The sequence below is a fragment of the Euphorbia lathyris genome, chromosome 10 (assembly GCF_963576675.1).
Source record: "Euphorbia lathyris chromosome 10, ddEupLath1.1, whole genome shotgun sequence".
NCBI classification, from domain to species: domain Eukaryota; kingdom Viridiplantae; phylum Streptophyta; class Magnoliopsida; order Malpighiales; family Euphorbiaceae; genus Euphorbia; species Euphorbia lathyris.
This window is the reverse complement of record NC_088919.1, coordinates 61,369,156-61,441,244: the sequence shown is the minus strand read 5'-3', so window position 1 is coordinate 61,441,244 and position 72,089 is coordinate 61,369,156. Positions and strand designations below refer to the sequence as shown.

At 35.2% G+C, this 72,089-nt stretch overlaps 2 protein-coding genes across 3 annotated transcripts; one reads left to right on the top strand and one right to left on the bottom strand.

The window, feature by feature from the left end:
- Positions 1-40,251: 40,251 nt before the first annotated feature.
- On the top strand, positions 40,252-44,960 carry LOC136208347 (increased DNA methylation 1-like). Of its 2 annotated transcripts, XR_010677092.1 has the most exons (11): positions 40,252-40,299; positions 41,365-42,380; positions 42,465-42,597; positions 42,681-42,769; positions 42,942-43,186; positions 43,257-43,343; positions 43,439-43,538; positions 43,624-43,822; positions 43,908-43,990; positions 44,068-44,211; positions 44,310-44,960. XR_010677092.1 is itself a non-coding variant. In XM_065999183.1 (10 exons), exons 2-10 carry the CDS (start codon positions 41,514-41,516, stop codon positions 44,158-44,160), a joined length of 1,896 nt encoding a protein of 631 aa, XP_065855255.1. In that variant the 5' UTR covers positions 40,252-40,299; positions 41,365-41,513; the 3' UTR covers positions 44,161-44,232. The 2 variants fall into 2 exon arrangements, 1 of the variants encoding a protein (XP_065855255.1); XM_065999183.1 differs by lacking the exon at positions 44,310-44,960 and having other exon boundaries at positions 44,068-44,232.
- A 4,440-nt stretch (positions 44,961-49,400) lies between these two features.
- LOC136208325 (probable purple acid phosphatase 20) lies at positions 49,401-57,337 on the bottom strand. The gene is made up of 5 exons (XM_065999148.1): positions 57,174-57,337; positions 53,237-53,528; positions 51,224-51,801; positions 49,922-50,010; positions 49,401-49,658 (listed from the first exon to the last, which is right to left on the bottom strand). Exons 1-5 carry the CDS (start codon positions 57,327-57,329, stop codon positions 49,475-49,477), a joined length of 1,299 nt encoding a protein of 432 aa, XP_065855220.1. The 5' UTR covers positions 57,330-57,337; the 3' UTR covers positions 49,401-49,474.
- Positions 57,338-72,089: the final 14,752 nt, after the last annotated feature.

Sequence of the window (72,089 nt, the reverse complement as noted above, 5' to 3'; positions counted from 1 at the left end):
TGAGCTACCTGATTGCTCAAATCCTTACAGAAAGCTTCATTGTTGGCAAGCCTAGCCGAGATCTCCTTCAAAAGAGTAACCACCTCGTCAGATTCCTTGGGAGGTTGCATTGGCCCTTGATTCTGCTGTTGATATGGGGGCATGCCAAGCCCCTGATCTCTATGCTCCTGAACAAAACCGCTAGGGGGTCGAAGCACATTCTGATTTGAATTCCCGTAAGATAGGTACGGGTGCTGAGGCCTCCTATAGTTGTTGTTGTTGTTGTTGTAGGAGTTGTGGTTGTAGTTGTTATAGTTCTAGTTGTACCTTGGCTGTCCCCCAACATAATTGACCATCTCCACCCCGTCTCCAGCGAAAGGGCTACCTGCCTGACATTCCTTTCTATGGTGGTCGCCGCCACAGTGCACACAGGTGGGAGGTTGGCTGAATTTAGCCAACAGGACGTCCATCTTCCTACTTATATCCGCAACACTCGGATTTTGTTCTTGTTCTTCCACAGCAAATACCCGCTGCCTTGTGGGGTCAGCGAGCTTTTGTTCTTGCCACTGCACACTTTTCTTAGCCAGCTCATTAATCATGTCATACGCCTCTGTTACTGTCTTTCTGAACAAATCTCCACCCGCTGCGGAGTCTATAATAGCCCTATTGGTGGGTGTCAATCCGTGGTAGAAGACGCTCACCAATTGATGCTTGGGTATGTCATGATAAGGGCACATGCGCAGCATCTTTCTGAATCGGGTCCAAGATGTATGGAGCGTCTCGTGCTCAGGTTGGTGAAAGGAGGTGATCTCTCCCCTGAGCATCGCTGTCTTCGAGGGAGGAAAGTAGTAGGACAAGAATTCCTTCTCTAATCCTGCCCAAGTCGTGATTGATCCGAGCTCCAGTGTTCTCAGCCACTCCAGAGCTTGCCCAGTCAGAGAAAATGGGAACAGCTTCATCCTAGCAGCATCTTGAGGAACCCCATTTGTCCTTGCAGTGTCTGCGCACATCAGGAAGCGATCCAGATGATCATTCGGGCTCTCGTGTGCTTCCCCTCCAAACAGTCCGGTCTGTTGAATCAAGTGAATTATACCGGACTTGATTTCGTATGTATTGGCCGGAATATTCGGAGCGGCAATGCCGGACAAATGCTGGTGTCGGTGCGATGCCAGGATCTCACTCATCAGACGAGTGTCAGTTTCTGGCCCGGTGTTCTCAGTGTTCCGCTCATTGTTCCGTTCATTGTTAGTCATCTTGATAGGCTCGATGATCTCGTCTTGCTTCAGCTTTCCGATCTGTTTGCTCCTGCGAAGAGTACGTTCAAGTTCAGGGTTAAGAGGGACACACGGTATTCTTGCTGATCTTGTAGGCATACGCTGAGAAGGAATAAATACACGAAATAAATGAAAGCGGAAAGAAAATTATACACACCATACAAGGTTACATGGTTTTGTACAAGTATTGGTTTATATTGACAAATATAGATTGACGTACATGGTACAAACTAGTAAAGATAAACAAGTATGTGTCAGAATATAAACAAATATAGATATAAGAGTATACAAGTACAAAACGGTATAAACAAGCACCGATAGACAAGTGTAGATGAAGTTGACAAGTATAAATACACGTTCGTATAAACGAAAATAGACAAGCGTAAGTATAAACAAGTATGATTATTATACACAAGTATATATAAACAAGTATATATAAACAAGTATAAACAATAAGTATAAACAAGTATATGTATAAACAAGTGTAAACTATAGGCAAGTATGAATGATATAAACAAAGATATTCACAATGAATGCCTAAACTAACAAATCGACCTTTGGTTCAATATTGCAGAAGAAATAGATCCCCGGCAATGGCGCCAAAAACTTGATGCGCCTCACGACGTTCGTACCGCGAGACTCACTAAGGGATAAGTGTACCCCGTCGTTATCAAGTAATAAATTTCTGGTTAAGTCTAGGTTATCGTCCACATGATTTATTTCTGCAAGTATCGAGTTACTTGGTTTCAGGTGCTATCTAGGCTTAGGGGGGTTTTGAGTTGGTTTTTCTAAGTTAATCTACTCCTATGTTGAATTATACTATTCCTAGCTAAGTTATCTGATTCTAACTAAGTTATTCTACGCCTAATTAAGTTACTCTACCCCTAATTAAGTTAAACTACTCCTAAGTGATCTTTTACCAATGCAATTATCCGAGGGAACATGAAGGGATACGATGATAATGAAAATAGATTGTTTAAGCAATTGAATTAAAACCTAAGTCACTTGTGTCCGAGGCGATTAACCCGACCTATCCTCCTAAAGTCCCTAGTTTGTGATTCCCTTGTAAGGCCGAAACTAGCTCTAAGGCTCAGCAATTTGGGCTTAATCTTCTATAGGGTCGTCAATCCTATAGGCACTGACTAGGTCAGATTCAGCTCGCAATATGTGCCAACTTGATTTTGGGATTATCGAATGAGTTAAACCAATCAGACAAAGCGTAAGACAAAGATTAAAGCATTAAAACAATTGAATGAACAAGAACTATAATATATATCAAAGATGAAAGTATTGTCACGAAGTTACAATGAACCTAGGATTCATAACATGTAACAGAGGCTAGACAGAATATAAAAGAAGAAAAATCCCTTTCAGGGAACCTGTCTACCAATGCAGGCGTCTTCCTAGGACTTAAGGATGGAGCTTGAGCAATCCTCGGTGAACGGAGCTTCGGAGGTGTCTTCAATGGAGGTTTGAAGGATATGGAAGAGGTGGAGAGGATTTCTCAAGATGAAAAGCTAAGAAAATTACAAAGATAAAAGATGCCTAATTTACATTGGAAAAATCCTATTTATAGACGCGGTTCGGGCCCTCTTCTTGACCTAATTCGTGTCCTTATGCGTGTAGGAAGTCGTGGGGTCCATCGTGGCATCGTGGGGGCGGAATTTGTCTTTTTGACCAATTCCCGCAGGTCTGCTCGCCGAGCAGGCACTGCTCGCCGCGTGCAGGCAATGCCTGCTCGCGACGAGCAGGCCCCTGAGGGCCTGCTCGGCGAGCTGGCCTGCGAAGGCCAGTTCGTCGAGCAGTCTAGCCCGATGCGCTCCCGCGCGGTCGCCGAAATGCCAATAACGTGTCTTTTCGCCCGAACTTATCCTTGCGCATGCGCAAAAACTCCAAACAACATTAGTCCAAAGGCTAAATTGACCCGCCAATCGCTTATTTGAGCAAACGCTTCGTTTGGTGCGACTTTTGACGGATCAATTAGCTCCAAAAGATAACGGAATTATTAGATGCATGCCAATTTGGCCGTATTTGCCTAAATTGATCACAAAATGAGCCTAAACAGTGAAAAGTAAATAAAACATTTCCAATTTCTAACTAACTCACACAAAAGCATTTAAATGCGAGAATTGCTCGCTTATTAACTAAATAACGCTAAAAACCGTTCTAAAACCGTACCCAAAGATAGGGGGTTTTGACCCCTATCAATAATATGTGATATATGCATGCTGAGTGAATTACCATACTGAATGATTTATGCTAAATCAATAACTATCACATGCTGAGTAGATATACATGCTGAGTGTTTATCTTAAGCTGAGCTACTAAGCATACGAATTATTCCTTTGCGTAACACTGACTACTCAGAACTTTAAACATTTGGAATCCTCAACACTGAGTAAAGATCCGTTGCAAAATTTAATGCAAAACACGCGAATTAAATAGCCACCTAGGATGACGTAAGCGCGGTAATTAGAAAATACATGCGCCGAATATGTCATAAATGCCAGAATCTTTGTCGATTGAGTATCTCGAGGTCAAACGGCCACCTCAACGCTTCAGATCAACTCGACACCTCTATAAATAGTGGATGATTTCCCACTTTTACCTCTTTACACTTAGAAATCTCTGGTATTCAAATCCTTTTCTCTCTAAAATTCCTAAACTTCTCAAATTTCTCTGAAAATCATGTCGGATTCTCAAAATCTCTCCGGAGGCTGTTACAACGACGATAACCGCTCCGATGAAAACCCTCCATCTCCTGCTCAGCAGGAATATAGCGAGACTCCCACCAAGTCTCAAGAAACCAGTCAACGTGACCACTCTAAGGTCACTACACCTAGGAAGAAAACCAAGGTTGACCAAGCTACCTCCTCGAAAGGGAAGCAAAAGTAGGATAAGGCAAAGAAACTCATGGAACGCACCTACTCCCTAGTCTATGAGAGCGTAAGAGGGTATAAGGTTGACCACTCTCGATGGTTTTCAAAGGGATTTGGGGAAGCTGAGCAACCCTTCTGTGAGTGGATCACAAAGAACGGCTGGACCGAGCTGTTCTTAGTTCGAGAAGCTACCTATCCTGAGTTAGTGAAGGAATTCTACGCTAACCTAAGAGCCGCTGATGATAACCGGGACTACATGGTCACCAAGGTTCGAGGGAAGGATATCTTCATCAACCCTGCTTACCTTGCCTCACTGCTCAAGCTGAAAAACGAAGGAGCTCAACTCAGAAAATCAGGTGACCAAGATAAGATTGAGTATCCCGCTGAGTTCTATAAACCTCCTGGCCATATAGGGGAAATTTCGAGTACCTCCATGGGTCAACATCAAAAGATGGCCCACTACATACTGACCAATTTCCTCTTTCCTAAGGTCAACTCCACCAACTCAGCGTCAAACTTTGAGCAGTGCTTCATCTGGCACATGCTGACCTATAAGCCGATCAACATGCCAATCTTTATAATCGGTGGGTTTCAAAGAAGTACTGGAACCCTTAGGCTAGGCTCCATTATCACCAGAATCCTTAAAGATCACCGAGTAAGCCTGGTTGAGGAAATCCACACCTGGGGTACAGAAATTACTGCAGCTGCATTGTTTGGTCTATTCTACGATCAACCAATTGTGCCCAAGAAAGGAAAAGGGGCCGCTGTTCAAGAAACCGAAGGGATGCAGACCCGAAAAGGGAAGAAGGGAAAGCAAGTTCAAGCTGACAAACAGGACAGAAAGAGAAAAGCTGTCCAGACCTCTTCAAAAGATGCTGCTTCTCCACCGAAGAAAGTTCGGTTTGTATCCAGATGAACAAAGCCTCAAGTGGCACAAGGACAAGCTGAGCCTAAGTCAGCAGAAAACCTCAAAAGGCAAGCTGAGCCTAAGGAAGAAGGAGAAAAAGAGGACACTACTGATGAGCAACCACTTAGGAAGAAGAAGAAAATATCTTCTGGGTTAAGTTCTATCAACGTAGCCCCACTTGGAGTCGTCATTTCTGAAGACTCTCATTATGTGCGGAGTCAGGGCATTGTTCTTGAGAAAAATCCCACTTACCAAGATCAAGAAGAATTGGGTGGTCAGTTTGATGCTGAGGAGACAGCAAATGTTGAGCAACATGATGTTGACCAACATGAAACAACCTACACCGAGCAGGTTGAAGAAGAAGCTGAGCCAACAGCAAAAGATAACACTGATCAAGGGGCAACTTCACCTACTGACTCTATTAAGTCCATTCCCGCTGACCCCTCTCCTCAAAAGACTAAGAAATTAAGGAGACTTAAGAAGAAGGCACATAGATCCCCTGTCATTGACCTTATGGATGACTCACCTCTGCGGGATCCGATCACTGACCTATCAGATATGCAATTTAAGTTCTTCTCAAATCCCACTGAGTCTCCACCAGAGCAACAGGAAAAGCAAGCCTCTGTTTTTAATCCTAAGGAACATGCCGACTCAACTGCTCCTCTAAGCCAAGATGATCCCGAGCAAGTGCTCGAAGTTCTTGCTCCTCAACATGTTGAGCTAGCCAAGGAAATACCTGCTCAGGTCAGTGCTGAAACACCTCAACCTCCTTAAACCAGTCAGCTTCAGTCTGACTCTGAGCAAGTAGATAATTCTGCCGATCATCCTCTTCCACAAACACAAGTGCAGAATATCAACTCAAGACCAGCCGCTGATCATGCTGGCACTTCTAATATTGAGCAGAACCACACACCTCCACCATCCGGTTCTACTCGTACTCCGACAACTGAGCCAAATAATGATAGATCCTACTCTTATCTGAATGCCTCTGAGTCTGGTCGAAGAATCATTGACTCAGCTCAAGCTCTACTTCAGGACCTCCATCAAACAAATACCGATGCCGCTGGGTCAGTTCCTATTGAGCTAACTCAGCTTTCGTCTGTCACTTAGCTTCTCACAGAAATCAAAGGTCTTAAGGATCTTCTGAGTGTCATGACTTCACTTCAGTCTCAACAGTCCAGACAGGAATCAATAACAAAGCTGGCCGAACTCCAGCTGACAATGGTCAATCACATGAACTCTCTTCAGGGTCAACTTCATCATCTGTCAGCTGCGAACACAATGTATGCAACTTCTGCTGAAGTTCATCAACTCTTCAACCAGCTTCACACTGAGCAAGCCAGAACAAATGAGCAACTCTCTTCCTTCTCCCAATGCTCCATTGAGCAAATTAGTGAGGTTGTCCGTCTACTCAACTTGAGTAAGGAAGAGATGGAAACTGACCAACTCAAGACGAATGAAATTCTGAGGTACTCTCGAGTCACTTTCAACCATGTGCGCCACTCAAATGTTCAACGTCAGTATTTTGACTCGGCTTTGCTAAAGATGTTTCATCAAGCCTTTGCCATCCTGACTGACAGTATAACCTGGGTTGGAAAGTCTCAAGCATACATCCTGAGTATGCTCAGTGCCTCGGCTATCAGGATTCCACGTTTTGTCTTGGATGAGGGTGTTCCTATTTTTGATGGCATCAATGAAAGCACGCGCAGGCTTAAGGCATTCTCTGGCTGATTATGTCGTGCTGCCATCGATGACACCTTCATTCCTCCTCCTCCCGATGCTGACAAAAAGGGGGAGAAAGAACAAGCTCAAAGAACTCAACAATCAGGAGAAGCATCAGGAAGTCAGCAAAAATTCAAGGGAAAAGGAAAAGCTAAAGAGCATGATGTCCAAATTAACTACAAGAAAAAATAGCTTGACTAGGATTGCTAGATTTAGTTTTGTTAAACTTGTAGTCTTTCCCTTATGTATTTTGTTGTGCTGACCATGAATACAAAACTATGCATGCATCTACCTTTTTTCAAAATTGACCAACTTTATGTGATGCTTACTTATGTTTTGTGATGAATAGTTAACGCATCTTCATTAAATCAACTGTGTTAACTGTCTACATTGCTTTATGATTGTATGTTGTGTTGATCTATAAGTTGACCTCTTTTATATGTCTTCTTAACTAAATCACATTGAACAAAGATATACTCAGCGCTCTCTGATATTTAAATCTTCCGCATAAACCGAGTTAAAAAGAATATGTTCCATGAGCTGACCTATTTCTAAAAACTGACCTTAAACTTACTTGATTAAACCTTGAAATGTTTAAAGTAAAACTAAGTCAGTAGCTCAACCCTTACGGGGGAGTATCCTGAGTAATATAAGGTCAACTATCATGGGGGAGCTCAACACTGAGTTCTTCACTGAATATTTTTGCCAACATCAAAATGGGGGAGTTTGTTGAAACACCTTTCCACATGATTTTGATTTAACAAAATTATTTAAGTAAATGATAAAAAATATTCTAATACATTAAATTTAAATGCTTCGATTTATTCACACTAATGTGTTTGTTCAATGTTGAGTTTATTGATTTATAAGACATTAAGATAAAAAGTCTAAAGGCCCATAAGTGGAAGTCAAGCCCAAGTCAACAGATCAAGACCTCACGGCCCAAGAAGATAAAACGCAGTCGTATCAAGTGAAACGACGACTCAGCATGAAGAAGGATCGAGAAGCCTTCTAACAAAAGCTTCAAGAGGAAGCTGCTGAGTTAAGCGACAATGCAGTCAGGTCAGCGGCAGAACAGAACCAATTTCTAGATAAAGTATTTCTACTTTGGGTAAAGTTCAGAAGGCGCAGGAAGCTGTCTGGAAGACTTTGCCGTAAATGTCGAAACATTCTGTTTATCTGATGAAAAGCTGCTGAGCACTGCCGTAGATAGAAGATGCAAGAATCTCATTGGCCAACGACACTGAGCACATCCTGAGTGACAACGACAGGAAGCTGTTAGCCTCCAATGGTTATTTCGAAATTCAAAATTACCGGTGCTTGAAGTGTCACTATATAAAGGCCTCTCAATTGCTTCATTCTATGCAGATCTTCAATTAGTCGAAACGCTGACCAAATTCATACTTGAAGTTCTGTGAGAAAAGCAAAGCAAAATCTTACACCAATTTCCAATCATTGTGTAAAAGTCTAGAGTGATTTCAATCATCTAAAGTGTCTTAGCAATTGTTGTTTAGGACAAACACTTTATCATTTCTAGAATAATAGAAAAGAGAGGCTGAGTACTCGGTTATAGTACTCAGCGGTAGTTATAGGAGTGAGTAGAGGTATAGAGGAAGGTACTCTTGTATACTCAGCTTCTATTGTAAAAGGTTTCGTGCTCTACCTTTAAAGAGCTCAGTAGAGAATTCAAAAAGCTCGGAACGCGTTCCGGGGACTGGACGTAAGCGGAGAGGCCGAACCAGGATATGTCTGCTGAGTAACATATTTCTAACCCTTAAACTCCTTTATATATTGCTTGTTATAAAACTGACTAAGTAACGAACTCACGCTGAGTTGAGTGCACTAAGAAGCTGAGTTCAGGAATAGACTCTAAGTACTATCTCCTGACTCAAGGAAAGAAACAGACTTAGTCACAAGTTGACTAAGCTTATGTCTTAAAACTACTTAGCGCCGCTGTGTAAACCTTTTCTTAAGAAAAGAAGTCAGCCTTAACGGACAAAATTTTAAATAGTTCCTATCCCCCCCCCCCCCTTGGAACTAACCTTGTCACGTTATAAGGGACCAACATACGTCACTCCAGGATTATATCAACGAGCATGCAATAGATATTAAGATACTATTTAAGAAGTATAAAGAGTATGAGGAGGAGGAGGAGGAGGGGGAGAGGAGGTACCAGAAGTGGAGGACATGATGCGGAGGTAGAGGGTGAGGAGGAGAAGAGTATAAGAGAGAAATGGTTTAAGAAAAATGAAGATGTTAGTAAGGATGCACAAGCAAAGATTGAAGAAGAGAAAAGATCAAGGATGTGGAGTCATTTTATGAAGTTGAAGGCGGAAGTTACGACAAAGATGATGGAAAAAATGGCAGAAATGAATGAGGCGCATATGAGAGAAATGGTAGTGTTGAGGGAGGAGCGTAGGAGAGATATGGTAGAGATGATGAAAAAGATGATATGAGAGCGGGGGGAAGAGCGGAAGGAAGAGCGGAGGGAAGAAAAGGTAGAAGAAGAACAGAAAGAAGAAAAGATAGAAGAAGAACAGAGGGAAGAAAATGTAAAAGAAGAATATAAGGAACAAAATGTAAAAGAACATGAAGTGTATCAAGTCGACGATGATACCGATATGAAACAAAAGACTCCCATTATAGTATATGACTCAAATTTCTCCGTTATGGTATATGACTTGAAAAATATATGACTTAATTTTTTTTGTTTATTATATTTTGACATGATGATATTTCGGAGCAAGTTATGAATCTGAGTGATGATAAAGAAGCCATAGTTGTGCTTTCTGGTATTGTGGATGGTAGCGAACTCATAGTTGTGCAGGTATGTTGTGTTTTGTTGTTTTAGTATTTTTTTGAGATTGCATATTGCTTGGTTTTTCGCAGATGACATTACCACTTCGTGGTTATATGATCTGCGAAGCATATACTATTTCCCTTATCATGTAACCGTGAAGGATAATATTGAGTTTCAAGGTATATACTACTTCATAGTCCAATATCTGATTCAAAATTATATGATCTGCAAACTCGCATTTCATATAACCAAGAAGATGTTTGTCCATCTGCGAAGTGGTTTTAAGGTATTTGCATATAACCGTGAAGATATGTGTCCATCTGTGAACAGGGCCGTCTTAAACTTTTTGGGGCCCCTGTACTAAATTTTTCTTAAACCCTTACTAATTAATAGAATTTTGTATTAAGGTTGTAAATTTTGAATGGTTGAATATCTAAATCACATACGCACTCAATGTAATGAAAAAGTGTAAATAAATCTTATTACATTATTTTATTATTTTAAGCTAATATCTATATTCGACTAAGCACATCTTAAATTTTGGGGCCCTTATAATTTTGAGGCCCTGTGCGTTAGCACTCCTTGCACGCCCTCATCTACTCCCATGTCTGTGAAGTGGTTTTAAGGTATTTTCATCTGCAAAGTGGTTTTATTTGATTATCTATTACTCCATCCATTCCATTATATAGGTCATTCTAGCAAATTAGTTTTTTTCCTAAATATAAGTCATTCTATGATTCCAATACTTATTGCCCAATAGTGACATGAGAGAGAATTATTTTTTGTATTGGTACATGTGTTTTTTGATATTTCAATGCTTATTGCCCAATAGTGACATGAGAGAGAATTTTTTTTAGTTAACCAATATCTTTCTTAATTTGTGTGAAATACCCTAGAATGACTTATATAATGGAATGGAAGGAGTAGCATTTAGGATGAGATTAAAAAGTTTCCAGTAAGGGGATAAGGTGGAAGGCTGCATAAAGGGGTGCGATCAAAGAAACCTTCATAGTTCGTGAAAACACATTTCACGACTGAGGGTAAGAAAAAAAAGTAAGGGTGTGAAGAAGGTCCATCAGGGTGGGCTTAATGTAGTAAAGAACAAACCTAAAGCATGGATCGATCGGCTTATTTTTCATGATATTGTGATATATACGACTTGGAAAAGTGTAGCCAATCCAAAATCGACCAAAGTGTTAGGAGGGGTATCAAATCTACAACTTAAGATGAGGTGGTTTGTGCAACTTGAGACAGTTGGTGCCTATTGGGATGGGGAGGTAAGGATAACTTCAAATTAAATGTCTTATATTGTCTTATATGTTATGATTCATGGATTGTTTTTTTTTTGAATTAGCACATCGATGTATTCTTTTGGCTATTGAGACATCAGTCAGTGGATTCTTGATTAGATGGGATTGGACTACAACTGATAGTTAATTCACCAGATGGATGCATCGTTCGGACCCCGATATCAACTATTTTTTATGGAGAACAATGGTAACGAGGACATGTATATAAGAACCGGGAAGGAGGTAGAGTTGGTTTTCTTGCCCATCAATGTCAAGGAAAATCACTGGATATTAGGAGCCCTTGATACGAATAATATGCATCTACATGTAAATGATAGTTGTATTCCTAACAACAGTGATGTGAAACTTGTCGAAGTCTTAGCCAAGCCCATCTCCGTCCTTTCTAGGGCCCTTACTAAATCCGGATTTTGGCCAACAAAGTAAGAATTTAGAACCATCAATTGGAATAGGCTTGAGGATACTCCACAGCAGTTGATGTGCTCAAACGACTATACGTTATTTGTCTTCCTTTTCACTCAATGTTTAGCTGCTAGAAGGCCATTGACAACATTTAGTCCAAAGGATGAAGATTTTTTAAGATATCATATTGTGCTCAAGGTTTTTCATGGAAAACTGTATCCATTGTAAACATTGGAATATATACGTTTTGTGGAATATATATGTTTTGTTATGTTTGTTGTTGTTTTGTCATGTTGTTGGTTATACATGTTTCATGGAAACTCACCAAATCAAATAAAACAACTTCGCATATGCCATTACCACATCGCGGTTATTGTAACCATGAATCATATAATACTTTGCAGATCATGTAACCGCGAAGGAAAAGATGTAACTGCGAAGCATATAATACTTCACAGTTCAATATCTTATTCATGGTTATATGAAATGCGAGCTCGTATTTCATATAACCACGAAGATATTTGTTTGTTTTCTCTCTTTCTGCTATATACTCTTTTTTTTCTCTTCTAATAATAGTTAGGTCTTATGGTGGGGTTTGGCTGTGTTGGGGTGTCAACCTAGTTAGGATGTCTGGCTGCCTCTTCCTCTTTGCCCAATCTTTTATTCAAAAATTTTTTTATTTGTGATTTAATGTAACTGTGAAATTGTGATTTTATGTTACAAAACATTATTATATATTAATTTATTTGTTGTATTAATTTATTACATTTTAATTGAATAATTTACTTGTTGTAGATTTATATCTCTCTTATTGTATGTGAAGATAATTATTAACTCAATGACATCATTTTTTTTAATTCAATGACATTGTTTTGTACCGTAAACTCACAACAATATAATAATGTAACGTATATAATAATTGACTATTATGTATATAGTTGAAAACAATGTTATAAGACTCGGACCAGACTGGACATAGTTGGGATGTCTGTCTCCCGACTTTAACCTCCGATGCTCTTATTAAAATATATAATAATTGATTTTGGTAATATAAAATAATTATAAAGAAAACGCCTCATGTTTATCAAATATTAAAAACATGTTCCGAATATAAAATTAAGGTATTTTTATATTCCACAATTAAAATTATAGAAAAAATAAGATTAATAACAAACTTACCATACATTTGTGGAGAAATTGATCCACTAAGAGAGATCAATTACAATACATAAAGTTTCTAGACCAATTTTTCATCATGGGATTTGAAGAGTTTGAACATATCTACGATGAACCAAAAGTCGAATGAGAAAAGAACTCAGATTCGGGTTCTGCTCCATTTTGTCAAATTTTGATGCATGTTTTTGTTCCAAATTACTATGACATAAAAATTCATGTTACTAATTTTTGCTCTAATACTTTTTGGACTGTCAAATCAATGATGGAGTTTGAGGACATTGTAAACCTTGTTTTTTTCTCAATTGGAAAAACAATTTTTTCATCCTTAGCTTTTATCGTTTTTTTAAAGGAAAGAAAAATAAAGAATTCTCTAGGTAATTAATGGATACAATTAATATAAGAGGGAAATGCTATAATTAGGAAAAATGAAAAGACTTATAGGAGACAAAGGATGAAAATTGAAAATATATTATTATTATTATTATAAAATAAAATAATTGATATTTTGACAAGTCATCATCTTTGATGACTTGTTAATGTTTGAGACAATCGAATGTTTGAGTTTTTATATATCTATTTTTTCTTGAAACATTTTATATATCTATTAGTGATAGATATGAATAGGGGTTAAGGTGCAAAAATACTCCTAACGTTTTGGGTTATGAGCAATTTTACCTCTAACATCTAAAATGGTGCAATTTTACTCCTAACATTGGAAGCCAAGATCAATTTCAGACACTATTATAAAACACAGATATTTTTATTTCTTATTCTGCACCAATTGCATAACAATTCGTTCTAAAAAAATTCATTCTTTTTTATAATTTAATGATAGAATTGGAGATTAATATTGATAAATTCGGTGAATTTTTTGTCCAATTCGTACAAAAGACAGTATTTTTTTTTATTTTTCCACATCTCAATATATGTTTGTAATTTGTTACTGATAAAATGACGCAGTGTGAAGTATAGATAACAAGATTCATAATCGAGAAGACAATTTGATGAATTATTTCTCAAATTGACCAAATTTATCAGCGTTAGGGGTAAAATTGCTATTGGATTCCAACGTTAGAGATAAAATTGCACCATTTTAGACGTTAGGGGTATTGCTCCTGACTCAAAATGTTAGGGGCATTTTTGCACGTTAACCCTATAAATAGATATACTGACTACGTAATAAATTAATATTAAATTAATCTTAATATCAGAATTCATATATGAATATAAATACAACTACATAATAATTGATTATTATGTTACATTTCATACATGGAGACAATAAATAAATTAATATGTAATGTAAATTCATAAAAAAAGTTGTAACCTACAATCTATTAAACAAATTACTAACTGATCTGATTGAAATTGTAATGTTAAATATTAATTAATTAAATTAATGTGTAATGTAACTCATCCATTAATTCCCTAATATTAATATGTTAAAAAAGTCTCTAATAATATTTAATGGATGAGTTAAAATTAATTGATGAGTTACATTATATATTAATATGTAACATTACATATTAATATTTCCTACCACAAATTTTTATAATTCCCAAATATTTACGATCTAACCAAATCCTTGAAGTTATCAATATGATTCAAATTCTTACAATTTCAACTATTTATTCAATTAATAATTGTTACTCAATAATATTACTTATTATTCAATCAATATTTTTTCTTCAATTAATAAAGTATTTTGTTAATAAAAATTATTAAATGAATAAAAATAAAAAGAATAAAGAATTGGATGACTCCTGATATCCATCTAAAGGGGTGTAGATAACCATTAGAGGGGTTTATAGCTAAAATGGGGATAGTTAGAAAAGTTGATGGGTTATTTCTAGCTACCCTAATCATAAAAAGACTGAGTCTAAAGTGTTTCTTAATACTAATGTGTCAAAAAATATATAATTGGATTTTTTTTTATCATATATCACTCATTTCTCTTTTTTTATTGGACTTTTCTTTATATAATTTAATTAATTCTTTTCTTATTGCATCAATTGTTGGCCTTAACTTCTATTACCATTTCAATTCTTGACCTTTTCAATTGGATTACTTATATCTTTTTTATTACTATTAAATTAAATTGAATATGTTCAAACTTTAGTCGCTTCCTCTTTCTTTAATGCGTCTTTTAAATGAGAAATTGAAGACTCGTAAAGCACATGAGCAAAGATAATTATAAATAAGAGCGCCCAACCCCTTTCTACGCTAGCATATCAGAGATCGCTATCTGTATTATTCTTCAATAAGTTTCTTCTCACTTTCAGGGTTAGTCTTTGTTTTCTTTGATTTTAAATTTTGTTTATCGAATAGCTCATTGAATTGTTGCATCAATTTTTCTATTTTCTATATATTGTTTGATTTCATAAGATATTTCTTTGTGATTTTTATATTTTCTTTAAATTGCATTTGGCTCTAATGGAGGGGAATTATATATACCTTAATTCTTACTAGGTATTGGATAGTTAGAGGAGATCCTTTGTGATTTTACAGTTAAATATTAAAGAATAGCTTCAGCTACTTTTAAGTGTCCTTATTTCAGCCTTCTTGGAGGTATCTATTCGGCTTCGGCCTGGTATGAGTTTAATCTCATGTTGTCTTTGGTGTACTGGTTACTTTCTCACCAAGAAGATAGGAATTAGGTGCTCACCAAGAAGGCGGTGATTACTTACTCTCACACCAGCCTGCTCTCTATAATTCAATGTTTTTCCATTAGCTCTTATTTACTAAGTTGCCACTTGTTCTCCCTTCATCCCAATAGTACTCTTGTTTGATGTTTGAGAATTAAAACCCCAGTAGGCTTATTAGTCTTTTTTTCCTTTTCTTTATGGGTATTTAAATCCATAGCTTGTAAAAGAAAGGTTAACTTTTCATCACATCAAATTATAATCTTCTATTTGAAGATTGTTAAGGTTTTACACCTTCATCAATGAGGATTTCACCATTCTTACGGATTTAGCCCGTGAAAGCTCGGGATTAACTCCTTCAAGCTAGGCTTGAGAAATAACTCTTCGCGGATTTAGGATCAAAACCTTATACTTTGACTATCACTTCCTCTTATGATTCCAAAGGTGTACCAAGCTTTTTTGGTATTAGTCTTATAAATTAAATTGAAGTAAAATTAGAGAAATGTTAAATAGACAATATGTATTTAATTTTTCAATTTTTTTACCGTAAACAAAATTTCTTTATTTTTTTTACTAATTCTTCAACTCCTATTATACATTTTTTCTTTTTATTTTTCATTATGACTAAGTCAAAATATTTAAAGGGAATGCAAAAATAAAATAGATTTTTTTTTGTAAAATTTATCTTTAAATAATCAATTTTATTTAATAAATTATATATGTAATATTTATATGTTTAAAGATGAATCCGTGCAATGTACGAGTCAAAAGCTAGTTAATACATAATAATGTTAATGTAATATCACAACTACGTCACTTACGTTAAATCACAAATAAATATCAAAGCATGTGGCTAGTTAATAAATGTTATGTTAAATCAAAAATAATTTTTTTTTATGAACATACTTACTTCATTAGATGAAAAAAGTACAATTACAATCAGAAAACCACAAAGGAAATCCTAACAAAACCATAAAGGGACGAAATTGACTATAAAGAGCATGAAAAACCCATAAAAGGTATACAAAGTACAAAACACAACGAAACATATATTTCTTGGAAATCAAAACCTGTAGAAGAACAACTGCAATCCGATCTTCATCATTCAGACCCTTTCGAATATTCGGATCAGAGTCCTTTCTTTTGTTGCAACCACATAGATCTATTGATCCACAAATAAAATAAAACGTTTCCGCACTTGCTAAATCCGAAAAAGATATAAATAAAAGAATGATTGGGAGCAAATACAATTCAGACAGATCTGCAAAATATATGGATACTGAATAAGAAAAACAAAAAAAAAACACACAATCTAACCCGGTGGAAGGAGGAAGAAGGAAAATTCCTTCTTCCTCCTCAAAGTAGATTCGTTTTGATTTGGGAAGTGAAGAATGAGAATGATGGAAGTTTTTTTTTTGTTTTGCAGAGAAACTGCTGTCGCCAGTTTACCAATAAATTAATGCATGTGTTAATTAATAAATGTCAAGTAATCAGGCAAAACAAAAGACTAAATTGAACTTTAGGAGGTCATGAACAAATGTTTAGAAGAAGTCGAGGGCAAAAATGGAATTGAAAGGGTCTGAAACATCGTGTGATTCGTTTGCATTATATTGGTTGAAACGTCTTTAGTTCACACGACGGGTGAGACCAGTCATATGACGTGTGACATAATATTTTTCAAACTTTATTTTAAGTTTACCCTATGATTTTACTTACATAAAATTAAAAATAAAATTCTTATTTTATGGGCCAAAAATTACATTCTTTTATGAAAATATTTATAACTTCATTAGATGAAAAAAAAACACAATAAGAAAATGGTAAAGAATAAACCTCACAATATCCATGAAGAAGCGAAAATGACTACAAAAGGCAAAAATAACCATATAATGTACAAAAGAACAATGAAACATATACTTATTGTAAATCGAAATCTGCAGAAAAGCAGTTGCAATCCAATATTCATTATTTTAGGTAATTCCGAACATTTGGAAAGTGAATCGTATTGACAAATTAATTGATGATAGAGGTGCTTTTCAGACTGATGAATCAGGTAAGTATGCGGTTGCTTTGACTTATTTTAACACTTTATTTGATGCATCCCCTTTGTCTAATTTAGATGCTATTAGTATTGTTTTGTGTTTGGTTACTGATAATATGAACGGTTGGCACCATTCTCTTTTGAAGAATTCACCACTGTAATTTTTCAAATGCATCCAGATAAATCTCATGGTCCTGATTATTTAAGTCTGGGTTTCTTCAACATTTCTAGCCGCTTATCGGTCAGGATATATTTTCGGCATGTACTACACGGTTAATGCGCAAGGAATTCCATGCTGGTCTTAATAATACTATTATTACTCTAATCCCAAAATGTGAAGACCTGGATTGTATGACATATTTTAGACTTATTTCATTGTGCAATGTACTTTATAAATTAATTGCTAAAGTCTTGGCTAATCGGTTGAAGTGTGTATTGCCTGAGGTTATTTCTGAGAGTCAATCTGCTTTCATTTCAGGTTGGTCATTAATTGATAGTGTTCAAATTACTTTTGAGTCCATTCATTAGATGAAAAGGAAGCAAAGGGGTGTCAGAGGTGAAGTGGCTCTCAAAATTGACATTACTAAGGCCTATGATAGGGTGGATTGGGGATTCCTGAAGTCGGTATGGTACCGTATGGGATTTAATAAGTTATGGGTAGACTGGATGATGTTGTGTGTAAGCTCGATTACCTATGATATTAAGGTGAACCAGGAGTTGATTGCCTATGTGTCACCAGGGAGGGGTATATGACAGGATAATCCACTATCTCTCTATTTATTTATTATCTGTGCTGAAGTGTTATCCCGTATTATTGACAAAGCTGAAGCAGATGGTCTGATCACGGGTTGTAAAGTGTGCCCAGAGGCACCTAGTATTTCACACCTCTTTTTTTTGCAGATGATAGTTTTCTGTTTTTTAGTGCAACAGAAGCAGGATGTCGACAAGTTAGTAGCATACTACAAAGCTATGAGGTGATGCAGGTCAGTGATAGGGGTCAAAAACCCCTATCTTTGGGTACGGTTTTAGGACGGTTTTTAGAGTTATTTGGCTAATAAGCGAGCAATTCTCGCATTTAAATGCTTTTGTGTGAGTTAGTTAGGAATTGAGAACATTCTATTTACTTTTCTTCGTTTAGGCTCGTTTTGTAATCAATTTAGGCAAATACGGCCGAAATAGCATGCGTATTAGAATTCCGTTATCTTTTGAAGCTAATTGGTCCGTCAAAAGTCGCACCAAACGAAGCGTTTGCTCAAAATAAGCGGTTGACGGATCAATTTGGCTTTTGGACTAATGTTTTCCGGAGTTTTTATGCATGTGCAGGTGTGAAGTCGGACGAAAAAGGTCGCGAAACTCATCGAGCTTGGATCGAGCGCGCTTCGGGCGAAAACGCTCGGCGAGCAGGGCCCCACGGGCCATTTCTGCTCGCCGAGCAGGCCCCTGGTGGCCTGCTCGCCGAGCAGGGGGCTGCTCGGCGCGAGCAGCCCTGCGGGAATTGGTCAAAAAGACCAATTCCGCCCCCACGAAGCCACGTTCAGCCCCACGTCTTCCTACACCAACTAGGACACGAAAATAGGTCAAAACGAGGCCCGAGACGCGTCTATAAATAGGAATTTTCAATTGTAAATTAAACATCTTTCGTTTTTGTAAATTATTTTAGCTTTCCCCTTGTAATTCCTCTTCATCTTCTCCACCTTCCTCAAACTCCATTGAAGCTCCTTCAAAGCTTTCTACCGAGGAATTATCAAGGTCCGTCCTTAAGATCAAGTCGCCGGCTGCAGAGTAAACAGGTTCCCTGAAAGGGATTTTCGTATCTCCTTTTATCTTTCCATGTTTGTACTCTTTGATACAGTTGCCGAACTTGACTTATTGTATCTTGTGACAATTACCTTTGCCTTTAATAATAATTTAGCTCTTGTTTTGTTCTATGTTTATTGTCTAATTCTTGTCTTACGCTTTATTCAATTGGTTTAACTCATTCAAAAGCCCCAAAATCTAGTAGGCACATATTGCGAGCTGAATCTGACCTAGTCAGAGCCTAGGAGATTGACAACCTCTTAGTTGATTAAGCGCCAATTTACTGAGCCTTAGACCTAGTTTCGGCCTTAGGGAATCACGCGCTAGGAACCTCAGGAGGGTAAGTAGGGTTAATCGCCTTGAATACAAGTGACTTAGATTAGGTCTTTATTCAATAGACTTGATAATCTATCTTTATTATTATCGTTCATACCATGTTCCTTCGAATAGTTTCATTAATGAAAGATCAATTAGGGGTAGAGTAACTTAGTTAGGCTTAGAATAATTTAGTTAGAATTAGATAACTTAGCTAGGATTAGCATAATTCAACCTAGGAGTAGATTAATTAACAAACCAAACTCAAAACCCCCTAAGCCTAGATAACATCCGAGATCGAGTAGCTTGATACTTGCAGAAATAAATCCTGTGGACGATAACCTGGACTTAAACCAGAAATTTATTACTTGATAACGACGGGGTACACTTATCCCTTAGTGAGGATTCTCCGGAATCCGCATCAAGTTTTTGGCGCCGTTGCCGGGGATTTATTTCTTCTGCAATATCGAACCAAAGGTCGACTTGTTAGTTTAGGCATTCTTTGTGAATATATTCCTTGTTAATATCATATATACTTGTTTATAATCATGATTCTTTTTATTACATATCTATACCGTTTATACTTGTTTATATACACTTATTTATATATACTCATTTATGATAACCATCCTTGTTCATACTTACGCTTGTGTGTATTCGTTTGTACGAACATGTAGCTATCAACTTCACCTATACGTATCTGTATATGTTTACCTATACCATTCTTATACTTGTACAAACCTGTATGATTTGTAAGATTTCCCTTCAGCTTTCATTTATTTCTGTACTTATCTTTTCTCAGCGTATGCCTACGAGATCAGCGAAAATACCGGTTGTCCCTCTTAACCCTGAACTTGAACGTACTCTTCGCAGGAGCAAACAGATCGGAAAGCTGAAGCAAGACGAGATCATCGAGCCTATCGAGCCCATCAAAATGACTGACAATGAACGGAACAATGAGAACACCGGACCAGAGAGCGACACTCGTCTGTTGAGTGAGATCCTGGCACCCCACCGACATCAGCATCTGTCAGGCATTGCTGCTCCAAACATTCCGGCAAACACATATGAAATCAAGTCTGGTATAATTCACTTGATCCAACAGACCGGACTGTTTGGAGGAGAAGCACACGAGAGCCCGAATGATCATCTGGATCGCTTCCTAATGTGCGCAGACACTGCAAGGACCAATGGGGTCCCCAAGATGCTGCTAGACTGAAACTAAACTGTTCCCGTTCTCTCTGACGGGGCAAGCTTTGGAATGGCTGAGAACACTGGAGCCCGGTTCAATCACGACATGGGCAGGGTTGGAGAAGGAATTCTTGTCCTACTACTTTCCTCCCTCGAAGACAGCAATGCTCAGGGGTGAGATCACATCCTTCCACCAACCCGAGCATGAGGCGCTCCACACATCTTGGACTCGATTCAGGAAAATGCTGCGCATATGCCCTCATCATGACATACCCAAGCATCAGTTAGTGAGCGTCTTCTATCACGGACTGACACCCACAAACAGAGCCATTGTCGACTCCGCAGCGGGTGGAGATTTGTTTAGAAAGACAGCAGCAGAGGCATATGACATGATTAATGAGCTGGCCAGAAAGAGTGTGCAGTGGCAAGAACAGAAGCTCGCCGGCCCCACTAGGCAGCGGGTATTTGCTGTGGAAGAACAGGAACAAAATCCAGCTGTTGCAGATTTGAGTAGGAAGATGGATGTACTGTTGGCTACGCTTAGCCGACCTCCCACCTGCGTGCACTATGGCGGTGACCACAATGGAAAGGATTGTCAAGCAGGTAGCCCTTTCGCTGGAGATGGGGTGGAGATGGTCAATTACGTTGGGGGGCAGCCGAGATACAATCAGAACTACAACAACGGTAACCCCAACAACTACAACTCCTACAACAACAATGGCAACTACAGGAGGCCTCAGCACCCGAACCTCTCTTACGGGAATTCAAATCAGAATGTGCTCCGACCTCCTAGCGGATTTGTTCAAGAGCATAGAGAGCAGGGGCTTGGCATGCCCCCATACCAACAGCAAAATCAAGGGCCAGTGCAACACCCTAAGGAATCTGACGAAGTGATCACTCTTCTGAAGGAGATCTCAGCTAGGCTTGCCAACAACGAAGCCTTCTGCAAGGACTTGAGCAATCAGGTGGCTCAGATTAATAGGGACAGGCAGGAAAGGCCACAGGGTTCTCTCCCGAGCACAACGGAGAAGAATCCAAAGATCCTGAGAAAGGATTGAGTAAAGGGGAGAAATCGGGTTCTCCTCAGTTTTTAATCCAAAGTTTGAACAATTTGATTCTGCATTTTCTTTTCTTTTTGTTTTTATTTTGCTCCTATTTCCTTTTATTATTTTGGTTAATTGAATTTTGATCTCGTTGTTTATTTATACTGTCAAACTTTGTTCCCCCGCATTCTATTATAAAAAAAAAAAAAAAGAGAAAGAAAGAAGAAAAAAAAAATAAAGAAAAGAATAAGAAAAGAAAAGGGGGGGGGGGGGGTGACTCATCATCCCCTTCCCCACCTTCTTCTTTCCTTCTCTCTTCTTTCTTTTTTATCATATTCTTTCATTCTTCCTTTCTCCTTCCTCTTTTGCTTCTTCAAAACCTAACCCCCCAAATTCTTCATTCTAACCCGAATTCAAGATATAAGGTATGAATCTTTACCTATTTTTTATTTCTAACATGTTCATAGGCTTAGATTTTGGCTTAGGGTGATAATTTTTGAGGTTTGAGAAAAACCTAAGTTTTGTTTTTTTTTTTCCTTTTCTCAAATTAATGTCTTGTTTGCTTTTAAACTCTTAATTTCCTTGCAATTTATGTTAACATAATGATTAATCTATAGTTTGGGTGTGATTTCTATTCTCAATTTGTGAATATTTGGAGAAATTGCTCAATTTGGGTAAAATCCCCATTTTAGCTCAAAGTTCAACTATTCAAATCATAGTTAGAAACTTGTCAATAGAGTTATGAATCGCATTCTTTTTATGTTTTAGTCATTGGGTATCCTCAATTTTGCATGAATTTTGTGAATTTCGGGTAAAAGACTTAGGGACCAAATACTTATGGTTTAGTCCCTAAGTGCCTAAAGCTATGATTGTTGCCTATGAATGGTTTATTGGGGGTTTATGTTGAAACTTGTAAATATTTTCTAACTCTTCCATTTTTGGTCTATTCCTCAGGAAATATGGGTCGGAAAGGCAAAGCTAAGATCGTCGTCGAGAACGAAGCCGAATCTGAGGTCGAGTTCGACGAAAGCCTCCAAGCTAAGTATGATCCACCCTTTGGTCTTATTGATGAACGTGAGGGAATTTTGTACGATAGGTTTTCCAAGCAAGACCTTGCTACACACGTAGTTGTCGATCAAACCTTTTTATCGATTCTAGGCTTAAAGAAGGATTTCAATGAAATCCTCAAATTCCACGGCTGGTATAGACTAGCCACAACACAGACTCCGGTTTATCACAACTTTACTATAGAATTCTTGACCACTTGGAAAAAGGAGCTACCCTTGGGCGGTGGGAAGCATTCTTTTAGGCTAAACGGTAAACCTTACCGCCTTGATGCTACCACACTAGCAGCACTAATGGGAGTTCATAATCACCCAGAGGCGATCTCAGACTTTGAGAAGCCTATAACAAAAGATATAGCTTGGGAACAACTCACAGGCATATCAGACTTTAACTCCCAGACTGCTAGCCCAGTCGCTCTCCTAGACCCACTTCTCAATCTTGTTCACAAATTTGTGGCCCACAACTTATTGGGTAAAAACGAGAGCAATAAAGTCTCAAAGACGGAATTGCTCATACTGTGGTGCGTGGCCAACCACAAACATGTGGATAATGTGAAGACCATATTTGAAAGGCTTCTCAAGCCAAACGAGCAGAAAACGTGGTTCCCTAGGTCTTGGGCACTTAGTTACCAACCTGCTTGAGAGCCAATTTAAAAATTTGGACAACCCCGAAATTGCTATTTACCCTACTTTGCTTAACTCCAAGTTTTTGGGGAAATCTACTTTTCAAAAAGTCTTAAACAGGAACCCAACTGGAGGAGCAAGTTCCAGCGGAGGGGGAAGAAAAAGAGCACGGGGTCCACAACAAAGGGATAAGGAACCCGAGGAAGAAGAACCTGCGACAGCAGGAGACCAAAGGGAACCCCAAGCGCCGGGGACGGAGGCCCAGTTCCAAGCCATCAACACTATGCTGGCAGAAATGCGAGATCTTAACCTACGAACCTTTAACACTGTTCAGCAGATGGACCAACGGTTCACCAACTTTGAGCAGAACATGGACCGAAGGCTTTCGGGTCTTGAGTACGTAGCGGCAGACTACTGCGAGCGCTACAACATGCTTTGGCCATACCCCCCGGCCGATCAGTAAGTTGTCTTCTCCACCCTAACTTTTTACACTCGTACTTCATGATTTATGATGCAATGTTGGAACTTATTGCATATTTTTAGTGTGAGGAGGAGGGGTAGACAAACTTACAAAAATTGTGTAAATTTTAAATTTTTGTTGCGTCGTGTCTAGTTTAGGTTTGCGTTTTGGTGTTTTATTTTTGCTTTATTTATGTTTTTGCATGTTTAGGACCTAAAACCATGAACCTCCTTCGAATCTGAACTTCGTTATTTGTCTTTGAGGGCTGAAAATCGAATCTAAAATTGCATGACAACTAGTTTAGGCGTAGGACACAACTCTTGTATCTGTAAAAGCATGAGCTACGGTTTGCATTTAGACCCTACTTTTGAAGAAATGCTAAAATCATTACTTAGGTAGATAACTTAAGAATTGAAGGCATGTGATATTAAACTTGAGTTTGGGGAAAACTAGTAAACACAAAATTGAAACCCAAAGAATCGTGAGCTGAATTTGAGCCTAAGAGCGAATATCAAAAAGCTCTTTTTCTTGACATTTTTGTGTGAATGCTTTGACTTGTGGAAGATTACAGATTTTGCACCTAATACTGTGTTGAACCTACATGCAATGATTTGAGATGATAAACGATGAATCAGCCTCATTAGAATTAACCCTTTTCTTTACCTTGTTTTTCTTTTTCATCCACTCTAGGAAGCCCCTTTGAGCCGACATTTTTTGTAGTTTGTAGATTTTTCTTTCGTTCTAACCCGTTTTTGCGAACCACAATTTGGTTCGCCACTTAACCTTTGTTTTTGCAAAGCTCGAACTGAGCCTTTGTTTTCTTCTAGCGCTTTATCTTTGTTTATGGCATTATAGTAGCAAGCCAAAAGGCTAAGAAGTGAATGAGCATCACTATCCCAAAAAGAAAAAAAAGGGGGAAGAAAAACAGAAAAAAAAGAGAAAAGAAAAGAAAAGAGACGAACAAAAGGGAAACAAAACTTCATTCCCCAGTTCCTAAAAATCAAAAACGTCTCAAGAAAGCATCCCAAAAGAAAAAAAATAATAATAATAAGGGATGAATAAAAAGCTCAGTCACTTCATATTTGCTAAAGCCATTTTAACTCTGTTTTTGTAGCGCTAGAACATTTAACCTTTGTTGTACCTTTAACCCTCTAACCACATTACAACCCTAATTAGAGGCTGTTTTTGATATCATCGGAGTCATATAGCATAGTAGAGGAACGCGGATGATCGTGCAAAATCAACGTAATCCTAAGCAAGAACATAAGCTGAGAGTAAACACTTTAGCCACCAAAATTGTGTGAAATGAGTGAACTACCTATGGTGAGGTGTTTTACTCAGCGATCCCCTCAAGCTCGTTTAATTGAACATGTGTCCTTTTGCTTAAAACTATGACCTATGATAATTGAAATGCGGCTTTTGGATATCGTGTCTCTACGTTGTATTTTCGAATGCATGTAATTACAGATGCTCGAAATTGTGTCAAGCACCTAGTCAAACTGGGAAGTTTTCTAGCTTGCTTGTGATGGCGGGTTTAGTTTTTTAGTTTACTTGGGGACAAGTAAAGTTTTAAGTGCGAGGGGGTTTGATAGGGGTCAAAAACCCCTATCTTTGGGTACGGTTTTAGGACGGTTTTTAGAGTTATTTGGCTAATAAGCGAGCAATTCTCGCATTTAAATGCTTTTGTGTGAGTTAGTTAGGAATTGAGAACATTCTATTTACTTTTCGTCGTTTAGGCTCGTTTTGTAATCAATTTAGGCAAATACGGCCGAAATAGCATGCGTATTAGAATTCCGTTATCTTTTGAAGCTAATTGGTCCGTCAAAAGTCGCACCAAACGAAGCGTTTGCTCAAAATAAGCGGTTGACGGATCAATTTGGCTTTTGGACTAATGTTTTCCGGAGTTTTTATGCATGTGCAGGTGTGAAGTCGGACGAAAAAGGTCGCGAAACTCATCGAGCTTGGATCGAGCGCGCTTCGGGCGAAAACGCTCAGCGAGCAGGGCCCCACGGGCCATTTCTACTCGCCGAGCAGGCCCCTGGAGGCCTGCTCGCCGAGCAGGCCACCAGGCGCCTGCTCGCCGAACAGGGGGCTGCTCGGCGCGAGCAGCCCTGCTCACCGAGCAGCCTTTCCTGCTCGGCGAGCAGCCCTGCGGGAATTGGTCAAAAAGACCAATTCTGCCCCCACGAAGCCACGTTCGGCCCCACGTCTTCCTACACCAACTAGGACACGAAAATAGGTCAAAACGAGGCCCGAGACGCGTCTATAAATAGGAATTTTCAATTGTAAATTAAACATCTTTCGTTTTTGTAAATTATTTTAGCTTTCCCCTTGTAATTCCTCTTCATCTTCTCCACCTTCCTCAAACTCCATTGAAGCTTCTTCAAAGCTTTCTACCGAGGAATTATCAAGGTCCGTCCTTAAGATCAAGTCGTCGGCTGCAGAGTAAACAGGTTCCCTGAAAGGGATTTTCGTATCTCCTTTTATCTTTCCATGTTTGTACTCTTTGATACAGTTGCCGAACTTGACTTATTGTATCTTGTGACAATTACCTTCGCCTTTAATAATAATTTAGCTCTTGTTTTGTTCTATGTTTATTGTCTAATTCTTGTCTTACGCTTTATTCAATTGGTTTAACTCATTCAAAAGCCCCAAAATCTAGTAGGCACATATTGCGAGCTGAATCTGACCTAGTTAGAGCCTAGGAGATTGACAACCTCTTAGTTGATTAAGCGCCAATTTACTGAGCCTTAGACCTAGTTTCGGCCTTAGGGAATCACGCGCTAGGAACCTCAGGAGGGTAAGTAGGGTTAATCGCCTTGAATACAAGTGACTTAGATTAGGTCTTTATTCAATAGACTTGATAATCTATCTTTATTATTATCGTTCATACCATGTTCCTTCGAATAGTTTCATTAATGAAAGATCAATTAGGGGTAGAGTAACTTAGTTAGGCTTAGAATAATTTAGTTAGAATTAGATAACTTAGCTAGGATTAGCATAATTCAACCTAGGAGTAGATTAATTAACAAACCAAACTCAAAACCCCTTAAGCCTAGATAACATCCGAGATCGAGTAGCTTGATACTTGCAGAAATAAATCTTGTGGACGATAACCTGGACTTAAACCAGAAATTTATTACTTGATAACGACGGGGTACACTTATCCCTTAGTGGGGATTCTCCGGAATCCGCATCAGTCAGGCGGATAATTTCACAAAATTGGGTATATACTTCAATGCAATTGTTCGGGATGAAAATCGAGTTTTGATAAAGGAGCTTCTTAGGGTTTATGCACCATTGGATACTGGAAAATATTGAGGACTTCCCTCTCTGATTGGCAGATCCAAAAAAGAAATTTTTAGGTTCCTGAAGGAGAGATTAATGAAACGATTAACTAATTGGTCTTATAGATTTCTATGAAAGGAAGTTCTTCTTAAATCTGTGGCTCAATCTTTGCCTACTTTTTGGATGAGTACATTGTTACTTCCAAAATCTACATATGGTGAGCTCTAGAAGATGATGAATTCATTTTGGTGGGGTACGAAGGAGATTGGTAACCGAAGAATTCATTGGTGTAGTTGGGAGAGGTTAAGTGTAAGAAATAAGCATGGAGGGTTGGGTTTCGGAAATTTGTATGATTTTAACTTTTGGAGAACTCTTATACGTGGGCCAGCCATTTGTTCAAAGCCAAATATTACCCACATGAATCTTTCCTTTTCTCTAAATTGGGCAATAATCCTAGTTTTGTTTGGAGGAGCGTGTGGAGTTTGATTCAGACATTAAAAAAATGTGTGAGATGGAGAATTGGGAGAGGGGATTCAATTTCAGTATGGAATGATCCGTGGATACAATCGGACACTATTTTTTATATTACATTGGTATGCACGAATAAGAACAGTCGGCGATGCTTGCCGATTTATTTATTCCGGGTTCGAGGCTATGGGATCTGGGTAAGTTAGTAGCTTGGTTTTCTCAGGGAGAAAGAGATTCGGTCAGTCGAATGTTGGTCCCGGGATCTGATAGGAATGATTCAATACTTTGGAATTTTACGCCTAATGGGGTTTATTCAGTTAAATCAGGATATCGAGGGTTGGAGGTGGCACACAATGGGGGAGGTTTGCAATATAGACGGGAGAAGATTTGGTTGCTGAATGTCCCTATAAAATCTGTATGTTTATTTAGTATTTATATGCTAAGATTCTTCCACTTCGAGTTCGGCTATCGCAGAGGCATATCAATACGAGTTTAGCTTGTGTGGTCTGCGGGTCAAATGTGAAGCATGGATGGCATCTTTTTGTCGGGTATGCCTTTGATGTTGCATGCTGGCAATCTGCTGATTTGTAAGCACCATGTTCAGAGTGGGATTGGGTTCAAGATTGGGTTTTACACATCTTGGAGACTGAGACATTAGAGCTAGCCAGTAAGCGAGTAGTCGTGTTATGGGCGATATGGACATACCGAATTGAGAAGTTATGGTCAAAACCGACTACAAATGCGATAGAAAAAGTTCGATGTGCAGTACAGATGACAAATGATTAGAGAGAAGCTTGTTCGGTACATGTTCGGCAACAGTCGGCCGAGACGACAACTGTCAAAAGGGGTTGGTTGCCTCCGATTGTAGGGACTTTTAAGTGTAACATCGATGCAACAATGTTCACTGATACAGGGGAGATAGGTGCGGGAGCAGTTGTTCGGGACATGTCAGGTACTTTTGTTTCTTGCTTTAGTAATGTTCAACATGGATCTCCATCATTGGCTTTGGCCGAGGCAATGGCCTTGTGGACATCGATGAAATGATGTTCCATGTTGCCTCTGCAAAATATTATGTTTGAATCAGATGCGTTCGGTGTAATAGAGAAGATTCGAATCGTGCAAACTGATCAATCAGAGTTAGGAGGTGTGATTGATGACATTGGTGCCTTATTGTTTGAATGTTAGGATTTTTCAGTGGCTTATGTCTCTAGATTAGCGAACGGTGCGGCTCATACTATGGCCCGTCAAGCATGTTTCAATGCTAATATTCCTTTCTATTTACTTTGTGCTTTGTGTAATGACATAGTTCCTAATTAATTAAAGTTCTAGTTTTCTCTTAAAAAAACTATTTTTTTTCCTGATAGATTTCTATGGGTAAAAAGCATCTTGATGCCCCTGATCTTTCATTGTTTGGTGCATTAATCCCTCGATCTTTCATTTAGACACATTGAGCCCATGATCTTTCATTATTTGGTGCATTAAGCCATCGATCTTTCATTTAGACACATTGAGCCTTTCATCTTTCATATATGGGTATATTATGCCATTCCGTAAATCAATTCATATATGGGTGTATTAAGAGCCTGTTTGGTTAGGTTTATATAACTGCAACGTTTAGCATTTTTTCTGGACACTGCAGCATTTTGAGGCTTTTCACGAAAAACTCTTTTTTAACGCTTTTCATGAATAACTGTTTGTAGTTACTTGTTATTAACAAAATTATCCTTCTTATTTCCACAAAATGTGTTTCCTTTTTAACGTTATTTTTATTTTTAGAACATAATTATCGAAAAAAAAGGTTTTATTGCGTTCAATAAATTTTTTATTTAAATTATTTTTATTAATTTGCATAATACATTTTTTATTTTATAATTTATTTGTTGATTAATTTAAAACATGTCCATATTAGACATTTTAAATACTAACAACAACAGTTTAGTATAATTTTACCAAACACTAATAATTAAACAGCTAATAACAAATAGCCAACAACAACAACAAACAACTTACTACAACCGCAAACAACTAACATCAACATCTATTAGCTAACAGTTGAATCAAACATGCCCTTAATACACCTATATATGAATTTATTTACAGAATGACCTAATACACCCATATATGAAAGATCATGTGTCTAAATGATAGATCGATGGCTTAATGCATCAAACAATGAAAGATTAGGGGCTCAATGTGTCTAAATAAAAGATCGAAGATTTAATGCACCAAACAATGAAAGATCAGGGGCCTCAAGATGCTTTTTGCCATTTTTATGAGTTAGAAGATCCCTAATCTTATACAATTGGGATCCCTTAACAATTTATAGAAACCTAATTACCCCAATTCCCATCGGCTCTTATCTTCTCTTCTCTTCCTGAAGTCTCCTCCCCATCCTAAGCTCTCATTCCCTTCCTCTTCCCCAGTTCCTCCGACTTCCCATCCTTTTTAATACTACATTTACATAAAACCTTAGAATGGAAAATTCCAAGAAATAAAGTTGCTTAAACAAAAAAACTGATCAAATAAAATCAAAATCAAAACAAAATTGATCACACAATATAGAAGAGCAGGGCCGCTTCTCTTCAATAGTGTAGAGAGGAACATTGGGAATAGTTAGTTGAATACAAGTGAAATGAGCATGGCAATAATTCAGAAAGAAAAATAAGATTTTAAATTGCTCCAACCTAACAAAAATGGCCAGAAAATATTGCACTAAGACAGCTTATGACTTATTAATCTTAATAGAAGTGTTCTTTTCAACAAAATCAGTTTCAATGTCTATCTAAACCAAATCAGTTTCAATTACTTGGTGCATTAGTTCAATAAAGTCTATCTTAACTTGAAATTCAAACTAAAACTATATATTTGAGAAGAAATCAATTATATAACAATAACAAATAAACAGTTGTAAAAATGTTTTGCCCCAACTACAAAATTCATACATCAAATAAAGTCACTTTAAAAGCTATATGAAAGTAACTAATACATAGATGTCCAATTAGTGAGTTATATTATCATAATCAGCAAGAAAAAAAGTCTATATTCTTGAATGGATGAATAAATAGCAAAGTTCAGAAATTGAAAATCAGCAAGAAAACAAACCAAAACAATTGAAAATTGAAAAGTTTAGAAATTATGTGAGAAATTTAGCAATTACAAAAAGCTTATAAAAAAATCAATGAACATGGTAGAAGATCCAAAATCGTTGCCCTGAGAAGCAGCAACTCACACTAGAGCCAAAAAATAACGAAGCGAAGCAAATTAGAGCAGTAAGGAGGAAGATTGAAGAAGGCGATTGGAATTGATAAAATCCCTTAAATAAGATTGAAGCCTTGAATTAGATTTGCAAAGGTTAGATTAGAGAGAAAGAATTCTAAAAGAGGGTGACAACACACAGACAAACAATAGATCTAGATAAATAACAAGACTGATATAATACATATTGAGTAAAAAATATATATATTTGGGCCCCAAAGATCATGGACCCTGGGCGGACGCCCCATAAATCAACCCTCAGGGTTGGGCCTGATAAACACAACTATATAATAATTGACTATTACGTTATAATTAATACATGGAGACAACAAATAAATTAATATGTAACATAAAATCATAAGAAGTTGTAACGTAAAATCTATCAAAACATTAATTAATCTGACTAAAATTGTAATATTAAATATTAGTTTATTTAAATTAATATGTAACGTAATATTAATTTAATGGATGAGTTACAATTAATGGAAACATGCAAGCTTGCATATTAATGTTTATAACCACAAATATATCTAATTTACAAATATTTGCAATCCACGTGAAAAGAGATAACTATAAATAAGAGTGTGCAACCCCTTTCTAGACTAACATTCCAGAATTCACCATCTATACAATTCTTTAATAAGTTTATTTTCTTTTTCAAGGTTAGTCTTTGTTTCCCTATTTTCTATATATTGTTTTATTTAATGAGATATTCCTTTAGGCCTTCATTGGATGGGGGATTTAGGAGGGTTTGTGGAAACCCTTGTTTGGAGGAAATAAATTTATAAGGGTAAGGGTTTGGAAAGGTTTGGCAAAGGTTTTGAAGGGTTTGATTTATGTACTTTTGTTTCAATTATCAAACCCCCACCGATTTGGAGGGTTTAGAAGGGTTTAAATTTTTATTTCCATTATTATCCTTACTAAAATTACTTAATACCAAACTAAACCAGTATTTATTATTTGTTCGAACTTGCTCACTTCCTCCTCCTGATTTCTCATCCCTCACCCGCGGAACTCCATCACAGGTCAGTTTTCTTCTATTTTTTTGTGCTTTCTCTCTTCCTCAATGGTTGATATGTACTTAGGGTTAGGTTAATTTTGGTTGGCTGTGTTTAGATCTGTGTTTTCTGGTTGGCTGTGTACTTGCGATTTTCTCTGTTTCTGCTTCAATATTTAGATGCTCAAATCGGACAAGCGTTGGCGTATCAATACCAACTCTGCAACACCAGTAAACAACATAACCATTATACTAAAATTTGTCCCTAAACTTTGATTTGGTGAAATCAACTCTGATTTAATAAACGGAATTTTGGTTTCTTCTCTCATTTTGAATGTTAAGTCTGAGTTCAGCCAAGAAAAATTATAATTCAAAAGCTATGTGTTTGTCTGGTTCTCTTTTTTTTTCCACTCCAAACAATACCAGCTACTAGCAGCTTGAATCAAACAATACCAGCTCTGATTGGGAAATTTAAGCTGGTATTGTTTGATTCAAGCTGGTATTGTTTGATTCAAGCTGCTAGTAGCTAGTATTGTTTGGAGTGGAATAAACAAAAAGAGAACCAGACAAACACATAGCTTTTGAATTATAATTTTTCTTGGCTGAACTCCAACTTAACATTCAAAATGAGAGAAGAAACCAAAATTCCGTTTATTAAATTATAGTTGATTTCACCAAATCGAAGTTTAGGGACAAATTTTAGTATAATGGTTATGTTGTTTACTGGTGTTGCAGAGTTGGTATTGATACGCCAACACTTGTCCGATTTGAGCATCTAAATATTGAAGCAGAAACAGAGAAAATCGCAAGTACACAGCCAACCAGAAAACACAGATCTAAACACAACCAACCAGAAATTAACCTAACCCCAAGTACATATCAACCATTGAGGAAGAGAGAAAGCACAAAATAATAGAAGAAAACTGACCTGTGATGGAGTTCCGCTGGTGAGGGATGAGAAATCGGGAGGAGGAAGTGAGCAAGTTCGAACAAATAATAAATATTGGTTTAGTTTGGTATTAGGTAATTTTAGTAAGGATAATAGTGGAAATAAAAATTTAAACCCTTCTAAACCCTCCAAATCGGTGGGTTTGATAATTGAAACAAAAGTACATAAATCAAACCCTTCAAAACCCTTCCAAACCCTTACCCTTCTAAATTTATTTCCTCCAAACAAGGGTTTCCACAAACCCTCCCAAACCCCCCATCCAATCAAGGCCTTATGAGATTGCTATTTTCTTTAAATTGTATTTTTTGTGTCCAGCTCCGACAAATGGAAATAGTACGTTAATTCTGACTAGGTATTGGATGGTTAGAAGAGATGGATTTTTTATATTTTGCAATTAACTTTTGAAATTTTGAAACTCGGCCACGAAGATGATTCACTTGATGCCTTTTTTATATATAATTTTTTATTTAAGGAATTCCCTTGAATAGAAACAATTTGTGTTATCGTTTGTTTAGTCATCAAATAATTTTCCTATATTAATAAAAAAAACTCTGTTTTTTTATTCCATAAGCATTACAGGTAGTTTTGATAATTTGATATTGAATAGGTATGGAAAGACTCAAATCAAAGCTGGAAAGACTCAACTCAAAGTTGTGCGTGGAAAACTACAACACAATGATGGAGATTGAAAGGCTAAGGAAGAAAGCACAACTTCTTAAACTGGAGAATCAAGCATTACTTGAAAGGAAAAAGAAGTTAATTGAGGAAAACTTAAAACGCAATGGAAATATTCCTTATCCCAACCTCACCTTAAGTTCATCCGAAAATCCTAACACTTCAAATCCTAACTAGATTATTATGGCCCGCAACAAGGACTCTCTTATGCCCTTTTTGTGTAAAATCACAGTTTTCAATGATAGTAGTTTTTCAATTTTAGTCATATAGGATAATAGAGAAGTATTTTTCAGTAAGTTCTAATTCTATATGCTTATATTTTTTTTTTATGAAGGGGAGGGAAGGGTTAAATAAAATTTATGGATTTATGTAACTACACATATGTAATCTAATTATCTGCTGTAAAGAAATATATAATATTATTAAATTAACTATTAATTCATGTGCATTAATTGTACCTGGGCGCAGTCTGGTCCAATATGGAGATTTAGAAATCTCTAATATTAGATTGAAAGTTGAGGATTTATAATATTAAATCTCTAGAATTGGATTGTCCCAAAAATTCGGTTCCAATCTAATCCAGTACGAGGATTCGGTTAAATACTGAAATATCCGCTCCGCTCCACTCCATAATTTTATTTTTGTTTAAAATAGTAGTTTATTCCTAATCAAACATCAACCAATAGCTCTTTTTAATTTATAACCAAACACTTTATATCTCATTTTCAGAAAGAAATAGCAAACATGAGATAAAAAAAATAGGGAAACAAATACCTTATTATAAGATGATGAAATGTTTGAAGTTCGACAAGGAAATAGACATGAAAGATGATAAACGTAAAATATTCTTCACGAATGGAAGGAGGTTGTTAGAAAATATGATTACCTTATATAATGGCAAATCTAGCATTCCAATCAAAAGCTTCACACCAAAAAAAGCTAAAAAAAACAACAAACAACTTCGGTGAAAAACACTGGCTTGAAAATGTTGGGTGGTTGCTTAGAAACACATTGTCCTACTTTAGCTTTTGTGGATATCTAATACTACCCGAGCTCTGTATAAAAACGAATAGGGATTGTGATTTTAGAAAATATTCAGTGATATATGGGTTTAAAGTTTAAGATTTAGAACTCTTTACGACTAACTGGTATGTAACAGTTACAGAATAAGGAACAAAATGTATGTGTTTTATAATGATGTTTGAAACTGATTCAACTTATCAACGTTAGAGGTAAAATTGCTCTTGACCACCATGTTACGGGTAAAATTGCTCCTGACTGTCAACGTTTGGGATATATTTACACCTTATCTGTAGAAAACTACACTCGAGGAGTAAAGTTGTATTTTAAACAACAACATTAGTAATTCCATACAATCTCATTTCATCAACCAAATATAGGAATAACTATTTCTGAAGAATACATATTCTATTCTCTCGTATTCTATTCCTTGGAATAACTATTCTATTTCATTTCGTAAACCAAACCGCACCTAATATATATAATTACACATTACTGAATTACTGATAAATTTTAGTTTTTCCATGACATTCAGGTAAACCACAAATTAGTCAACTAATAAGTAATGGGTTAGAAAAAATGGATCACATTAGAATAATAAAATTTCTTTGTCTATGAAGCAATCTATTTATTACCAATGTTATGAAAATCGGATCGGACTGGCCAGTAAGACTACAAATCGGTCTGATTGAATGGGTTGGTCTGATTAATTATTTACACATGTTTAATTAAAAAAAAAATATGTTGAAGGTGAGATCTGAACTTATGTCATAAGTATGGCTATGTACATTTTACCACTAAGTTAGTATTATACTAATACTTAAAATTTAAAATATTATTTAGTATTTATTTTTAATATATTTAATAAATATTATTAAAAACTTAATTAATTTTTATAATATAAACAAAGTTTATTTAGTATTTAAATTTTAAATATGCATAAAATAATTTTTTTTTTAAAAAGTTGCGCACAATGCGCTTACATTAAAGAAGAAAGAAAAATCCCACCAGACCCGAATGTGATTCAAACCCATGACTTCCCAATGCATTGGTAAACTCTCAACCACTAGGCTAAGAGCTTCACCACAGCATAAAATAAAATTTAAAAATCTTAGTAAATTTTATAAAAATTTTAAATATATATTATTTATAAGGTCATTCGGTTCAACAAATCTGAGTCAACCAGTTAAACCAATTGACCCTTAATCTAGTTGTCAATCTGATTCGACTTTGATCCAGTTTTTAAAACATTGTTTATTACTCTGCTTTATTGTTTTCTTATTTCTATATAGTTATGCCTTATTTTCCCCATCATTTTAAGGTGAATTAGATACATGGTGTATAACTTTTATCTCATATCATATCTTGATATACAAACTTCAATTTTGCACACTAAAATATACTATTTTATGGGTAATTTGGTGTACGACCAACAAAAATGATAAAAAAAACGTTGGGATTACTTGCACAATTTGTTATGTTGTTATTTTAATCTTAATATTAGGAATTTGAACATCTCCAGAATTGTACCTAATTAAGTCAACAGTTCAATCCAATTTTGAATCTTTTTTATTCGGGTATTCAGTCTGGTTCAAGAATCTCCAAGATCCACGCTCAGTCTTATGTTCGGTTCTCTCAAGAATTTCGGGCAAGGCTATTGGAGGAAGTCGGTTTTGCTCTTCGTGCTAGCACACGTATTCTAACTCTTGTTCTCACGTGTGTAATCATAGAGGGGACTGTTAGGTGTGGTTCCTGATCTCGTTTACTACAAAAGGAAGATCTGTTATGAAGGGAATCACTTCAACAGGAACATCTCTCAAACCAAAATGTATGGTAATATCGATTTCTATCTCTCTCGGTGTGATAATTGGTATCGAGTTTAGTGATTAAATTTATTATTCCATACCGTTTGAATCACGTGTAAAACCCAACAAATCGTTTCCTAGTAAGGTATTCTCATATCCAGTGGTTGTCGAGCTGCAACTATAATTGAGCTTTCCTCAGCTCGGTGTGAGACTTTCATAGCTTTTGCAAGACAGATTTGAAAGTCGCACCAGGGTCAACATGGTAGGACTGAAGAGTTTCTTCATAGTTACGATCATTGTTTTTGTTGTCACCAGAGGGCATAGACGCCCCTTTCCTAGAGGGCAAGAAGTCATTGGTGTTAGGCCTGCCTTTAGGGTGCTTACTAAAGCCTTGTCGAGAACTTTAGGTTTGCGTTCTAGTCATGTCTAGCGAGGAACTTTTGTGAGAGAATTGCTCGAAAGTTCGAGCTGAGAGAATATGCATGAAGTTTGACATGCGTTGGGGTGAGTTCCTAGATATACTGTGATGTCAAAGTCAGTAAGTTTTTCAGGATAATATGCCTTAAAAAGAGAGGAAAGTGCTTTTTAATAAAGGTTCGAAAAGGTGAAATTACCTTGTTCCCCTAAGTGAGGCGATGGTATGTAAGTCGGTATGGATATTAGTGAGACTTCTAGGTCCATTGTTGGACGGGCCTCTTGATAGTTGTAGGCTCATTTCAATTTGGGCTTTTAAAACATTAGGTCCAAAATACTAAGTTAATCCTAATCTTGGGATTAATATAAATATAAACATAACTACATAATAATTGAATATATATATATATATATATATATATATAATACATGAAGACAACAAATAAATTATTATGTAATGTAAAATCATAAATAGCTGTAACATCAAATTTATAAAAGCATTAACTAATCTGACTAAAATTGTAACGTTAAATATTAATTTATTAAATTAATATGTAATGTTACATATTAACCTATTTAACTATTAATTTCTATTCAATTAATCAAGTGTTTTGTTAATATAAAATTTTTAATTGAATAAAATAAAAAGGGTGAAAATTTCAATGATCTGTGGGATCCATCTAAAAGGGAGTTGTATCGAACCATAACAAACCTCTTACAATCATCTAACACCATACTATAAGGAGATGAAAAAGAAAGTTGAGCAAGATCAGTCAGCACAACTTCTGCAGTCGTCTCAACAATATACTCATTCACTCCATTGACTTTAACTAACTAAGTGATTTTCGAATCCCTGGAGCTTCTCCAACACAAGACATATAATTTCCTTTCACTTGCTTATTAACCCAAACTAACTGTGGGTTGCCCAGCCCACGACAGTTCCAAGCAAGGATACTCATGATGATAGGCAGGCATGTCCACTAAAGCCCACCTTTGATCCATTTTTAACCCCACATTCATTTCTTTTTGAATTTCTGAAATTGTCCCTCCCTTTAATGATTCCTTCATTCTTTTACGTTTTGGATCCAATATGACCACCTCCACAATATGACCACCTCCATATTTAAAACAATATTAATTATTTTGCTGTTTTCAATTTCCCTCCCCCCCCCCCCCCCCCCCCCCCCACCAATTTATTCCGTCAACTACCATTTGAGTAACCCTCGCTCTTACTCCTTGATTCAATGTAACATCTCAACTAATTACGCCACTACCAAATTAGGAGTTATGATTCAAATTGAATATGTTCAAACGTTAGTCTTCCTCTTTCTTTAATGCCTCTTTTAAATGAGAAATCAAAGACTTGCAATGCACATGGGTATACATAACTATAAAAAAGAGTGTCCAACCCCTTTCTAGGGTAATATATTACAAATCGTTATCTATATCATTCCTCACAAGTTTATTTTCTCTTTCAGGGTTAGTCTTTATTTCTCTTTTTGAGTTTCGTTTACCGAATAAGTTCTTGGATTATTATATCAATTTTTCTTTTTTATATATATTGTTTTATTTGATATTGAATAGATATGGAAAGACTCGTCTCAAAGCAAGAAAGAATCAACATAAAGTTGTACACCACATGAAGAATGAGATTGAAAGACTAAGGAAGGAAACACATCTTATCTTGTTAAACAGGAGAATCAAGCACTACTTCATGAGTTGACAAAGACATTAACCAAGGAAATCTTAGAAGACAATGGAAATATTCATGATCTCAACCCAAGTTTAAGTTCATCCCAAAATCCTACCAATTCCAATCCTAACTAGATTATTATGACCCTAACTAGGACTCTTTTATACCAATTCCAATCAATTATATTTTTTTTGTTAGGGTAACTAAAAGATATGGATTTCTGCTAGTTTGTAATCTAATTATCTGTTATTAAGGAATATATAATATTGTTAAATGAACTATTAATTTATGTGAATTAATTGGACTTATGGTTGATGATACAGATTGAAAGCAACAATGAGTATTTATGTGTATTGATTATATCAGTTTGATATGTATTATGAAATAAAAAAAAAATCTTTAAAAAAACATGTAGGGCCGGTCCTGGGCATAGGTCCGAGGTGCGGCCGCCAAGGGCCCAAGGCTAAAAGGGGCCCAAAATTTTTAATTTTATTGAATATATATTATTTTTTTTGTTATAAATTTAGTTATAATACCCATTAAGTCTAAAAATTGACCAAATAATATGATATTTTAGATCTAAAATGTACCAAAATTTCTATTTTTAAATATTTTTTGTATAATTTTTTTTTATTGAGGGTTATTATCTCTTACTTTGCCTGGGGCTCTTAAAACGTCAGAATCGGTCCTAAAGACATGTAATATGAAATGGAGGGAATATTTATTCTCAATGTCAAATATAATTAGCTAGGTACTCATATATATCAAACATAAAAAAGTTGAGTTATTTTAACATTTTACTTTCGAATAAATTTTTTATAAATGTAAATATTTCCATTTGTATATATATTTTTAGATAAGGGTTGAATTTAACTCTAATGTCTTAGAAAAATGTAGATTTAACCTTAACATTTCCAAACAAAATTAATTTTAATCCTATACTATCACAAATTTGAAAAAACTATTTCAACTGTTACCTTTCAAGCATCAATTATGGCTAAGCCATTTATTGTGTTACTAACATAATAACAAACACTTGTTAAAATGTTAACAACTAAATCTATCACATATAAGTTAATTACAACTTCTTTTATCAAAATGCCTAAAATATTTACTGTGTTACTAATATAGTTACAAATAACCAACCAGAACTGTACAAAACGACAAACTTGTTTGGATGTCCAATAAAATATTTAAATAACAGTCAAACTAGTCTTTTTAAAATTTTGATAACATAAATGTAAGGCTTAATACATCATTTGCCCTCTGAACTGGTCCAAAAATCTTGATTGGCCCCCTGAACTTTTAAAGTGTCCCGATAGCCCCTAAACTTGCATAAAATGTTCAGTTAGCTCTCTAAACTTGCGTAAAATGTAATCAAATGATCACTCGGTCGCAAAAAAAAAAAGTAAGTTAAATATGGAAGATATATTCGACGCATCTTAGAATGTTATTACATAATTCAAAAATAAATTAAAAATGAAGTTATTACTTGTTCAATTATAAAACTTGTCTTCTCTAATATTAGAACCATATACCCTGATTTTGGTCGTTTTACTTTTTTAAAGACTCGTACAATACATCTACCGTATTTAACTTACTTTTTTTTGCAACTGAGTGATCAATTCATTATATTTTGCACAAGTTCAAGGAGTTAACTGAACATTTTATGCAAATTGAAGGGGCAATTGGAACACTTTGAAAGTTTAGAAGGCCAATCAAACTTTTTTTACAAGTTCAGGGGCCAAATGATGTATTAAACCTAAATGTAAAATTAATCTTATTTAGAAATATTATGATTAAATTTCATATTTTAGGATTAAATTTGCAAACGTGGGTGTAATTTTACCATTTTCCCTATAGCTTATAATTTCTATAAGTGGGATGTCTTATGATGTTGAAAGAAAAGCAAAAAAGAAAATTGGATTAATGTGCAGATTACACGTTTTACACATGCAAAAAAACTTGTCTTATTTGGAAGTAGGGGTAGTTTAGTAATTACAAGTGTTATACTCGGGGATAAAGTATTTAAAAACGATTTCATTTCCTTCCCAAATTTCATTTGGGTTTCTTTCAGCAACAGCCAGACTCTCTTCTTCCTCAGCGAGACAGGTTGTGTAAAGATCGATCATAAACTTTTGTTTGATTTTCAATTTCATCCTTGTTTCGAATTCCAGTTTCATTGATTCTTTTCAATTTTAATTCTAATTTCAGTAGCTGCATGCATTATGATGCTTCTTCTAGTTCTTGTTTACTGTCTTAATTTTGAAATTACTCGATCTGCTGTGTTTGGCATTGCTGCGATCTACTTCTATTTCGGCCATGGATTGTAAATTTTAGTAAAATTGAGCCTCTGATTGAAAATCTATCACACATTGGATAAATAGTTTTGATGCCTGTAATACACTGAATGCTTCAAATTCAACTGCGGGAGTCAAAATGACAAATTCTGATAAGCAGAAGAGCTAATGTTTATTTTTGAGGTTTTCATGGTGCTAAAGTGTTAATTTAAGTAATGATGTATCTAGTAAGGAGTGAAGAAGAAGGATTAGAGTGGCTGTTTGGTTCAAATGTTCGTGTTTGTTGTTTTTCGTTGCTTGTTTGCCGTTGCTATTAGTTGTTTACTGTGTTGCTGATGGTTAGTAGATACTAGTTGATTGTTCTACTCGTTTCGAAATTTTACCAAACACTTGTTTATCTCCCGTTTTGGAATTGTTTAGAATTAGAAACAAAAAGTAGTTCCGGAAAATAGAACCAAACCAAACGGGCACTAATTTTATATGATCATATGCTCAATAATTGAAACTTGAATTTCCAAATCAAATATGTGATTAAATGTCATTAATTATATCGAAACTTTGCTGGTTATTAATGAGATTGAAGTTTATGGTGTTAGGCCATTTCGGCCTCTACTTAAGATTATATATTATGGAATAATGCGGGGTTAAAGATACGTTTAGTGAAGCAGAGTAATTACAAGATTGGGGGATTTTTTATAGTTTTTCTAGTTTTAAGGTAGTCATATAGGGTTCCCGGTGTTGTGTTTGGGACTGTAAATTCACGGATGCTTTAAATTAATGTAAAGTTAATGTCCCGGACAAGCTTTTTCGTACTTTTGGGAGAATTTTTTTGATGAAATATTGAAATTCATATTGCTCATATATAAGTATTATTCAGGGACTTGGAAGTGCTCAAGGAACTTCAACTTGAACTTGAACTTACAGGGCATTGCTTTCATTTTTCATCAAACAAATTCTGGTCCTGGTTAAGACTGAATGACAAAAAATTCACAAACTTGGTGACTCTACTTGTTTTGATAAACTATTATGGAAGATTATTCTACGTGTGGTAGAAAGTACAAGAAAAGCAGCTGGCTACGTGTTGGCCCGGACATGGTTCCTGGACCTGAATTTTGTCCAGATGCTGTTATTAGATACTTAGCATTAGGTAGAGGTGATAAGAAGCATCAAGAGTCTGTCGCTGTTGATGTTAGGAAACATATTTTACATCTGCATTGGAAACTCGACTACATAAGACAACAAGGACGGATTAAACTACGTTACACTTCTCCCGATGGGAAACTATACTATTCTCTTCGTCAAGTCTGTTTGATTTTGTCCGGAGATGAAAATAGAAGTCCGTTAAGGACAACTAGCAAAAAAGTGATTTTGTCCCGAGATGAAAATGGCACTCCGTTAAGGACAGCTAGGAAAAGAGTGATTTTGTCCCAAGATGAAAATGGAAGTTCGTTAAAGACAAGAAGCAAAAGAGTGAAGCAGGTTGCGGTTCCTAAGAAGCCTCTAACAATCTTGTCTTGGTTGATTGACAATAATATTGTGTTACCAAGAGCAAAAGTGCATTTCGTTAATTCAACTGGCGGAGGTCGTATAACTCGAGAAGGAATCAAGTGCAATTGTTGTTGCAAGCTCTATACTCTTACTGGCTTTACATTTCATGTCACTGGCTTTAAATTTCATTCAACTGCCAGAATCTGTTTGCAAGACGGAACCTCTTTATTAGATTGCTTGAAGAAAATTGTAGACAAAGATATGGCCAATTTTATGGAAGAAGAAGCACCAGGAAATTTCAACGATGAAAATGATGTTATATGTTCGGTTTGTCTCTATGGCGGGGAACTTTTATTATGTGATCATTGTCCTTCATCGTTCCATAAAAGCTGCCTTGGTCTAGTGGTATGCCTAATTCATATATTTTCTCTTCAATTTGTCGGTTTGTATGCTTGATATAATGTTTGACAGCTTCGTTTTATTCTATAGGATTTTCCAGAAGGGGACTGGTTCTGCCCGTCATGCTGTTGTAAAATTTGTGGCCGTAATAGACTCAAAGCAGACGCACAAAGTTCTACGGAAGAAGATGCTTTTCTCAACTGTACTCAGTGCCAGAGAAAATGTTGGTTAACTTTAACTTAATATGTTAATGATGTTCTTAAAGGGATGTTTTGAATTGTCTTTTGTTGTGTCTATTTGTTACAGATCATATTTGGTGCCTATGGTATAGCGGAAACAGTTGCTTGAAAAGCGTTCCAGGAGGAAATTGGTTTTGTACCAAAAAGTGCGAAAAGGTGACTATCATTGTTCTGATATAGTATTCGTTTTCTCAGAGAAATTTTAGGGTACTCCGGGAGTAATACATCCAACCAATGAATATCATTTTGCATACTATATTGTATTCATTTTCTCTACACATTTGCTCCATTCTACTATATATATAATAGTGATGATAAATTTTCGCAGATCTTTTCGGGTCTGAATGAGCTTATAGGAAAACCAATTCCAGTGGGTTTGGGTTCAGACAACCTTACTTGGACATTATTAAAACCAAGTTATCATAAACTTGATGCTTTTAATAATGAGGCCTCCTGGATCGAGAACTGCAGCAAACTCAATATTGCAGTCGAAATTATGCACGAATGCTTCGAGCCCGTTGAAGAGCCTCACACCAAGAGTGATCTTGTTAGAGATGTTATTTTCAATAAAAGGTAAGAATTTTCGAAATTTATTATGCTACCCGAGATTGAGAATGCTGACTTATGGGTTAAGAATTTTCAGGTCAGAGCTCAAACGTCGGAGTTTCGGAGGATTTTATACAGTAATACTGCAGAAAGGCGATGAATTTATTTCGGTGGCTATTATTAGGTAGACAAAAATGAAACCGGAACAAAATCAAGGATCTATTTCTGTTTACTGAATGATACGATAATATATATCCAAATGTTCTTTGCTTGTTCAAGGGTCTATGGGGAGAAGGTCGCGGAATTACCGCTCGTGGGTACTAGATTTCAGTACCGTCGACTTGGAATGTGTCGCGTACTAATGAACTTACTCGAAAAGGTATGATTTTATGTACAAATGAATGTGTATACATTCCATAAGATTTGTAACTGAAATATTTTATATTTTGTTTTGTTTCCTTCAGAAACTCATGAATTTAGGAGTTGAGAGACTCATTTTGCCTGCTGTTCCTAGTGTGCTAAATGCCTGGACGGGTTCATTTGGTTTTTCAAAACTGACAGTCTCCGAGATATTACAATTCGTCGATTACACGTTCTTGAACTTTCCGGATACTGTCATGTGTCAAAAGCAACTTATCAAAGTCCCTTGTGCTGAATCAAGAGGTCTATAGCCTAAAATTACATTTTAAATAATCTACTCTACTGTTTTACTGAACGGCTGTTGGACATGTTTCTATTTAATTTGCAGAAGTAGTACCAAGACGTTGCGATACTATTGAACTTGAAGGATCTATTGCCGTCTCTAAAGGGCATATTGATCGCGGAATTATGGTATCTTTCATCATTATATTTACTCTTTTGTTAGCATATTATACTTTCATTTTCTGATTGTTGTTGGTGGTTTGAAGGTCTACGCTCGGAAACGACGTCGTTTTCACGGGACGATAAGAGAATGGGGTTTTGACGATTTTTTCCCGCTCAATTTTGCTTCAAATGGGTAACTCGTTGATGATTGTTGCGTATTTGGAGCTGAGGTTTCCGCGACGGTACAAGTAAAAGAACCGTCTTTTTTGGTAATAGATTTAAATGGTATGTAGGAGATACATGTATGCATATCTTTAGGTTCAATATATTTTGATCTGATTTGCAGCAAACAAAAAAAATACTCTGCTGCAATTTGGGGTTCCATAATCTTATTCCTCTTAAGCTGTCTCAAGGAGCCATTTCAGTAGTGATTTTCAAATTCATCAATATAAAAGGTGGCCCGGTGCATTATGCGTCCCCGCTAAACGAGGTCCGGGGAGGTGTCCCACCACAAGGCAAGCTTTCCCTTGCCAATTTGGCAAGAAGCCACTCTTAAGACTCGAACTCGTGACCTCTGAGTCACACGACAACCGTTGCGCCAAGGCTCGCCCTCCAAATTCATCAATATGAAAACCAAAAGTACCAAATGTTGCAATGCTTCAACCAAAAGTACCAAATGTTGCAATGCTTCAACCAAAAGTACCAAATGTTGCAATGCTTCATAAGCAAATTCATCAATATGAAAATCAACAAAAGGATAGAGATGCAAAATGGGTGTGGAAGAGGAGTAAAAAGGGATGAAGTGAAGATATTATACGGCCAATGAAGGCAAAGCCCCCCAAATAATCAATCTCTTTGAACCCTTATTAATTCAATTTAGAAAAAGTACTAATTTTAACTCTAACGTTTAGGAGAAGTGTGCATATTTAGCTCTAATGTACGGATTGGTATAAATTTAATTCTAACGTTTCAAAAACAAGATCAATTTCGATCCTACATTATCGAGAAGTTGAAAAGGCTCGTTTGACTGTTATTTAATTGTCATATTGGATTTTTCAAACATCACAATTGATTGCTATTTAATTACCATATTGGATTTTACAAACATCACAATTATAAAAAAACTTGTTAAAATGTTAACAAAAACAGCTAGGTGTATCACATACATCAAATCTACTTTTAAAGATGAAGGTTGTGGTTCGAATTTATCCACTTAAAAAAAATCAAAGTAATCACAGTTGTTTGCAAATGTGTTTAAAATGTTTGCTGTATTACTAATATAATTATAAATAACAAAATAAATATCAGACAACATCTCTCTACATTAGAAAAAATTGTTCGTTCTGTTACTAATAAAATGAAAATACATCACAACATGAGACTTCTCTCTCTAACTAAAAGTTGTTAAATATTTCATTGCTTAATTTGAATGTTTTATAGTTCTTTATATGTATGAGGTGATCCTCTTGGTACCTTATGGGGTGAAGTGGACTTTTACTTACATCAACAACTTCAGAAAGCTAATAAGTAATTTTAAGCAAGTCCAATGAGCAATGAGTTAACGGAATACTTTGTAAATTCAAGAAGTTACTGTTTTAACTAAATTCAGTGATCCTTCGTATATTAAGCCAAAAAAAAAAAAAGTATAAGTGGACATATAGCCTAATTTTCTTTGTGACGAACCACATATGTCTATTAGAATATATGTAAATAATCATATGTGTTTTTCTTACAAGTTGAGCAAGTATATCATTTATCGAGTGTCAAAAACCTTAATTGGCCTGTATAGTTAAGAGGTTACTCCAAGAGATGTGTTTGGTGTGGGTAATGAGAAAGAAATGAATGATGTGAATAGATGTACTTCAAGAATATTAATGATTACTTAGATGTTCATTATTTGTTGAAACAATTGTTGTTAGACCATTTGATTGTTCATTTTCTAATATATATTTGAGATATACTATTGTTATTTCTTCAATATATGACTAGCTTAATTGCTTTTATTTATATCTTCTAAGAGTTTGTACGCAGATGGTTCTTTAACATAAAAGATATGTAGCAAGCAGGTCAAAAAAAAAAAATTAAGCGGTTTATCAAATTAAGCCATAAGAAGAAAATATTGATTCTTCCCCGCATGCTCAAACACAAGAAAACGAGGATATATAAGTTTCCAAACTTAAACTTAATCTTTAGCTTGCTGAAACTTATGATAAATGTAATTTAATGTTTATATGGTTTTATATATTCAAATGGAAAAGGATATAAAAAGGATTTTGCTATTCGTCGCTCCTATTTTCTTTACCATCGCCTTCTGTTTGACATTTTTGCCCTTTTCATTTTTCATTCAAAAAAGTGAAATTCTCTCAACCACGAAGAACAAAACGAAGAAAAATCATGCCTCCAAAACAAGGAAAAATAATTGAACATCTAAGTTTCGTATTTACCAATAATCTGAAATTTAACGAATTTAACTTAAAACGGATTTTTTTTTCGTTGAATTTGCACTAAACGGGTAGCCCATACGGTCCGGTCCATGGACCGATAGCATGAACTACCCTATTTCACCTATTCCTAGGGAAAATAGATTTATTAATTATTTATTTTAATTTTAATAAATATTAATTATAGATAAATTACGTATTAACGCATGCAATACATAATTTACAATACATAATTTACGTATAATTAAATTTACGTTCTAAAAGGTAAATAAATATAATTTACCAAATAAAAATTAATTGGACACTTCAATACGTATTTTTTATTTCCAATCAATACATAATTTATCTATAATTAATATTTATTATAATTAAAAAAATAAATAAATAAACCCATTTTTTCTAAAGCAAAACGGGTAGACAACCCTATTTCACCTAGGCAAAACGGGTAGGCTACCCTATTTTGCCTAGGCAAAACGGGTAGCCCACCCGTTTTGCCTAGGTGAAATAGGGTAGTTCATGCTATCGGTCCATGGACCGGACCGTATGGGCTACCCGTTTAGTGCAAATTCAACGAAAAAAAATTACGTTTCAAGTTAAATTCGTTAAATTTCAGATTATTGGTAAATACGAAACTTAGATGTTCAATTATTTTTCCTTGTTTTGGAGGCATGATTTTTCTTCGTTTTGTTCTTCGTGGTTGAGAGAATTTCACTTTTTTTGAATGAAAAATGAAAAGGGCAAAAATGTCAAACAGGAGGCGACGGTAAGGAAAATAGGGGCGACGAATAGCAATCCACTATAATATAAAATTCGTGGAAGAACTATTATCACATTTGTATGGAACTTAAATGATAATGAAAGAGTTGATGTAGAGGTAGATAGTCCCTTATACTACAAAAGGGGACTATATTAGCATCATTTTTAGGAACTATTGTAATAAATGTAACACTTGCACTTTTGAATATTCCTAAATTGAATAATAAAGAGTTTGATCCATTCAGGTAATTTGAAAATTGATTCATAAATTTATATTTTGTTAGCAAAGAAATGAATGGTTTTCTAATTATTTATATTCCGTGAGTAGGAGTATCTTATGTTTCCTCTTGAAACAAACAAATGAGTTATGCAGTCTGATATCATATGAAATTAAGGCTAGGACATGTAAACTAATAAGGAGTTTTAGACATAAAGCATAACCGCAACACATGGGTCAATCACAAGGTCGAATTCTAAAGGTACACTCCTAAACTCTAAGTAATGATGCAAATTATGGAAAAGAGAATGACGCACGGGGTGAAATCTAATCAACTATCTACACGTGTAAAGTTATTCAATAGTAGTAGGTACATTTCAGTTATCTATAAACAGTCATTCCTGAAAAAACACAAGGGGTGTAATCATATACATTTAAAGTATGCTTTCAAGTCTACTTACTCTCTTTAGTAAAATATTGATTTAAGCATCGGAGAAGGCACATCGGACTCTGACCCCTCTCTCACAGTTTGCTCATTTTTCAGGTGACTCCAGTTCAACCTGATAGTCGTATTTTGTAGATTGACAAACATCATTTAGCGCGGTCCCTTAATAAGAATTAGAGGAACTATAATGTGACCTAAAATCATAGTACTATGATAAAAAAAAAAAAATACAGAGAACTTACGGAAGACTTGCTGAAACCTAAAATCAAAGTATTTTGCTACCATATATGTTGTTTATTGAGTTTGCTTCATTTTTGTTTAAAAAATATTTTTATTTAGAGAATGAGCCAATTAAACACGATTGCTAAGAAGAAGAAAAAAATGCATATACATGTGGAAGGAAGACTCGCCGAAGACGTTGAAAGGAGATGGTAACAACTTTCTAGTTCATATTATTATAAATGAAGTAAAATTTCTTACAATATTAATGGATGCATTATGTAGTTTATTTACGTAAGTTGATGTTATAAAATTTTATTTTGTATGAGAAAGAAATGAGTCATTCTCTGGATAGATTTCCATTTTATGATATATTGCATAAAGGAATCGATGGAACTTATGCAGATGAAACAGCTGAGGCATTTATGGTAATTTCATATAAGACGCCTTGTTTATAGTAACACATAACATACTATAAGCATATTAAAAGAATTTGTCATCTTTTAAATGTGGAGGAAAAAACATATACTCTCCAAAATGAAAGAAGTGAAGCTTCTAATGCTAATATGAAAAAGAACTAACTCCAAAGTAATTACTTTGGAGTCGGGCCTTATAATATTGCTTGGAGATGGAAAGAGTCATAAAGATTTATCTGAAAAACATGATTGCCATGGATAAATTTACTACAAGAAAATTGATTTTTAGCAACGAAATTATATTTTTCCCAACAACATTTACTTATTATAAGAAATTCTGTTACTAAAGGTTTCTGTAATGACTTTTTATTGTTGCAAAACATATATATATGGCAACTACACACTTTGTAAAATGCTGATTTTCAGGTGTAAAAGGCAAACAGAATGTCACTAACTAAACACCTAAAACTCTCTCTTTTAAAGTGAAAAGGCAAACAGGAGTATGAAAAGAAGCAACCAAACGCCCTCAATATCTATCATTGTTATATACTTTTATGTGAATGTCCCCTGGGCTTGAAATATGTATAACATAGAATGATAGTTTGAACCATGTTAAGGAACCATTTGAACCAAAAGTTTAAACTGATATATTTTAAAAAACCGCCCCCAAATTAATATAGCTAGTGGTAGCAACTCCTGTTGTATGAACTGTAGAGGCGGTTAAAACCGTCGCTAAGTAATCGAACCATAAGAGTAATTAACTCCTCCGAATTTTTCCAAAACTAATAACCGAACCACTAATTGATTAATAACCGCAACTAACCCGATCGTAAAATTTCGGTTTCGGTGCCACACCGCTACTAACCACAATTTTTTTTCCTAATTTCAAAATTTAATGCATTATCATTCAAAAAATGCTTATAAATCTGAAATTATATTAAAAAAAAGTATAAACTAAATTTTATTTCTAATTAATTTTGATGAGTATATAGTCTAATTCATTTATGGAGTAAATTTTCAGATTTTACAAGCAGGTGTAGAAGAAAGGCTTTGAATCCAGATAGAGTCAGCTCCAACTGCACCATTGTCATCATTTCTAACCCATTTCCATTCCGCGTGGCTCGAGTTCATCACCGCTATCTCTCCATGCCCAAAACTCGCCTCTCGGTATATTGATATCGCTGGCTTCGGGTCTATATAGCTGCACGTTTAAGGAAATAAAATTGTTATGGAATTTCCAAACATTAATTATGTCTAAAATGTTTAATGTATTACTAATACAGTTAAAAAAACCTGTCAAAATATAATCAATTAAGTCTATTATCAACACAGTTACAAATAGCTTGTTAAAATGCACGAAACTGTTCAAGTTTATCGACATACTTGTTTAAAAATTTTGATATAACGGTCAAACCAGACTGTTCATTTTTTTTAATGTAGTGTAAAAAGTGGAGATTAACTTACTCTTTGGCTAAGCCTTCACGGTTGCCTCCATCCCCGATGTTTATATAAATCGGACCACAATTATCTGCTTTATCTTGGTAAACTCGAGTCTGCAAAATCGGGAAAAATTAAAATAGTTTTAATAAAACTATTAAAGGTCGTTAAATTTCATTTTGTTTCAATAAAATCATTTCAACTTTATTTTTTATTTTAATGCAGTCACTTCAACCAATTTAAATAGAAAAAGTCTCTGGATTAGTGACATAACAATCATATTATAAAGAACATTGTTTCATATAATATGATAGTCACGTGACATCTAAAATAAATAAATAAAATTATTTAACTGTCATGTGACAATTTCAAATAGTTGAATCAAGTAAATAACAAATATAATTTCAATTTTGTTGAGTTTATTAAAATAAAAATTAAAGGTAAGTGACTTTACTAAAACAAAGTGAAGTTTAATGATCTTTTTGAAATTAACTCCAAACTTCAATAACTATAGATGCAATTAACCCCAACTAAATATCTTATTGATCGAGAGTTTTTAACCCAACCAATAAAAAGAGAGATACATACTACCTCATTAAGAAAACTCCTACTGTAATACACCCAACCAATGAAAAAATGGATGCATACCACCTCAGTGAAAGATGGCTAGTGTTAAGAATAAAACTGGACAAATGCATCAATTGATTGGTAAAGTTATTGCACCAGGAGTATAGTAGAATTTTTCCTTATTGAGGAGGAACTCAACTAGGGATAGATCCATGGTGTTTAAAGGAGGGACCCATTGGTCGCCAGAAGACGCCAAATATTATGGAACTGTGAACCAGACTTTAATTTTTAAGGATAAGATATCAAAATAGGTTTATGATTTTTGGAAAAATATCAATTTAGGCTCTAAGTACAAAATAACACCAATATAGGCATAACATTTAAAAAAACTAATGAAACGTGACACGTCATTCATATTACTCCGTTCCATTTACAATTGATAGAACTTAACAGAGTAAAATAAATGACGCATCACGTTCCGTTATCGATGTCTAAACTGGTATTTTTTTAAATGTCAGGTTATATTGGTGTTATTTTGTACATGGAGCCTAAATTGATACTTCCTCAAAAACCATAGATCTATTTTGGTACCTTATCCCTAATTTTTATATAAAAAACACTAAAAAAATTATCAATATAGCACCCATAAATTATGATAAGCATCCCCTCCCCTCGCAGTAAATCCTTCGGATCCGGCACTGGACTCAAAACATATGTTAATCTATACGTGAATCGAGAGCTCAACACGTTAAAGTAACTTACAAATCGTTCGTACGCATGAACATGGCCGGCGAACACGAGATCAACCCGATTCTGATAAAGCAAAGTTTCCATAGACTTCTTCATATTAACCGATTCAGGTTCACCTTGATGAGCAGTATTAGAATTATACCAAGGAGCATGAATCAAAACAAATATCCACGGAGTTTTTCCTCTATCAACCTTCCTCAAATCCGCCTCAAGCCATTTATACTGCTCGGAATACCGATCAAACGCGGTATACGAACCCAACATGATCACGTGTACTCCGGCAGCCACATTGAAAGAGTAATAGAGGTTGGAAGTAGATCCACTTTCTTGATACGGCATTAGCCATCTTGAATTGTAGGCTGTGAAGGGTGTTTTGTGGATAATTGGGATTTTTTCGACCTCGTGGTTCCCTTGCGTGACCATCCATGGACGTTGGCTAGCCAATGGCTCGACGAGTCTGCCAAATGAGTCCCATAGGGTTTGAACCATATCGGCGTAGGCCAAATCGCCTGGTAGTAGTAGCATGTCGTAGTTTGATTTAGATATGTGGTCAAGGGTTGATTGTGTCCACTCTGTCTGACCGAGATCACCTGGAAAAAAAAAACGATAATTTTAGTACCCGTTTGGTTCCATTTTTTTTTTTTTAGCTCGTTCTGCGATAAGAAAATTCGCAAATCACATTTAGATTAAATCAAAAATATCAAATTATGAATTCTATTGATACCTGAAGTTTTTTAGATTAAAAAATAATATGATATACTATTATTAATTAGTAGATTTCATGTGATTGAGTCGTAAAATTTAACTATTGGAAAAAAAGTGTAGGGTAAAGATTAAATTCATTTGCTTTCACTTTTTGTCAAACTGGTACTTGTACTTATAAAATTGTTTTTGTCCAAACAGTCTGAGTTTTTCGTTTTGTTAAAAATGATGATTGTTAACGATCTGAAAATTAAAAATTCAAAAAGATTTAAAGTTTTTAGTACCACATTTGCTATTAATCCAAAATTTTTATTTTCCAAAATCATCATTTTCGAAACTTTATGTCTCTAAACATTCATTTATCTCTCCTCATTAAATAACACCTAAATGAGCTCAAAATTAAAAAGCTGGACAATTAAAATTGCTTAGAATATTATCAAGTATTTGATTTTTTCAATTTTCAGGTCATCAAAGGAAAACATCAATCCCCGTTTGGGAAAAAAATTACAGGTACTAGTTTGATAAAAAGTGAAAGCACAAAGGTTTTTTTTTTTACTTTATCCAAAATTATATGTGTGAGTCCTCACTACGCATATGGTTCCTTTTTGACATGAAAGTCCAAAACCCTAATAATTTTTCCCAAATTAATGTTAAAATGGTCCATGACGTTGGCAGATAAGCATGATCAGTTTAGTTCAAATCGAAGTTTAAATATCAACTTAATCTCTATTTGACATGAAAGTCCAAAACCCTAATAATTTTTCCCAAATTAATGTTAAAATGGTCCATGATGTTGACAGACAAGCATGATCTGTTAGTCCAAATCGAAGTTTAAATATCAACTCAGTCTTGAAGTTAGCAAAACTTGACAAATTAGTCCAAATCTGACAAGCTTTTAGTTATTAAAACTAATCGATTTTAGACGAATTTGTCAATTTTTACCAATTTCAACACCGAGAGATTTGGATTAAACTGATCTAATTCGTCAACTTTAACCCTTAATTCAATTTTTCCAATTAGAGTGAGATAGGTTAATGAAATAAAGCTTGTTAATTGGTTAACGTGGTATATGTATTAAGTGTTTGTGTTTATAAAGCATTAAAAATGCTCTAAATTGTAAATCGGGATTGGTAGTGATTTCTCTACTCAAATGATGTCACATCAATATTTAAGTGGATGGAACCAATACCGGTATGGCACATTATAGAAATTTTCCTAAATTTAATAGCTAAATTGATTACTTATCCTAATGTTGTGTGCAAAACAATTTGAAATAATATTAAGAGATAAAAAAAAAATAAATAAGAAAGCAGAAAAAAGTACCTACGACGACGAAGTTAATGGGGAACTGAGACGGCGGCGTTTTGAAAGAAAACTGACGGGCAGAATTGGAGCTGCAAGTATAGTAATAGACGGTGGAGGGATTGAGTGGACCAACGACTACGTTATGAATAAAACCAGATTTATATGTAATAAAACGATATGAATCAGAAGTTCCGTTTGCTGTATTTTGGAGACTTGACGGAGAAGTTCCATATTGTACTATTGACGGAGTTTCATCATCCGTTATCCATGTGATTCTCATCTTATCTGCTCCTACCATTGATATATGCACCTGACAAAAAAAAAAAATTATTACAGTACGAAATAGTGAAATAGTGTAATTTTACCTCTGACGTAATCAAACAAGATGCATTTTATCTTGTCCTAACATAAAATTTTAATGGATTGTTTAACCGTTATACGACTACCACATTCCATCTTCTAAACAAGTTTGTAGGTTGTAGAAAAAATTTCGGAGATTAATATAAGATCTATAATTGGGCCTTAACTATCGGTTCGAGCTTTTAGTTCAATCGGTTCCATGACATGATATCAGAGGCTCTAGGACCAAACGGTCGAGGGTTCGAGTCCCGACAACTTCATTAATGTGTGGAATTAAAAACACATGGCGGGATTAGCTTGTGTTGTGCACGCTGCAAACCCAAGAGGCATTTGCGTGTCGGAGATTAATAAAGATCTTTTGTTTAATCCGTTCCATGACAAAAAAAATTACAAGTTGTTTATAACTGTTTTATACAGTAATAAATATTTTTTATATATATATATTTTTTTATGATTAACTTATATCTGACAGACTTAAAAATTGAGGTTTTAACATGTTATTTATAATATGTTAGTAATAAAACAAAGGCTTAATTAATACATCAAAAGTTCATTGAACTTGTCTCAAAAGATTGATTGGTGTCTCAAATTTACAAAGTGTCTCGTTAACACCCTCAATTTACATAATCTATTGTCCACTTGGATTTGTTTAAATAGCCTATTGGCCTCTCGAACTTGTTTATATTGATCCATTTGCCCATAATTTATTTAGGCATTCCATCCATTTGGAGGGTAAATTACACTCATGGTTACTGAATTTTACTAATTTTTAACATTGTGACTACTGAACTTCAATTCTCAACTAACTACTGAAATTTGTACTTTTTAATATAGATAAAGGTGTTCAATGGTCGATTCGGTTTTCACCTAAATAACCGAATAGTCCCTAAAATGGGAATCGAACCTAACCGAATAATATTAACAAACCAAACCGAACCGAATATTACATCGGTGGCCACTTAACGCTTCAAATTTTTTTATTTTGAGGCCGTCAACGGTCGTTTTGAGACGTCGAGCGGCCACCAGTGTAATATTCGGTTCGGTTCGGTTTGTTAATATTATTCGGTAGATTCGGTTCTTATTTTAGGGACTATTCGATATTCGGTACTGACCGTTGAACACCCCTACCGGTGTTAAAAGTATAAAGTTCAGTTGTCATGCAATTAAGAATTGAAGTTTAGTGACCACAATGTTAAAATGGGTAAGTTCAGTAGCCATTGGTGTAATTCACCCTCCATTTGAGTCCCAAACTAAATTAGGAGTCTAAATTATCAACAACAACAACAAAGCCTTAGTCCCGAAATGATTCGGGGTCGGCTAACATGAACTATCATATGAAATCGTAAAATCAAGTCGTGTCAGCGACACAAATTCTCTCCCTCCACTCTGTCCTATCCACTACCATATTCTCCTCAATTCCTAATAAACTCATATCACTCTCAATCACCTTCCTCCAAGTTTGCTTAGGTCTATCCCTCGTCAAAATCATCAATCAAATTTATGAACTAAGCAAATATCATCAAGAAGTCTCTATTGTATCCTAAAATCAGAAACCATAACTATTTAATATAAATCATAATAATCTATGTGTTGGTTCAAAATAAATTAAATTCGTAAGAAAATAGTCTAAAAATATTCTACTGAATAAATTTCAGTAAGACATCAATTGATGATTTGTTTAGAATATGAACTCGATTATTGATTTTTAATTAATCAAGATCTAATTAATGATTTTGATAGGGATTATAACTTTTATTTATTAAGAAAAAAAAAAAAGAAATGTCCAGCTAAGTTAGGTGCTGAGTAATCGTACGTGGTGTAGCCGCGTGGCTGTGCAAACAAATTAATGAGCAGCTGAGCCTGACGGTGAGTCGACTCATAACGACATATTTGTCGACGCGGTCATATATTTAATTTTTTTTTTTTATTCCCTTTAACTGTTAAAATTTTATTCACTCAATTAAACTTTTTTTCTACCAAAAAAAATTGATCTTTCCACGGTTAATTTTTTTATAACATCATATATTCAAAAAAATGATTTTAAAATGTTAAAAATGCAAAATTTGAACAACAAATAAAATAAATATATTTATTTTGAAAAAAAGAAATAATTTTTATTAATTAAATTTTAGGTTCAAAGTATGTGGAAAAAAAATAAAAAGTATAGATTTAATACATTGAATGTAAAATTAGAAATACAATCCAATAATATCAGAAAAATATCTCAATATTAGAAATACAATCCAATAAAATCAGAAAAATATGTTAAGATGTATTTCTCTTAAATATTTTAAATAATATATGTATTTTTTATTTATTTTAGAGGATGAAATAATTTATTTATTGAACTACTCATATTGATGGCAATTAAACGCTGACAACGTTCATGCCAACCCTTTGACTAAACAGTGTAACACATTCTTGTCTTCTACATAGGAGCATATTGGCTTAATACATAAAAACCCTTAATTTAGTTCAAAAAACCAATCCATCCCCTAAACTTTAAAAATATCTTATAAACTCCCCGAACTTATTTAAAACGACATGAGTAATCTTTAAATCCTACATAATAATAAAATGACATGCTTAAAACGACATAATTAACCCATAAATATAACATAACAGAGTAAAATATAGATTTTGAACAAGTTGAAAAATGCAAATTTAGAGTCAGTAGATTATTTTAAACAAGTTCAAGAAGTCACAAAGTTACTGTTAAGCTAGTTCATTGACAAAGTAAACCACTTTAAGCAAATTTAGTGTAAACGAGATATCTCTAAAATTTAAGATTTTCTTTCCCCAAATTGAGAGCTGATTTGACGTATTAACCCTTAATTGATTTTAGATATAACACTTACTTTACTCTCCAAACTAAACTAAAAGTCTAAGCTTTTAAACTATCAAAATCATCGATCAGGTGCATGAATTAAGAAAAAATCATCAATTGAATCCTAATCCTAAGCAAAAATCGTTAATTGAGTCATAATCCTAAGTAAATATAATCAATTGAGTTCTCATTGAAATCATTCGGTTCAACAATTTCAAATCTCTTTTTCAAACTCATTTTAGCCAACAGAGTACATGTCAAATATTCACATTTTCTCATTTTATGATAGAATAAGGATTCAATCAACTATTTTTACTTAGTTCTAATCGATAATTTTAATAGTCTTTAAGGTTTTAATTGATTTTGAAGTTATAGTTTAAAGGCCAAATGAGTCTTATTCTAATTACCAAACAGATTTTTTTGTTCTTACACTAATTTTAAGTTAATTAATTATTAAACTAAAAACAAAAATTAGAATTCTTTCATTTGGTTAACAAACCAAAGCTAATCTCAACTCTCCAAAATACAAAATATAATCCAAAATCACTATAAAATATTTTTAGAATTCACTATTTTTTAATAGATTTAAATTAGAATTATATTACCTATTTTTCTTAATTTCATGAAATTCAATAAATATATACGTTCATCGATTATATGAACACTTTCTGGAAAAAAACAACAAACTTAATGGCAGAATACATGAATTAACAAGAATAATCATATTTATATTAAACTAATTAAATTATTAATAAGATAATTAATTACCTGTTGGGGGGTGGTGGAGTCGGCATCTTCTGCCAGTTCTACGACGACGTCTTTACCTGGCGGTGGCCGGTTATATGAATGAACGCCGGCGAAGAATCCGGCGAGAATCAATGTATATATGGATAGAATAAGAAGAGGGAGATTTTGGGCAACCATTGTTTTAATTTCTGATGAAGGCGAAATGAATGAGGTTTTGTCTTGTATTTATATTTGGACCATGGAGAAATTATTACCTTGTTTTTTTGTATTTTTCTTATTTTTATTTTTTATTTTTTCAACTTTCCTAATTTGATATATTTGTAATTATATTTATGCCTTAAATAATTAGTTTTTCTAGATTTTATTTAGGCTTAATACATCATTTTCTCCTCAGAACTAGTCTAAAAAGCTTGATTGGCTCCTGAACTTTCAAAGTGTACCAATAACACCTTCAATTTGCATAAAATATTCAGTTAACTCCCGGAACTTGCGTAAAATGTAATTAATTAACCATCCAATTGCAAAAAAAAAAAAGTAATTAAGATGCGGAATATGTATTGCACGCGTCTTAATAAAAGTAAAACGACTAAGGTCAGGATATTCGGTTCTAATATTAGAGAAAAGAAATTTATAGTTGAGCAAGTAAGAACTTCCTTTTTAATCTATTCATTGAATTATATAATAACATTCTAAGATACATGCAATATATCTTCCGCATTTATTTATTTATTTTTTTTTTTTTTGCATCGGAGTCATCAATTGATTGTATTTTATACAAGTTCAGAGTGCTAACTGAATATTTTATATAAGTTGAGAAATACTTTGAAAGTTCAGAAAGCGAATCAAACTTTTTCAACAAATTCATAATTCTTTTATTTATTAATGTATCTTTTATTTATTAACGTATCCAATATTAATTGGGAATTTAATTTGTGGCGACATTTGTAATGAAAAGAATATTAGAGGCATTGTAGTAGTTGGAATTTATAAGCCTGATACACTGGTACCTTTCAAAAGTTAGGAGTCATATTTTATTAGGGTAAATTATAAAACTAGGTCAAATGGGAGGCCCATTTACGTATTTAACTTATTTACTCAATCTACTACATATCTACATTGTTTTTGTGTGACTTTCCCATAATACCCTCAATATTTACGTGCGGCTGTCTTCCTCCCGTCTGACTTCGCAGAAGTTAGCATATGCGAAACCTGCGAAGCCTGCGAAGCAAATGTTTGGTTTAGTTGATGATTTTAATTAGCATATGCGAAGTCTGCGAAGCTAATGTTTGGTTTAGTTGATGATTTTAATTAGCATATGTGAAGCCTGCGAAGCGAATGTTTGGTTTAGTTGATGATTTTAATTAGCATATGCGAAGCCTGCGAAGTGAATGTTTGGTTTAGTTGATGATTTTAATTAGCATATGCGAAGTCTGGATGTGTTTTTAACAAAATTCGCTAAGTGGTATATAACAAAAAAATGGCAAACAACAACAGATTCTAACATTAAAATCATAACATTATCAAAATTTACAACAAGATTGCCACAATAACAACATTAAATATCACTCAAAGCCAAAATTAACATTAATCAGAAATGGATACTCTCTGTTTAAAAACAGGGATTCACGGTATTGCTCCGCCGATCTCCGTCGGTGGATCTTTGGAGGCTCGTATAAACACATTGCATGTAAGTAAGTTGAATCGAGAGAAATCTACTGTGGTTGCCGCTCAGCCTCAGAAAGCGGCATCTAAATTCTCTTTTAGGTATTCTTTGCAAGCTTTATGGTCCGGCGGAGGTAAAAGTAATAGGTCTAATGGATTGGCTGTAGACAACGTTGCCTTAGTCGAGAATGGAGAGAGAGGTGGGGAAAACGTGTTGAACATTTTGCAGGTTAGATCCCTGTGGAAGGAGGAGGAGGAGCCATTTTGGGTGAAGAGGAAACCGTAAGGAAGAGGAAGAGGAAGGGGAAGATGAAAGGTTGGGGTATTATGGAAAAGTCACATAAAAACAGTCTAGATATAGGTTAAATATGTAAATGGACCTCGCATTTGACCTAGTTTTGTAATTTACCCTATTTTATTATTATCTAATTTCTAATTTCATTCAATAATCTTTTATTTTTCAGTAAAATTGATTGGATGCAGAAAGTGAAAAACACATTCTATCATGTGTTCAAGTATTCACTGTATTTAAAAGAAATGTCAAATAGACATATAATTAAGTGTATGCTTGAATGGAAGTTTGACAAGATTAATTAAACGGAAACAAAATGAGGTTATTCGGTGAAAGGATGTTATTCAGTGAACCTCTAGATTCCACGAATTTGGTGGTATTGAAATTGGGGTTATTTCAAGGTTTGCTAACCTTCATTTAAGCCCACCTCTATTTAAACTCATTTCTAAACAATGTTAGCTAAATAACCTCTTTTTAATTAACATCATCTAACCCCAAAACAAGAGACACTAAAAAGTTCTGAAAGTTCATGGAGCAGTTGAAATTTTGGGAGTTATTAGTGCAATTGGACAGAAGTAGATGATTATTAATGCAATTGGATAAGAATGTGGGTTATTGAATATAACTGAACAAGAATATGGGGTTATTGAATGCAATTGGATAAGAATAAAGGATTATTTGAAATTTTTAAAAGTTCAAGAGGGCAATTGAAATTTTGGACTGCAACAGAATCCTAGGTTGGATTTTTTTCTATAAAAGAGATTATATTTTTTTTACGGGATTATAGACATATTCAATAAAAATATTTTCTACAAATTAATTTTGTTTTGCGAACTTGATATAGAGATCTTGAGGAGGATCTCTTAGAATAGGATCTATGATTGTAATTTTCTGCAATAAGATAAAAAGAAGTAGTGGGGAATCAAAAACCTCATTCAGGCCTAAGTTACTAGAGTTTGAGAGGATAAAAGTACGAATAGGAAAATACTAGGATTTGTGATGTTGTATCTTAGTTGCGAAGTCATTCTGTTTAGATGTTGAGGGGGATTGGAAAGATATTGATTTCTGTGCAGAAGTTGATGTTAAGGACACATGTAAGGACGTGGAAGTGTTTATATCCTTTGGTAGGACTATTAGAATTTGGCATGTATCAAGACGTAAGTTGTGCATCTTGGGATGACAGTTCTTTGGAATGGGTGTACCTTCCTTATTGGACCATGTGTCTGAGGCGCTCATCATTACTTTTGATCTAAATGTGCTTATTGGTCCACGAAGAATGCTACTTTAATGTCATGTTATCATATGTCCGCCCTCTATCGGTCGAAGTTCTTCAGCGATCTGGTTCAAGTGTGCCAGCATGGAGTCTGGAAAAATTGAAGGTTCTTTTCATAGGTATGAGGTCCGACTAAGATCAAAGGGGAACTAGAGTGGATGGAACGTTCAACGCGTGGTTTCCACTTTTTTGTGTAATCAATTGAGAGGGGGAGGCGTGAAAATATAGAGGATTACAGACAAAGCACGTGAACCATTGTCAGCATCCTTTCTAATCATCATGCACCGCCTATTAGATCATTGCCACGTTTCGTCCAGCGTACTTTCGTTACTAGGGTGCATAAATTGAAAGGATTTTGCATTAAACAACCTCTTTAATAGGGGTTTATTGAGCGTCACTCCTGTGTAATGATAATAATTAAGCCTTCATTATGGTTTCATAGACTTAAAAGCCTATAAAAAAAAGGGGAGGTGTGACGTTCATCCTTTTCCTCTCCACTTTATTGTCCTCCCTATTTTCTAGAGTTCACTACTTTCTTCATGAGTTCTAGATTTCCTGAGTTCTTGTATCCGTTTTTAACAGTATGTGATTCTTTTACTTATGTCAGACCTGTATAACTGTCTTTTGGAATCTCTCCATCCATTCTTGGAGATTTCGTTTTGTTCTCGACTAGGTAGTTAAGATCATGAATGGTCTTTTGCTCTGGTATGTAGGTGATGAAAGACTGAGAAAACTCTATTGCCATCTGAGTAAGCTCCAAATGGACGGTGTGGGGAGCTGTTCATACCAATATGTCACCTCCTTCTAGAGAGGTGGGGAACAACCGACACATGACATTATGAGTGATCGTAGTTGTTTCTAGCAATCTTTTGAAGTTCTTGACACGCATAGTGGAATCTCTCAGTCCATTATATTCCTTAAGCGATGAGTACTTGAAATCATGAGGCATTAGCTCCTTTTAGGATGCATGCACAGAGATGAGAGTTGGTTTATGTTACCCTTGGGATCCGTGCATCAATTCCATCACCCATCATAGCACTTTTCATCCTCCAGTTTGATAAGGTTGTACATATCTTCCTTCTCAATTGATACTTGGGAGCTTGTATGGATTTTGGAAGGAGTATTTCTATGGGGAATACAAGAACATCAAGGAGATCTTGGATCGACATATTTTCTTTGGTGTTGATGACGGCCTTGAGGAGATCTAGGCAGGACAAAATTTATTTACGGTGAATGTCGACCTTGTCAATATTTGGGCTAAATAGAGTTTCTCTAAAGTGAACGTTTACCTTAAGTGGATACACCCTCTGATGATTTCTTTCATGTGCTTTCGGCTGAGGGCAATGAATATGATTTAGGGAGATGGCTTCGACATTTGTGCTGGTTGTGCCCTTAGAAAAAATTTCATGTGTCCAAGTGTTTGGATGTATGTGAGACCTCCTTTTGCCTCGAGCAGTTTGGAAAAATGTGATGTTTGGTAGAGCAAACTGCAGAACCAACTTTGTTAGAACTGTTGGTTGCTGCTTTAGCCACCCGGTGTTGGGTTTAAAGGCATTCCATCTCAACTGCAAAGTCCTGCCTCATCTCGTTCATGATTTCATGGACTATGTCTACGCTGGAGACTAGCTGCTTAGTGAGACCGCCGATGAACTTCCTCCTTTTCGCATCCATAGAGCCTAAAACATTGTTTAGGTATTGATCTAGCTCAGGAGTTGTGGTTTGGAAGGCAATTGAATTTCCAATAGCAACTAATGGTGTTTTGAGCTCCAACGTTGATTTTGGATTTAGTGAAAGATTCTTGTCGCTCTCAACGTTCGTATGTTGATTTTTATATGGGAATCTTGTTAGATAACTATAAGTATTTATTAGATTATATTTTATATTATCATGTATTTTGTATTGGAAGATTAGGAACTCTGGTAGTTGATTTTCTTGCTCAAGTTTTTGGCTCTCATTTTGACCCTCTTAAAAAAAATTCATAATTTTATCTGATTATTCAGTTCGAAGTTCATCACATACTTTTTAAATGAGTTCTCTCTCAATTAAAGTTTTCTGCGTATATTAGAACTTGAGCTCAAAATCTCTAGCTTAAACTACATGAAGTTTTTAACTACTCAAATCAATCTTAATAAGTCCAATCCTTTAAATCGGATGATTTATCTATATATTGTTTTGGATTTTCAATGAACTCCTTTGTTAAGAAAAAAAAAAGTAAAGTAAAAAAAAATAAACATGCTATTTTATCATCTCCAAACAGGATCCTGAAGTTTAAAACTGTACAAACAATGATCTGTGGTAACGTCATTACCAAATAAGGAAGCTTCCGTGTTTTTTACTTTTTTTTTTTTTGTAATTTCCTCTAGAAACAAATTAAAATCCGGGAAAAAAAAATTCTCTTATTTGAGAACGGTGTTTACCACATACCCTTATTTGTACAGTTTTAAATTTCGGAAACCTATTTGCAAATTAAAAAACTACAAGATTTTTTTTTTTTTTTTTGGTAATTTTGTTTTCCAGTAGTTTATTTTGTCAAAATTGAAATTTTATTAATTTCATAATATATTGTACAAGATTTCGTCACGGTCATGATAGAACTTGTGCTATTTGTTGGACTTTTTGTTTCTTTTATTTCATACATGCCAAAATAGATGCTACCTACAGTTACATTGTTTGCCTTTTTGTCAAACTGTTTAGACACGAGTTTTGTCATTTTGATACTTTTTTTTGTATATGCTTTATCCTTTAAATAAGTGCATTTTAATTCTAATCAATTGTTCTTCGGGAAAAAAAAAAATCTAATCAATTGAATAAAAATTTGGATTAGTCACCTAGAAGTTTGGGTTAAGCACCCACAACTTCGTTAATTAACTATTTTATAGTTAAAATTTAGTTAATTAATTAATTAATTATCTAATTATATATAGGGCAAAGTACGAAAAAAAATGTCCGTGATTTGTCTTATTTGCAAATAGAGGTCTGTGGTTTAAAAGCTTACAAATAGAAGTATATGGTATGTTTTTTTTTTTACAAAAATAATTATTTAGGGGGCGTTTGGTTCATAAGGGGTAAAGGAAAAGGAATCAAGAAAGAGAAACTAAAGGAAAGGAAAGAAATAAGCATTCTCCTATGTGTTTGGATATGTTTAGGAAAGAGAATGGGGTAAAGGGAATCCAATTCCCTACCGGGCCTGGGGTAATAGGTTTAACCTAAAGTGGGGTAAACCCATAATCTAAAATGGGTAAAGGGAATGGTTTTTTTAAAACAAACAAGAATAAAGGGAATGAAACCCTCCAATTCTCATTCTCATTCCTAAAGACCTCGAACCAAATGCCCCCTTAAAGTTAAACTTATAGGCGATTGATGACGATCAGAGCATTTTTTAATTTTTTTTCAATTATATTTATATATTGACAAAACAGAGATCCTAAAATCAAATTGCAACTGTGTAAAATGAACTTAAATGTCAATTTAGTTCATAAACTGACAGATTAGTAAAAAACGTAAAATTCCTGCATATTATTTATTGTTTCGATTTAGGAATTTGTTTTCTTCGGCGAATGTGTTTTGCTGATATATAAAAACAATTTTTTAAGATAAAAATGTAGTTGGTTGTAATCAGAACTTAAATGTGTAATTGTAATACATTGTTTTGTAAATAAAACATACCACATATCTTTATTTGTAAACTTTTAAACCACATACCTCTGTTTCTAAATTGAGCAAACTACAAGCATTTCTTTCGCAATTTTCCCTTATTTATATATATAAATATATATAAAGGGGTGAGATTCAGTGAGACAAGGGGTTCTGATATGACATAACAAAACTACGTAGTTTTGATGATAATTGAAAATGGCAAGATGACTTATTTGTAAATAAAAGGAAAGAGATGATAGAGAAAATTGTTTTATTTTTTTTCTTTAAAATACATTTTCCCGACATTTCTAACCTTGTTTTTCGAAAAATTTTATACTATTAGACTCGTCCAAATTAGACGGTCATTTTGAGATCCCTGAAGCTCAGGTAAAAAAAATTCCGGTGAACAGAATCCGGGTGGGCATTTTTCGGCGAGAAAAGGCCCTGTTTGTTTGGGGGAAAATATTCAGTAGAAAAATATTTTCCCAATTTTTCGGTGTTTGTTTGGGTAGGAAAATAAGTCAAAGGAAAATAAGTGGTAAGTCAATGGAAAAGGAAGGAAGAAACAAGGGAAAATGTTTTACCCTTTTCAAAAGGGTAAAACATTTTCCCCAAAACATACGCGTTTAGAGAAAAATGGAGAAAACGTTAAAAAATGTAAAAATACAAAAATATGAAACACAAAAAATATGAATAACGTGAAAACATTACAAAACACGAGACTATGCAAAAAAAAACCCGCAAAAAACATGAAAAAGTGAACAAACGTGAAAAACGTAAAAACGAAAAAAAAGTAAACACTTGAAAAAGCACAAAACATAAACAACACGAAAAAGTGAGAAAACACAAATTATACAAAAATGTGAAAAAATACGAAAAACGCGAAAACGAAAAAAATGATAAAACACAAAAACGTGACAATAAGTGAAAAACGCGATAAACATGAAAAGAGAAAAAAATGCAAACAAAACACGAAAACGTGAAAAATACGAAAAACATGAAAAAACCGTGAATAACACGAAAAAGTAACAAAACGCAAAAAAATGTGAAAAAGGGAAAAACCGAGAAAACCTCAAAAGAAGAATAATGGGAAATGCCATTCCAATGCTTTTTTGGATAAAATGGTGCTCGATTAACAGGTGGGCTACGAGATACCATGCCAAAATCCCCTCTCGGCGCATCATTGACACTCCTTTTCCACCTCAGTGGAAAACTCATCGTCTGTCGCATTATTTTAGTGTAGAGGATCCAAACGATGCGTGACCTTCATGATCATGGTAAATATGTACACTTAATAAGGCGCTATGATGGGTAATATTTTTCCCACCGTCCTAGAAATTACATGGCGGTCATGTAAATTTTTATAGGTTAAAATTAAAAAAAAAATCAGCTTAGTTCAAATGGGAGATTTTTAGTGTAGTGTCCTAAAGACTGTATAGTTTAGGATATTTTATTAATGAAGTGTTCATTTTATACTTGTTTGATTCATTACATAGTTATGACTTGCTATTAAACGACATTTATCTTTTATCGCATAACCTAAATTAAGGTAAAAGGTTCATAGATTATGATCAGCACACAGAGTACTCATAAAAGATAAACTAAGATGAAACTTTATATAAACTTGTAATGATAATAATCTTAAATGATCTTAAGTCAAGGACTGGAGTAATGGTGTTAAGGCTTTCATGTAACAATGTTTCATATTCATGAATATATATTTGAGCTCACAAGCTATGATATGCAAATAACATTTGTATGGATGGATATGAAAGCATTCATATACATTGGAGTTTCGACATGAGATCCCAGATGTATATTCTGTCATAAGTAGATCTCAATGGTGATCTTGGATTATGAATTGTAATACTTTGAAATTGTTTCTTATACACTTGAGGAAGTTATATCTCGAGCAATGATTGGGTATCACGTAAAGTAATTGCAAGGTAATTGAATGATAGATTAAGCATTAATCACTGTTGGAAAATAAGGGATAGGTCCAAGACCTCTTGTGGGAGACTTACTCTAAATAGGATCCGAAATCGCAGAAAACTGAAACTCTACAATTTGGCTAAAATTATCGAAATGCCATTAAATCAAACTTTTCCATAAAGTTCGCATTGCGCTCTTCAACCACATCAACCATTCACTCATACAACCTCTCTCTCATTTTAAAGGGTGTCTTCCACCCATCACCCGTTTGAATACAGATCTGATGATATCTACTCTTCAAATCTAACTTAGTGAAAGCAGTGGCCCTACGATATAATTTTTATTCATCTTTTTATTTCTTTCTTCATCTTCTCCCAAGACGTAATTTTTTATTTCCCCAATCGAACCCTAGTCTTCCTAAGTTGTTGCCACCATGCCATCGCCCTATCTCTGATCCTTGTAACAACCAATGATACCTTTTTTATAAAAAGACGCCCTTAAATTCTAGGATTTCTTCTATTATAGGTAACCAATCAAGAAATTCTTCAGGTTGGAGAGATCCACGAATTTCACGAATCTCAGTCCTAATACCAACCTCCTAACACCTATCAACCCCCCACAACATGTGGTTGACGACGTCTTCTTGGTTCCTCATAAAAATTGAATAGAAAACAAGAAGACAAAAAAAAATCCTACAAATCTCCGAAAACATTAAAATGGAAAATTAAAGGCCTAGATGATAGAATTTGTCTAAAAAGGCACGGACATCATGGCGGAGCAGCGAGGTTTGTTCCTGGACCTATTTCTATGCAAAATTGGGTCTGAAATTGCAGAAAAGTGAAACTCCACAATTAGGCCGAAATGCTATCAAATCAAACTTTTCCATAAACTTCACAGCACGCTCTTCAACTGCGCGCATCAGTTTGACTGTTTCTCCTATATTTAGAATTTATATTTCTATCGCTCAGTGCCGTAAATAAGGGTGTGCAAAGATTTCATTCACACAGACTCAAAAACGATGAGGGTCATAATATTTAAGACAAACATATTAACTTAAATTTTATTTTATTTTTTTAAATGTGATATGGTTGATTTTACACTCATCCATTACATTCAATTCACATGTGATTCATTTTCTATTTTTTGTTAATACAAATTATATTAAATATTAAAGTTTCGATAAAAAAAACTTAGCACAAGGCATCTAAAAACTTCAAGGCAAGTGTTGTCTCCCTTTATGGAAATTCTATCTCTCCATATGGGTATTTTTTATCTCTTTATATGATTTTTAACATGTTTTTTCAGGTAAATACAAAAGAGTTTTATTTTAAAGTTATTGTTGAAAAAAAAATACTCGAAGGCGATTATGCATAAAATAGTTAAAACACTATCTATTAGTATATTTTTTTTTGGTAGACAAGGGAAAGAAAAAACAAAAACCAAAAGACTAACCCGGGATTAGCCTGGGAAAGCTAACCCCAACCCGATCATCAGAAAGTAGAGAGAAAAGGAAATCCGGAGGATTCTGGAAGGTAGAGACACCAAGTAATCTCACATGGCCCTCAGCCGCAAGACGATCAGCAACCCTATTCTGTTCTCTGAAGACATATCCAAAGCTGATGGTGTCGAAGGAAGAACATAACTTTTTAATCCCTTTTATTATAATTTTTTAATTATTTAGTTCGAGATTTTTTTATGAATATAACATTTATATATATTTTTTTTTTTTTGTATTTCAGTTTTCTTGGGTCTATTGATGTGAACTACATTTATGAGGAAGGCTTGTCATTGCCATCAATTGACAGTTTGATAGAATATATTTTAGGAGTTCACATTGAAACACCGTCGTTTTGGATGGTACTACTGCGGCAATATAAAGGGCCAGGCCTGCATTTTGAGAAAAATTCTAAATCCAACCGACTTTATGTTCAGGCTTTTTCGTGACCTGGATGAGTTGGATGAAACGCTAAATATGTATATTGAATTGAAACCAGTTTTTAAAAGGCGGTCATGGCGGCAGTCAACAATAAAAATAAAAATATGCATCTATATATTTATTAACTTTTTTTTTTTTTTTTTTGGAGGAAAATGCCATATATTAATGTCTGAAAGCATCGTTACAGATTAAAGGCCAAACGACATTTGGACAATCGTCGTGTAAAATTATAGGACCCTGGAAATCACCATGTAAAATCATTGGACCCTGGAAATCTCTCGCCCACTGTGTTAGACTATGTGCTACTCTATTCCCCTCCCTCTTAATGAAGCGAAAAGAGCAGGAATTGAAAGTTTCCGCCAATCCCAGAACATCCAAATATAGGAAGTGTAGAGCTGATTCCGGAATAGGTCCTCGTGATAGAGCTTCAACAACGATTTTCGCATCCGATTCAATCAGAATGTCTTGTAAATTGCTGGACTGGGCTAAGTGTAGACTCTCCTTGATGGCATGAAGTTCCGCCGCCTCCACCGATAGACATGGTAAGAGTGGTAGACCTGCCGACAGGATGACATTGGCTTGTGCGTCCCTAGCCATCACCCTAATACTGGCGGATAGGTCATTACCCTCCCATGCGGCATCACAATTGAATTTTGTGAAGCCATCGGGAGGGGGACACCACACCTTGTAAGCCTCAAGGGGTAGGTTGCTAGGCCCCGTAGGTTCCGGATCGACATTACATTTGGACCATTCCAAGTGGAAGAGCCGAGCTTTTGCCAGTAACACAGTAGGCGTCATGTTCACCCTGTCGTGTATTAGAAGATTACGGTTGAACCACAACTACCATAACAAAATCACGCCAAATTCGCATTCTTCTCTGTTGGTCTGTTCCCAGCAGTCTTATAACCAGTCCATGAAGTTGGACGATCTAATTTTATCCCAGCGAACAGCCAGGCTCGCCTCTTTCCACACGTTCTTCGCCATCGGACAGAGGATGAACACATGAAGTAACGTCTCCTCACCTGCTAAACACGCACCACACTCAGTTTCCGCATTGATTCCACGGCTTCTAAGCACGGACGAGCAAGGCAATATCCCCTTCAACAGACGCCATGTAAAATGCAATACTTTAGGCGCACGTTTATATTCCAGAAATTCTTCCACATTCCCTGTTGGCTCGATGAGGATGATTGAGCGTTTGTTCCCTCCCTTCAGCGTTGTTCGATCAGGTAGTAGCATGACTTAACTGTAAATCAACCATGCGTCGTTCCTCGCCAGTAGACGCCATCCCCAAATCTATATATTTATTATTGGAATGTTATTTAACAGCAACTTCAGACCTTTTTAATATTAATTATATCTAAGATGTTTAATGTATTGCTAATAAAATCACAAAAATTCTATTAAGATGCTAAAAATTAAATTTATTATGTATAAGTTAATCATAAAAAAAATTATCAAAATATCTAAAATATTTAGTATGTTATTAATATAGTTAAAAAAAATCAAAAAACAATATACGAAACTATTTTAATTTATCGACAAACGTATTTGGAAGGTCTGATGTGACAGTTAAATAACAGTGGAACCAGTTTTTTCAAATTTTTGATAGCGCATGACTAAAATTGATCTTGTTTAGAAACGTTAGGATTAAATTTTCACCATTTCATACGTTACGACTAAATCTGCACTTCCCTTGAAACATTAGTGTTAAATTTGGTTGTTATCCCTATATTATCTATCTAAACTTATCCAAGAAAATCGATTGACTTCTTAAACTTTCAAAGTGTTTTGATAAACCATCAATTTGCTTAAAATATAGTTTTTTTTTTTGACAAGGAAGACTCATTTTATTAATTATCAGCAGCAAGAACAATACAGACACAAGAAGGAGGTACTGAAATCCAGACTTCCTCTCAAAAGTAGATGTAACTGCACGGGCTAAAGAGTGAGTAGCGGAATTCGCTGACTTACGAATAAATGAGATTGACACATTACCTATATCCTTAATAAGGATTTTACAGTCTTCAATAACTAGGTCCAGAGCCGAATTGCCACTAGTTTCTCGCTGAATAGCATACACTAGCAATTGTGAATCCGATTCTACCAACACGTTCTGCCTGCCAGAATCCTTCACCCAACTCAATGCCTCACGACACGAGATCTCCTCAACTAAAAAAGGGTCAAGACAACAGTAAATAGTACTGTTACCTGCAGCTTGGAACCCGTCACCGCTATCCCGTAGGATGAATCCATAACCAGCAGTACCAGAGGCAGAAAATATGGCCCCGTCAATATTAAGTTTTAACATATCTGGCGGGGGTTTGCACCATTTCTGAGTTACTTCAGCAGTCGTCACCACCGTACCACGTCCCTGGCTCTGGGCAGCTTTCCAACTTGAGATAAATTGCATGGCAGTGGAGAAGAGTATGGTAGGCGTCATGACTTGTTTTGACCATACTATATTGTTCCGGTTAAGCCATAAGAACCAACAGCAGACCGCCACCGTACCAGTTTTCGACGGGAACAATACCACCAGCTTTTCCCAGAACTCCCTAAACGAAGAGCAAGAATCTCCCAGTCCTGCAATGCTAGCCAAACCCCAAAAAAGTCGAGCCTGATGGCAGCCAACTAAGACATGGAAGTCGTCCTCCTCCGATTGCAGGCATGATGGACATAGGTTATTGATCAGAACCCTTCTAGCAGATAACGCGCTCAACGACGGTAAACAGCCAGCCAAAGTTCTCCAAATTAGATTTTTTACCTTGGACGGAACCTGAAGTGCCCACATCGTATCCCAGTTAACTCCGGCATTTGTCAATGATGGATTATTGCCATATTTTTCAGGCCACAGGTGTTTATACGCACTTTTCACACAAAAACTTGCCTCTCATTCCCCAGTACCATCCCCACGCATCAGACACCAAACGGTGACTTAGAGGAATCCTACGAATAAGTTTTGTATCCCGATCCACAAAGATCCCATTTATTAATTCCAAGTTCCACTCCCCTGAAGGCTGTCGGATGTTATTCACAGTATCCACCTCAAGGCCCGGGAGATGCGCACTTTCTACAAAAGGGTGGTCAGGGTCAGGCAGCCAGGGGTCTTCCCAGATGTTAATAGACTCCCATGTCCCAACAACGCGTCTAGCTCCAGAAATAACAAGTAACGGTGCAGCATGTATACTTCTCCATATAAAGCTGGGCTGATTACCAAGATCCGCCTCCAGAAAGGAATAAGAGGAAAAATACTTAGCCTTATATACCCGTGCAAGTAATGAATCTGGATTAGTTAGTAGCCTCCAGCCTTATTTAGCTAGAAGAGCAAGATTAAATAGATGTAACTTTCGAAAACCCAATCCTTCCAAACTCTTTGGGACACACAGTTTCTCCCATGACTTCCAATGTAGGCCTCTCTCCTCGGAACCAGATCCCCACCAAAAAGAATTCATCATTCTTTCCAGATCATCACACATAAGTTGAGGTAAGAGGAATAGACTCATAGCATAGGAGGGGAGAGCTTGTATAATAGATTTCAACAGAATCTCCTTATCAGCTCGAGATAACATTTTTGCCTTCCAAGTTGTGACCCTTGCTCTGACTCTGTCTGCAATGTATTGGAACACTTGTGTTTTACTTCTCCCAACTAAAGTCGGGAGACCAAGGTATGTTGCAGTGCCCATCCCCAATGGTACTCCAAACATCGAACTTAAGATCGAACGGAGACCCGCACTATAATTTTTGCTGAACGAGATTGAGGATTTGGAGAAGTTTCCCTTCTGTCCAGAAGCTGCTTTATTCTTGCAAACGCTGCTAAACCGCTAAGCACTCTTCCTTTGATGCTTTGAAGAACAAGTAGCTGTCATCTGCAAAGAGGAGATGAGAGATTGACGGGGCTAGTTAAACTATCCGACAACCATGGATCTGACCCTGAGCTTCTAAACTTTGCAACGATGCTGATAAACCTTCTGCACAAATCAAAAAAAGATAGGGAGAGATAGGGTCACCCTGACGCAGGCCACGCTGTGGCAGAATTGGCCCAATCACAAGATTATTGTGAGTAACATTATATCTGACCTTTGTAACACACTGCAATACCAGAGATATCCACCGGTCATCAAAGCCTAACCTCTGCATCATTTGTTCCAAAAACGCCCACTCAACCTGATCATAAGCCTTGGCCATATCAAGCTTAAGAGAAACATA

Excerpts from the sequence above, each read along its gene's own strand:
- LOC136208347 (XM_065999183.1), top strand. The coding sequence starts at position 41,514 with ATGGAAGATTATTCTACGTGTGGTAGAAAGTACAAGAAAAGCAGCTGG. Across the intron at positions 42,770-42,941 it reads GTACCAAAAAGTGCGAAAAG|ATCTTTTCGGGTCTGAATGA; the intron begins GTGACTATCATT and ends AAATTTTCGCAG. Across the intron at positions 43,823-43,907 it reads CCCTTGTGCTGAATCAAGAG|AAGTAGTACCAAGACGTTGC; the intron begins GTCTATAGCCTA and ends TTTAATTTGCAG.
- LOC136208325 (XM_065999148.1), bottom strand. The coding sequence starts at position 57,329 with ATGGTTGCCCAAAATCTCCCTCTTCTTATTCTATCCATATATACATTG. Across the intron at positions 51,802-53,236 it reads CATTAACTTCGTCGTCGTAG|GTGATCTCGGTCAGACAGAG; the intron begins GTACTTTTTTCT and ends TTTTTTTTCCAG. Across the intron at positions 49,659-49,921 it reads CGTGAAGGCTTAGCCAAAGA|CTATATAGACCCGAAGCCAG; the intron begins GTAAGTTAATCT and ends TTAAACGTGCAG.